Raw genomic sequence first — 70,304 nt, 5'->3', positions numbered from 1 at the left:
ACAATGATCTCTACACCAGAACTCACTGATCTCTACACCAGAACACCCTGTTCTCTACACAAAGAACACAGAAAACACTGATCTCTACACCAGAACACCCTGTTCTCTACACAAAGAACACAGAATACACTGATCTCTACACCAGAACATACTGATCGCTGTTATACCACAAATGAACAGAAATACATTTGGGTCGTCGCGGTGTGCTGAACACACACCCCCACACAGGCACACATGCACGCATGCACGTACACACACAGCTGCACAAACACAGTTGATCTGGCCCACAGCCAAATGGACCTGGACCACGCACACACACCCAGCCCTCACAGGGCCTCTGTGTGTCCCTTATCAGTGTCTTCTTGTACCTACAAACACCTCCAGGCCAGAACAACATGAGCACCCATCACAAGGGGGCAGAGAGAGGAGGCGCACTGGACAGGTGGAGAAATGAGCTGCAAAAAAAACGACAACGCAATACAAAATAAGAAACCGTGCTTTGAATTCCTATGCACAGTTTCATTCAGCTGGTCTTGGGATGCTTGGTGGTTGCGCTGGTATTGATCGTGTGATCTGATTTTTCTAAGTCTCACCTGGAGGCTGTGGCTAAAAGCATCTGCTAAAAAAACAAACAAAGTGAATGTGTGTGTACTCGGAAGTCTGGCGCTAGGAGGACCGATGTCTGCACACCTGGGCGCCTTCCCCGCGCGGCCACAGCGGCCGGTGTGACTGTGGTCCCAGGGTCTGTCCGTGACTCTGGTCTCTCGGAGACAGCCTCTCATACGGTCCAAGGGGAGTCGCACGGTGACGTACGCTGATGAATGGAAGAGGCTGAGACCAGACTGACGCTGTCTCCCATGCTCTCTTTCCAATTACCGGCTCCCCCTCTCTCCCATCCCCTTATTCTCTATCTGCTCCCCTCCCTCTCACTTGTCCTCTCTCCCCCCCTCTATCTTTCTCCCTCTCCCCGCTCTCTCTCCCCCCCCCTCTCAATATTCCTCTCTTTCTCTCTCATCCCCGCTCTCTTTCTCCAGCCCCCCCCCCCCCCCCCCCCCCCCCTCCCCCCCCCAAGCCTCCAGGGTATCTCTGTCAATCAAGCTGTGACATGAGTGAGGGAAACTGCTGCATGAAACAATTGATATTCAGGAAAAGTCTCAATTTTAGTTCATTTGGGAAAAAGAAAGGTCCTAAAGAGGTTGGAAGTACGGGGGGAGGGAGGGGGGGAGTTGTTCAGCGTGCACACACACACACACACAGCACGCACACACAAACGCACACACACGCACACGCACACACACAAAAAAACACACGCAGCGCGCACACTTCACTTAACACTCGCGTACACGCCGAGAACCGACGATGAAAAAAAGCCTATTTGATGGATCGCATCTTTATTAGTCTATTGTTCATTCATTCATTCACTTATCCTCGCACACCTGCAAGGTAAAGGGTAAACCGCGGTAGTGTAAGCTTAGTTTACGAGTCAACATACCGTATTAACGGTGAACTACACCAAATAAAAACGTTTGAATTTAGTGTAGGGCTGAATAACTTTGGCACATACGAAACTCACCAAAGTTTGCTGATACTGGAGCGTCCGGTTTACGGCCTTGTCCTTAGTCATAGCCGCAGTGTCCCCGTCAATAATGCCGGTGAATGTATTCGCAATGCGAGTTACTATTTTTTCACATCATGCCGTCTGACGCCGATGGTAAACATGCTGACAATGCATGCATGCGCCGGTGGTCTGTCCCCCCGTGTAGCCCCCTGCTGCGATGCAGCGCTGCGATGCTACATCCAGATGAGTGGAGGATGTGTGGATGTTGCACTGCCTTAGAGAACCGTGCTTGTGCGGGTGTTTTTTTTTTGGCGTGCACAATACGCTGCCTCCCTCCCCCACACACACACTCACTCCGCTCTCTGCCGAGTTCACTTTGAGATGTTTTGATTCATGAATTATTTATTTCAAAAAATCAATGACTGCTAAGTTTAAAAAAATAAGAGATAGACAAAAAAAAGATTCCTTTTCCTTTGGATATTTTTTTCGCTCGTGCTTGTTAACCTGCAGTCTTGCAGCAGTAAGGCTCTGTGTGTGTCCGTGTTTGTGTGTGTGTGTGTGTGTGTGTGTGTGTGTGTGCGTGTGTGTGTGTGTGTGTGTGTGTGTGTGTGTGTGTGTGTGTGTGTGTGTGTTTGTGCGTGCAGCGCGGTGTGTTTGACCGGCTCACTTCAGGAATAGTAGTGCGGGGTGGTGCAGTGGAGCTGCAGAGCAGGTACGTTATTTCCCCAGAGAGGGAATCGGACGGCGCGCAGTGAACCACAAGAACGCGCGAAACCAACGACAGATCCTGCGCCCACGTGGTCCTCGAGCCAGCCCACTGGCTAGCATGTGGCGGCAGCAGCAGGGCTAACCGCGCTGTCCCGCTGTGCGCGTGCACAGCGCCACCTGTATTATTGGTGTGGTGGCCTTTCGAAGAAGCTTTCCCGCTATACTTGGCCGTGACGTGAGTCACCCATGAGTAATCTAGTTCTAGTGTGTCAACACTAGTGACGTAGGTGCTGACTATTGTCCTCTTCCGTTTGCTGTCTCTTTTTCGTCGGTCAGGCAATTATCTTGGAGTTGAAAATGAATGCTATGGAAATGAAGGACTATTTTTACTCGTGGAGGTAGAGGTCGTGATTAGCCAAATGATGGAGCTTTGTCTCTGGGTAAGAAACCCAGATGTGAATCTCTATGTTTCACTGATTGCTTCTGCAGAGTACAAGTGTCCATTTATCTCAGTGTAGTTAATTCATATAGTTTGTCAACGTGTCACAAGTTGTAGCATATTCAGGATTTATGACATGATGTCCTTCACTTTAGCATATGCAGGCAGGCTTGAGCAAGGCCCTTGGCGATGGCTATTCTGATCGTCTCAAGAACATGGTATTGAAAGAGCACTAACCATTCCCCTACCCTCTTAAAAAAATACAATGTTAAATCACCCAGTTTCCTAAATAGGCCTGCAAAGTGCAGGATATCCACATATATCTTCACCACTTGTACTCATTCCCTTTTGCGCCCGGTTTATTTCAAATAAGGCGATTTCTATTTTCCAAACCTCTCCGTGCCTCGAGACATGCTCAAACCCAATGACGCCCGCGACGCGCAGGCTGAAGCTAGCCAGCACAAGGGCTAATAAATTCAGCAGTAATGGCATCAGTTCAAACAACTTAACTGGCCCTGGTATTGCCTGCAGGCGATTGGATATTGGTAGCTCTGCTCTTCCACAGGTTGAAATACTCCATCACCCTGGGGAGGGTTGATGGGGGGGGGGGGGGGGGGGGGCGGGGCTGCAGTGCCTGTGATTGGCTGACACAAATAAAATAGGCTGAAAAATATATATAAAAAAATAGTGTGTCAGACTGCCGACCAAATGGATGATGGTTGTTGGCAAGGCAACCAAAGGTTCAAAGAGCCATCCCACTAGCCCACTGGAACGTTGTAGGCTTCCACGGTGTGTCCTTTAGAGGGTTTGACGCATCAACGCAGAGCTATCCATGCCTTGTTCTCTAGTCCCCCATCCTAAGTATCACCCCGGATCTGCTGTTCCTCTGAGGCTCATCCAATCACTGGATCACTAGGGGGCCGCTGAGTGAATCTCAGGCCTAGAACAGGGACGTTTTATGGGTCTATTATGGACCCCCCTGTGGCAGGAGAAATGGGTGCTCTGCAGCCCTGAGTGTTCACACCTCCTCAGCGGTCTGACAGTACATCCACAGCTGGATCTCTCTCTCGCTCTTTCTCTCTCTTTCTCTCTCTCTCTCTCTCTCTCTCTCTCTCTCTCTCTCTCTCTACCTCTCTCTACGTCTCTCTCGCTCTCTCTCTCTCTCTCTCTCTCTCTCTCTCTCTGTGTGTGTGTGTGCGTGTGTGTGTGTTTGTGTGTGTGTTACAAATAAACAACAAAAGCCATAGCTTGTTGCTATGGGTTTAAAGTTATAGCAGCAGACAATAATTGTCAGGTTTATCACCAGGAACATGCTGTATCCTTTTTGACTTTCAAGAAGGTCATTTAGCCTTTTGTGTGTGGGCTGTGACACACAGAGGAGTTAATAGTATTTATTTAACTAAGACGAAGGTAGAGTTAAAATAATAGAGACCATGCGAGGACCTCGAGTCGTTAACGTCCTGATGCGCAGTCGATCTGAACGGGGGGTCGAAACCACCTGTATGTCTCCCCTTTATGTCTGCTCTCCTAAGTTTCCTCACTGTAAACATTGGAGCCGCCGGCGATCACGTGCTTTGCTTTACGCCAACAATCATCCCCAGACCATAAGATGATTTTCTTCTTTAATTAGCAATCAGGACTATATTAAAACCCATGAGACCTTTAACCGGCCGTTTGCCCTTGGGCACGACAAGCGTAAAGTTCAAGCCCAGGATCAGACGTGCATGCAACTAAATCTGACATGATGATGACAGCCATGCCGGCACACTCACGATGGTCCCTCGGGCCGTCACCTCTCCTCCTCTCCTCCTCGAGGCTCGGATCCCACACCGTCAGCTACGTCCTTCCATCGCGCCTCAACGGGTCTAGAAACAAGAGGATGCACGGCGACAGGTTGCCAACCGAAAAAAGCTTCCCTGCAGACAGCGAGCGAGTGAGTGAGTGATCCGACAGATGTGACTATAGACTCCTATCCAGATACAGATTGCGATGAGGTTCACTTCACTTCAACCCGGAGGGATCCTTCACCGTTCAACACCGGCCTGTTGCTGCCGCCAAAGTTAAACGCACAGAGCGAGTCGCGGCGAATACGATCAGCTGGGACCGACGCGTTGAGGAAGAACAAGAAGAAGAAGCAGACGAAGCGTCACCAACTCTAGAATAGAACGAGGCTGGACGCTCGATCAGTCACACACACTGTGTTTCGCGGTGCAGGAAACAAGCGACGGGAAGCCCCAGCGAGCAGGTGTCGTGTCAGTGATGCAATGCGGGTATATACTGCCAGCCGTGGAGCCGCCGATGCCTCCTCGCAGGCAGAGTGGGGAGTATGGAGAGGCGCCCGCGTGTCATTATGTGGAGCCCGCGTGGCGCATTCGTCTTAATTACCGCTTGTCTGCAGATCTATTCCGATTCACGGAGGGGGTGCAAATCAAACTCAATCCCGTCGATCACTCCCAACCGCTCATGACGCGAGGAGGGAGCACACATTGGTGGGATACATTGGCCGGAGATAGCGCGTATCAATCAATCTGACCTTGCTGCGTGTGTGTCATGTGTGCGTGTGTACGTGTGTGTGTGTGTGTGTGTGTGTGTGTGTCGCATCAGCCGGTGGAGGCGATGGGGGTTTGTGAAATATGAATTGACGGTGCATGCAGGGGCACGTTTTATTTTTATTGCCTGAGGCTGCTGACGTCTAATATGTTCACCTATAGCGCCCCCCCCCCCCCCCAACACACACACACACACACACACACACACACACACACACACACACACGCACATACACACAAACACACACACACACACTCTCCTCTGGTCGGTAACATCTGAGTGTCCCTGCCTCTCCCAGCTGCGTCCGGCAGCAGGGATGGATGGTATCCGGGGTGGAAGGCGCGCGTCCTTTGGAGAGAGATGGATGAGACTGTAGTGAAAAGGCACAGCATGAATCAACTGTTCGTAGAGCCTGTGTGCAAAGTCACGTTCAATGTTTACTCGAAGAAAACGGACCATTGTTAATATTATTAAACCGTTTAGAAACACCATGGGGGTAGTTCAGAAAAGTATGGATATTGCCGACAACGTTTCTTATTTTTTCCATAAAAATAATAGAATAATAATTTTCTAATAGACAATTGTCTAGACCTCATATATTTAAATCAATGGGCTACCATGTTGCTTTGAAGATACAGCTGTGTAACTATGGAATGTAACACTAATAAATGATTAACTGATGGCCCAAGCAGTGGCACTCCATAACCCTTCCAACGTCAATAAAAGGACGCCTTTAGTGTGTGTGTGTGTGTGTGTGTGTGTATGTGTGTGTGTGTGTGTGTGTGTGTGTGTGTGTGTGTGTGCGTGTGTGTGTGTGTGTGTGTGTGTGTGCGTGCGTGTGTGTGTATGTGTGTGTATGTGTGTGCGTGTGAGTGTGTGTTAAGCAGGCCTCACTTGCACAAGTGGAAAGTTTGAGCGTATCTCACCTCTAGATAACACCCGCCCTTCCCATTTCCCAGCGAGAGGTCCTGGGAGCAGTGAGGGGGCCGGAGCCCACTGCCCACAGCTCACACCGGGGACATTCAAACCACACTGGATCTATTTCAACGAACGTGTGCTCCGAGCGGCCTAGCTGGGGGTGTATGACTTCCAAAGCACCGACGACGGACGGGTTCGCTTGTTGCAACATTGATCAATAAGTGACGGATTATTCCTTCTAGCCACGCTTCGACGGAGTTGTATACTGCGCTATATGCTTGAGTGTGTGGCTGGGCATCGTGTAACGACGCACGGGTCTCCAGGGCTGCCCCTGCTCTGCGCGGTGGTGGTGTGTGTGATGTGGCATGCAGAGGCCAGGCCGCTAGACTTTGTGTGCGACCGAGGCTCACGGAGGAGAGCTGTGAACTCCGTGGCACAGATGCAGACTGATCTGGTAAGAAGTGAAGAGAGTGAACTTTCTACTTTCTAGGATACCCTGTCGGTTCTGTTCTACTGTCTCTCCAATGGCCTTGTAATGGACAGACTGCCTGCCTGTATCTGCCTTGTCTGCTTGTGTTGGTGGCTGTTCAAAGCTTTCCATGCTCTCTCTCTCTCTCTCTCTCTCTCTCTCTCTCTCTCTCTCTCTCTCTCTCTCTCTCTCTCTCTCTCTCTCTCTCTCTCTCTCTCTCTCCAGAGTGCCTGTGGTGGTGGCGGTGGAGTGACTCTATCTACCGAGGTTCGGCTGCCCTGTATTAAAGTTCACAAAGCCTCGTGGGAAAGCAAATCAGTACGTTAGCATACGTCTGAAGTGTATGTGTATGCGTGTGAGTGTGTGTGTGTTTGTGTGTGTGTGTGTGTGTGTGTGTTTGTGTGTGTGCTTCAGTGTATGTGTGTGCGTTGTTCATATGTGAGTGTGTGACCGTGTGGGCCTTTATGTGCTAATGTGTGTTTGTATGTGTGTGTATGCTTCATCATGTACTGCATGTACGTTCACATGTGTTTGCATGCATGTGTGTGGCTGCATATGCCTATAAGTGCTAATGTGTGTGCTAACGTGAGTGTCTGTGTGTGTGTGTGTGTGTGTGTGTGTGTGTGTGTGTGTGTGTGTGTGTGTGTGTGTGTGTGACCTCAGCACCAGGAGAAGAGAGGAGACATAATTGCATCGTTAGGGCTCCTCGGTGAAGACGTGCGTGCTGCCATAGCCCTGACTCCGCCAGGCTGTGTCTCCGCTCTGCTCCAAAGCCTGGACCACAGCCGCACCAACTATCAGCACATACTCGCACACCTGGAGCTCAGTGTAAGGACCCCTGTGTGACGGCGCACAAGGATGAATGAATTAACATGGTGCATGTGTGCATTTTTTCCACTGACGCAGTCTGTTCCACCTCTTCCTTTACCCAAAGCGCAAGCTAATGCAGACACACACACAGACACATAAAAAAAAAAACGTGAATGAGTCATAAGCTTTTCCACTGCGCCCATATCACGGTTTATTTCGGAGCCCTCTTCAAAACCAAAATGTACACACAAACACACACGTACACACACGCACGGACACACTCGCGTACACACACACACAGACACACACACACACACACACACACACATAGGCATACATTCACACATATGTACAAGCACATTCACTATCTCTCTCTCTCTCTCTTTCTCTTTCACCCCCTCATAGACACACAAACATGCCCACGCAACAAGCACACACACACACACACACACACACACACAAGACAAAATAACAAATATCTGTCCTGCCAAACCCCCTCCCACCTGACTCTCATTGGGTGACGTGAGAGTCAAACCAACCCCCCCCCCCCCCCCCCCCCCCCCCAACCAGCTTCCCATTGAGCGGGAGTAGCCTGGCTTCCCATAAACCCACCAGCCGCTGTTTGCTTTATGTCCGCTGGGTGTGAAGGTGACTTGAGGCCTTCCTTCCTCAGTAGAGCATGTGAGATAGGGGGGCCATGAGCTGATGAGATCATCCCTTAACCCCCCCCAGCACCATCTTCATAAATTCAAAGCTTAATTTCTGCATCGATAATACATAGCACGTCGCTGTAGTTACTATGACAACTCACGGTGCTTTACAATTAAAGCCTCTCTCGTTAACTATTCCTCTCTCACACACACACACACACACACACACACACACACACACACACACACACACACTCTCTCTCTCTCTCTCTCTCCCACTGTCTCTCTCACATAGACACACACATACACACATACACACTCTGTCTCTTTCTCTCTCTCTCCCTCTCTCTCTCTCTCTCTCTCTCACACACACACAAACATACACATTCACACACTCACTTTATCTCTTATTCTCACTAACACACTCATTGTTATATATTGTGTTAAACATTAGCTATGGAAAACACAACGATACAACCAGCACCAGATCCAGAGCGATTGCAATGTAATCGTTTCTTTTTTATTAATATTTTTTATTTGCAATGCACTTCTTTTTAATTTCGCCTCTCCTTGTTGTGTTTTATATCTCCACCAACAGGGGGCAGTGGAGAGCCCGCTAACCTCCTCCTGTGTTCCTCAAAGCAGCCCGAGTCTGAGCGCAGTGCTGTGGGCGTACGGCCGCCTGATCACCGGCAAACTGGAGTGGCTGGTGGTGACTCTGGAGGACAGGTGCACCCCTTCGGTATGAAAGAAGACCACCTTGGAAGTGTGAATTATACGAACCAATTAGCATAATGAACAACGTTTTCATACATAGGCTACTGCTAGAAGTGCACAGTATACACAGACTGCGTGCAATCTTAAAGCACATAAAAGCTATTCTGAAGGGCAGATTTGGGCATCTTTGTCAAACGTCGTGGTATGTATCTCCCCCCTGCTAGAGAGTATAGCAAACTGCAGCTTCCCTCGTGTCAAGGGGTCACATCAGTTGGTTGTTGTCGACCTAAGTATTTCCATTTTGAAAGGAAATATGTCCCAGTTGTAGGCCTCTTTATCAGACACTTTAATCCATACACTGTATGGAAGGGTTACATAGGGTTAGACACATGCTTAAATCCCCAATAACAGTATTAGCCATGACTAGATTAGACCTAAGACCGTATTGATTGTGAGAACTCCCATTAAGCCACCCTGTCCCCTTAAAAAGCAAGGTTTGGGGCGTTTATTCATTTTGCACTATTTTTTGTATCTGTTTACATTTCTATATAATATTACTCGCCCGAATGGTTGTTAAACAAGGGCATTCTTGTTTGCTGTGTGAGGTATCATTTATATATTATTTTATATTATTATATGTTATTTACTTATATAACGCTTTGCTTGTGACTAAAGGCAACCAAATCCTTCTAACTTTTTGTATTAAGGTCCCTTCTGGAAATTATAATAAACATGTCAAAGACTTTCAATAACAATGAACTATATTTCTCATCTTTTGTCGGACACCTAAATCGTCTATTTATTTGGCATAACCACAATTACATTGCAATTGTATTATATCCAATTTCGCCCGATTGACTACATTATTCATTTTTGCTTGTCTGTAGAAACAGGAATCAAACACACAGTTCCGTCATAGTTTTTCCAAAAGGTTGTACTTCTTAATAAAGCCTATAGAGGGTGACATAGGCTAAATTACTTGGTACCAATTGAATAAAACCCTTAGTTGTTAATTGATGGAACAACAGTAGGACTACATACAGGATATAAATACATATACATTCTCTAAGCTCCATGGTTAGCTGTACAAGCCGTAGCAACCAAGTTGACACCTGGGACCTTAATCCTTACCTCCATTTACAAGAAACCTTCACAAGCCTTTTCATTAAGGATACTGTATTACAAGGCTTTCTGAAATAAATAGAGAAAATAACAGAAAACTGTGGTCTAAATAAACGAATGTATGATTGATGGATCATTTTTCTACATTTTAGATAGATAATGATCAGTTCAGGAGCTCATAACTTCAACCAGAAGATGTGGTCAAGAGATAACGTCACCGCAGAGAAGAAACGCAATATGCGACCTGCGTCAGACTGCTTTAACTCATGGCGATGAATATTGGAGTGATATCGCAGCCACCTCGACGTCACTGGCGACCACCGTTCTGTGAGTTGCGTTGGTCACAGGGACTTCAAAAAGGGATCCCACGCACTGATCTGTCTGAACAAGACCAGGAATAGAAACGAGGAACAGTTGCCTCAGCTCTAAGATAAGATACAGGATTTCACCCCCCTTCTGTAAAGTCAATAATGATCCCTCCTAAAGCTGCCAACACATAGATGGAGGGTCTGAATCACTTCCGATCCACACTACAGTGACGACCACTGATAGAGCCATGAGAAGGAGCCCTGTATGTAATAAAGCCAGGTGATTGAAACATGCAGAGCTATGTGATCGAGCCATGCAATAGAGCCCGGCAACGTTTCCATCATCTGTGTTTTTAGTAGGCAAAAAAAGTTAAATGTTATGACTTACGCTCAACATTATTTATTGGTGTGCAATTAATTAAGCGGCTATTTCCCCTGGTCTATTTTAGTTGATGAAGAAATGTCTAGTAACTCCTATCATTTCTAAATGCAGTGAAAGATAATTGGAATCACAAAAATCAGCACATTCATCTGTTTGTTCTGAGGGGCGGCTGCTAGGAAACTGGATGAAATGGAAATTGCAACCTGGCAGTAAAATTACATCCCATAATTGAATGCACTCCACTGTCCTCGTTTCCTGTCTGTGACAGTGTGTTAACCTACACTGTTTTATCAGCTGCCACTGAGGAGCAGGTAAACGGACATTGTCCAAAATCATACAACTGTGGAAAATGTCAATGCCCTAAAACTAGGCCACTATGAATCATTTCTGTCCTTCCCCGTAACCCAGTTTGTAAGTAGGCTGAAATTATATAACCAAGCAAAGTGCAGCCTTTCCGTGATTTCCCCCCTGCTGGGTACACACTACAGGAGAGATAGCCCTATTGTGCTCCATTTACCCCCTTCCAGTTCTGGTCAGCAAAGCCAAGATTTGATGGTTCTATTGGGGGTGGTTTTGCCAGGTGATCCTGTATTTTGGTGTATGTTAAGAATGTTTTGGAAAGATCGGGCCCTCACCGATGCGAAATCGCAAAAAAATAATTATATATATATATATATTCATTATTTACGATCGTGAAATGTTCAATATAAACAATCTATTTATTTATGACTCGATATCCTGTAGTGTTTGGGAACCGCAAAGACAACCGAGAACGCATTGATTGTCACATGGGAACGAGGATGGCCATTTGTAATCGTAATTAATACCAACAATTCATAATAATACTAAGAATAATAGAAGACATTATGGAAAAAACAAAAGCGGGTTGGCCTACGAAATTGACTTTAAAATCTCCAGATAAAACTATTACAAACGCTAGCATAGCTAGTTCCTCCTGATCATTGTCCGCTGTGTTTGTTAACACTAAAGTCTCAATGTTGATCGCGAGATATTGGCGAAATTTTCAGTCATGAAAATCGGGACTGGTTTTCTGTGAAATGGAATCAGTTAGTGTGTGTGCTGTGCTGTTTTGGCAAAATTGTTTACTTCAGCACACAAAACCAACATGTATCTTAACTATCGTTAGGTATATGGTCTCCCACGTTTTCTAAATTTGAAAAATCATCTAGATGTACCCAGCATAAACAACAGAATACGTAGTTTTTCAATGACTCGAAAGAACCTATTTGACCGTTCGCTGGTCCAACGCCCCCTATAGACCGGCCAATGAAACAGCAAAACGTCTAGTATGCTGGCTGTCTGCCAAAATGAAGATGGATGAAATTTGTTTCTCATTTGTTTTCTCTGGGAAATTTTTAATATTTTAAGATAGTTTCAACATTCAAATGCGCTTTCTTATCATTTCTAGTGATTAATGTGAATTTTATTTTCGTAAAATACAATCCATGAATGCATTTGAGGTTTAGTTTGTTAGTTAATCGGCAACGTTTCTCTGGTTGCCACGGTGATTCAGATGATATGGATGCTGGTATCCCTGAAACTGCGCAGCTTGCATGTTGTTTGACTGTAGTGTGTGTAGTAAACTGAGCTGTGGTATAAAGTCACTTTATACAACAGATGTAACATACTAACAAACATTTAACACTTTATTAAAGTTTTATTTTATGTAACTGACTATATTCTTGATGAAATTAATAATTGGCTTGAGTTTTCCCACAAGGTCGATCGACAAAAAGGGGAGACACTTTCAAAAAGGGCAAGCCTATTTATCAGGGGTTTATTATTCTTCCATTAGTTATGGGGTTCCGCACCTCAATAAGATGTGAAAATTGCAGTACAATGATCCAGACCTGCACATTCGAAACACATGAAAACATAACGTTTCACTTTAAATGTGGCTCAATGCATTTAAAAACAACGTGACAACGTGGGTGTATGCCGTGTTCAGGCATGTGTAGCTACAGCATAACGCCCATTACATTGCACACATGCTTGGCATGGGACAAACCTTCCCTTTCACCTTGCTTCATCACATTGGCATAGGTGCTCTTCCATCTGCTCACCCACAGCTACTGGAAAAATGTGGGTTTATCTGGAAGTCAGCCTACCACACCTTCCAGACCCGACCCTCGCCCATCTGTGGTTTCACACCATAGGGAATTATTTTAAAAGCCATTATCTCACCTCATCTCATCTTCAAACCGCTTATCGAGGGTTATCGGGGGCAGCACCTCCAGCAGGCAGTCTTATACTTACAAATACAAAATAATAGTAATTATTACTTTTATCATTAATTGCCATTTGCCACAAGGGGTAACAAATACAATACTTGCTTTGCACACACACACACACACACACACACACACACACACACACACACACACACACACACACACACACACACACACACTCACCACACGCACACACGTGCGCCCACAGTCTCACAATTTCCCACAGACCCGTACAATCTACACAGACACAGACACAAACACACAATCATTGTGTTTTTTTGTATGTTGTGTTGTTGTATGTTAAAGCAAAACAGTCCAACTCATAATAATGGTAGTGAAAGTGTAAAATAATGGAACGATTACACTGTTTTATCCTTGAAGACTGCGGCAGATTAGTTAGGTGTGTCACAGGTGTTTGTGTGAACGGATACACACACACTTGTGTAACCGTTTAGGTAACACTCGTCGTATTCGGGCTGAGAACCAACAACCACCAACCACCAGCATCGCTGCATACACTTCCAGCTGCCTTGTACCGATTGTCTCCAGACTCATGCACGCCGTCGCCGTCTGGAGCTGTTGTTTATTCCACGTGTAGTGGATGACATCCTTACATAAATAAAGTGACAGCTCTCTGAACCATTCCCCGCTCTGAATGGCTTACGTAACACCAATGAATGTCAGCTTAAGGCGGGGCTAAGGGAGGAGATATAACTGAGGTCATTGTCAGGGCTTTAATTCAGAAACTAGGGAGAACGAAGGGTTTTCAAACCCGTAACGCAGTACCGCCAACCAAAGCACTTGGTTACCATTAAACTGCCACGAAGACTCTGAAGACTCGAAAGAAACACATTTTCATTAACTTTCAAAAACCCACTGGGGATTTTCTTTTTGACGGGTGAGTGAAACGTCTTCTTTTAGTTAGATTTTATTGTGTGATGCGTCAATCTGATGAGTTATTTCATTGCTGTATTAATGCATACATTTTTAAAACAACGACTTAAGAATGTACTTTAATGATGTTGATGAATCTTGATGAATGATGAATGTCCTTGCATGCTGTTGTACGCAGTATGCGCTTCTTTACGTGAACTGTGTCAGTGTGCGGGTCAGACGCGGTCAGTGGAGTAGACAGTAGTGGCGCGTCCGACCCCCGTGCTGCTGCAGTAGGTCCATGCTCGATAAACACCGCTTCATATGATCCATCCAGTTCCATTGTTATTAGCCTATAGTTGTGTTATTATGAATTATTATCCAATAAGGACGTTTTTTAAATTAGGCTGCTGCTGAAATACCTACTTTGGGGTCACGCAAGGTCGATTGGAGCCCTTTAACATCTGTTTTTATTTGATAATATAATATATTGGTTTTATTGCATACACAATACATAACGAAGGCTGCGAACCTGCATTCCCTTATAAATGGATGGGGGCTTTACCGTTGTCATTAACTCACAACTTCCCACCTGTAGTCCTGCTCTTGTACTTGGTAAAGGTCTCTGGCGTGACCTCTTCTTTAGCTCCAATATGAAGGTGAAGGATGCAGATTCATCTTCATGGAAGCACATTAGAGATGACATTGAATAGGACATTACAGGCTTCACTGCAAACGGCTTTATCCTTAATCAGAGTAGGTGATTTGAAAAAAACGAAAGAAGTATGCAGATATTTTATGCAGGGCTCTATAATGTCTGTTTGATTTGCCTGTGTGCTTGCGTTCCTCAACACGTTGAATAATACAGTGGGGCCTGGGGACTCGCGTATAGTGCCTGGAGGTAGCACATGCTTGCTATTGCGTACTGCATACTGTTACGCCTGACAGCCCACATGGCGGTGTGTGAATGTGATGCAGGTCTACAGGGAGAGCAGGTTGCCTCCTGCTTGCTGTTTTCAACAAACACCGTCGGGAGGTCCAGGGAGCAGTTAGGAGTGTTGTTCGGAAAAGCACTCTTTTCTTTTTTTTGTGTTTCTGGGATTTAGCATGTCCTCCTCACGTAGTCTTACAGACTTCACTCGGCGGCCCTGTGAAGTCCTTGAAGTCCTGAAGAGAATTGTCAGGGAAAGTTTTGTTTAGGTCAGCATGGAGTCTTGCCATGTTGTATCCAGGGAGAGGACATGAATGATGTGCCTGGCTGGGATCACGTAGCGCTTTCTGAGAGCTGGGAATTAATGTGGGATTTTCTATTAGGATCAAATTGGTGTTGAACTTGAGCTACAACAACCCAAAACCATCAGACCATTTTTTCTGATTCCATTCTCTCATCAGTGACAGATGATGCAACCAACCCCAAGATGTCAGTGGTTACGTAAATTGAGCCGGTTGCACAAGACTGTAAGGCAATGCTACGAGGGGATGCTGGGTTAGAGAACACTAGCACCTGCATGTTTATGTAAGGTGGTCTGTGGTGGCACAGTAGAAGATGTAACAGCTGAGCTGGGGAAGTGCGTATGGAGGGGAGGAAGGGGGTTGGGTCAATTGGATGCCATGACGATGATGCAACCTTTTCCTTCTAAAGCAGAGCCTCTATGTACGTAACTGAAGCTGGGAGACACTGTCAATGCATTGTGTTTACATTGTGACAGCCCTGCCTTGATGTCTTGGGCCATATAAAAAATAAATAAAAGTGAACATGTTTGATTGGCCATGTTGTGTTCACAGGAGCAGGAATAAAGGACCAGCCTAGTTACATATAATGCAATATCCCCTCTATAACCCATAGGCATTGCATTATATAACAAATATATAATCATTACATTGTATATACAATATATAATCATTTCATTATATATACAATATATAATCATTGCATTATAAGTACAATATAGAATCCTAACATAACATAGATAATACACAATCATTCAATATATATATAAAATATATAAAATCCATATATTATCATTACATGAAGATAAACATAATAAATAATCATTACAATAAAATATATAATCAATATGTAATCATTACAGTAAAATATATATAATCAATATCATTATTTTCAATATTCAATATTAAATATGCCATCAATATCAGTGGCATTTCATACAGTTGCACTTGAAATGCCATTGGAGTGTAGCTTACTCTGGTAATATGACATATATCCAAATGAAAAGGGTATTGGTGCGGGACATATAGTAGGAGGAATGTTATGAGGCCCTTGATCTGATTGATTTGACGTGACACTAGCCAGCTTTCGCTGGCACTGGAGCGAAACATAATATAAGTGGTTCAAATGCCTGCCAGCACAGACTTGCCTCATCACTTTTACTCATTGAACAAATGTCTTTGTTGTGAGCGAATACACATTTGAAACGGGGACAATACTAATGGTGGTGTCAAATCGAAATGCATTGTTTTCCAAGCATGTGTTTTATTTGAAACATTCCCAAGCAGCATCCTTCCATCTAATATTCCACTCCTTACAACCATCCAAAGGGTGGACATGTCTGACATGGCTCTGTGTACCGTCCTCCTCAACAGATCGTCCACCTCAGCCACCCCTTCCTTCTGGCAAACACCTGAAAATGGGGTAACTGTGTTTCAGCTCCCCCAACACCAGCACACTCCGACCCAAACAGCCTCCACCTGCACCGCCCTCCCAGGCTCATGTCTCAGGACTCTGACCCCAAGCTGTACCGCTTCCCCGGTCTGGAGGACCAGGACGGGGCCCATGGATGCAGAAGGGCCTCCCTGTGTGGCCCCACACCCCGGGGGGCCACCAGGCGCGGCTCCATGGCCCAGCTCCACCGCATGGGGAGCTACGGCCAGGGGGGCCCCGACCTGGGCCTGGCCTCCGAGGGCAGCGACAGCAGCGGGTCCCTGCAGGGCCCCCAGGCCCCCTCCCCGCGGGGACACCGCTCCCGCCAGCTGCCCGAGGAAGACGTGGAGATGAAGAGCAGCGGGTCGAGTGGGAGCGGGACCGAGTCCCATGGAAACGAGAGCCATGGCGACCAGAGCCACGGCAACGGGTCAGTAGGCAGCTCCAACGGCAACAGCAAGGACTCGGCTCTGTTGACGTCCTCCGGGAGCAACGGGAGGTCAGTGGCCGCTGTGGGAGGGGTGTAGCCTGCTCACACTACAACAATGATCTGTTCCGTTGGTTATTAGATGGTTATTGTAAGAATCCAGCATGGGCTGAGCTTAAGTTTTTCTATTTTTCTATCAAAATGTATATTGAGCCATTGATCCATGTAGATATTTATCAATCAATTAAGTTTCACCCCGTAAAGTTTTTTCAAATAAGGGGGCTTTGATTAAGTTGAAAAGTAGTGTTTAACATTGTGTTGACCCTAACCAGGGGTTCATAGACGCAAGTGGCTCATACTCTTTGTTACATTTGAGAAGCCTGCTGTTATGTAAACTCAGATAATCTCACAATAAGATTATAATTCATAAAAAAAAAAAGATTTGACATCTACATTCAGCTCTTATCCTGCTCTTATCTGTGCTGTTCATATAGGAGTCTAGGAGTCTATATCTGGATCTGAGAGTGTACCATGAAATCAGTGTGAAGTTTTACTCAGGCCAGTCAGATCAGACAACTAGACGAGAGGAAGCAACAGCAAACAAAGGGCTGATTCCTGCTCTGAGAATCCGAAGGCGTGCTGATGTCTGACCGGCAGGGATGCATTTGGCAGGCTTGTACAGCAGAAGGGACGTGTTTCACACTCTCTTCCTCCTCCGTTCCGGTTCCTATGACGACACAGTGTTGCGGCCTCCTCCGTGTGGCAGACTCGTCATTCCGCCTCCCCCCCACTTCGCCCCCCCCCCCCCCCAGATTCAGAAGTAGTTCCAAACTGCTATATATGGCCCTTGGCCACATTGTTTGAAGATAATTAGCTAATTATTCGTATAGTGCGGTTTCATGAATGGCAAATCGAAACCATTGACTGAAATAGTGTCAGAAAGAGTAAATGATCAACGGCTTTGTTTTCTTTCATCTAATTCTCCATACGCCTACTAAATATATGAGAAAATGAGAAAATCGGTACAATTCTTTGAACATTCACCCTGAAGAACATTTCTCAATTCGCCTCTCTTTTGAATGAGTATAGAGTATATGACAGAGTATGTAGCATAGGCTGCCATTTATAGCAGTTTTGGCAGTTGGCACCCTAGATTCCCTGCACCACTGACTGTGACGTCAAGTGCACCTCATGGAAGCTCTCTCTCTGTATCTCTCTGTCTCTCTCCGTCTCTCTCTCTCTCTCTCTCTCTCTCTCTCTCTCTCTCTCTCTCTCTCTCTCTATTATATTTTAATTGGATTATTTTAATTCATTCATCCATGATGTTGAATCAAGAGCATGTGTGAATCTCCTGTGTATCCTCTCTTTGCCTTTCCTTCTCTTTTTCTCTCTGTTTTTAATGAGCTATTTATTGTGAGATGAGAGAAGAGATGAGTGGGCTGTATGGCTGAAAACAACCAGTAGTACTCAGTCCTGCTTCCTTCTACAGAGCCCACTCACTAAACGTGGCTGACACAAAATATATTTTTAGCATGGACTGATGGCAGGGAGTGATTGGTTGTTTCTAGTATGTGTCACTCTGGTTCAGTTTCTACTTCAGTCGATGCTCGGTCATTTATTTTTGTCTGTTATGTGACAAAGGATTATCCCCATCGTCAGTTGGATGTGGTAAATGCATTGACTGCCATTAAATCAAGGTGTTTGACTTGAGGTTCTCCTGACCAATGAGAAGACTCTAAATCCGACTCTTTCTTCCTGATGTATCCCCCCTCAGTTGCTTTCTTATATCAATAATCACCTATTTAGTACGATTTTGTTTGGGGTTATAATGTAGCTCTGAGGATCAATATTTTCATTTACTAACAGTAATCCTCTCTCCTCCTCTCCCAGTTCTAACTCCCACAGCCCGTCCACTCCCAGCAGCTCCAACGCCTTCAGCCTGCTCAGCTCTGAGCAGGACAACCCCTCCACCAGTGGCTGCAGGTCAGCACACACACACACACACACACACACACACACACACACACACACACACACACACACACACACACACACACACACACACACACACACACACACACACACACACACACACACACAAATACATATACACATACACATACACATACATACACAGCGGCACCACAACCACCGACACCATAAGGCCTGCACTGGATATATAGGTAGAGCACGATACATGCACTGGTTCCGTTGTGTTGTTGTTATTAACATAATTTATTATGTTAAATTATTCTGCTGTTATGGTAATAGCATTAAAGATACGTTTTTGTTCAATGTTATCTACCAGAAACTGACATGCTTTTTGTTTTCGTGTGTGCACGTATGTGTGTTCGTGCTTGCGTGTGTGTATGTTTGTGTGTGTGTGTGTGTGTGTGTGTGTGTGTGTGTGTGTGTGTGTGTGTGATGTGTTCACCACCACAGCAGTGAGGAGTCTGCCAAGGCCAAGACCCAGAAGGAGCTGCTGAAGACGCTGAAGGAGCTGAAGCTCCTGCTGCCCGCGGAGAAGAGGAACAAGGGCAGCGCCTCGTCCACCCTCAACACCCTCAAGTACGCCCTCCGCTGCGTCAAGCAGGTGGAAGGTGAGCCCTCTCTCCGATGGCGTCCGTCTGTCTGAATGGGGCTTCAAACCCTCTGCACTGTACGAAGAGACAAAAGGTCAGCAGAATAACGTCATGGCGGATGACGTACTGAGCGTGTCGTGTTCTCTCTCTGGTCCGCAGCCAACGAGGAGTACTACCAGCTGCTGAGGACCAACGACAGCCAGCCCTCGGGCGTGGACGTGTCCTCCTACACCACAGAGGAGATCGACAGCATCACATCTGAGTACACCCTCAAGAACAACGTGAGTCTGGGCTTCACAATGTTGCCTGCCATTCACCCATTCATGCAAACATTCACACACCGGCACACATAACAGCCTTCAGCTTCCACCGTTATCGGCAACTTCTTAAAGACACACACGATATAGACGAGTGCCTTGCATTTTGTGTGGTTGTCAACTCTCTTTATTTCATTGCATCCCCCCCCCCCCACCGCTGTGCCCAACAGGACATCTTTGCAGCGGCGGTGTCTCTGATCACGGGCCGCATAGTCTACATCTCGGACCAGGCTGCCTCCATCCTCAACTGCAAGCGGGAGGTGTTCCAGAACGCCAAGTTTGTGGAGTTCCTGTCGCCGCAGGACGTCAGCGTGTTCTACAGCTTCACCACACCCTACCGCCTGCCCTCCTGGAGCATGTGCACCGGAGCAGGTAGACACACGCACACACATACGTGCACGCACACGTGCACACATACGCACACACGTGCACATAATCGCTCACACACACGTTCACATATACACATACAAACAAACGCCCTCATGCATACGCAATCACACACACGCACACACGTACACATACACAAACAAAACACGCGCTCGCACACTTACACATACATACACACACGCGCGCACACAAATACTCATACATATACACATACCCATAAGACACACCACCAAACATCAACAGATTAGTTTTCATAGTCTTTATAATGTATATATAACATATATAAAACACCAATTCGTTTTGATATTTCTAAAACGGTATCCATTGCATTCGCAAAATAATGAATCACCTGGATCCTGGTGCTAAGAGAAAGAAGGAGCAATAAAATCAATGTTCTATGGAAACAAAATAATAGAGTCCAGCTTGCCAGCAACCACAATGCTTAGACCTGTTGTCCAAACATTGTGGTTGCTGGCAAGCTGTGCCTCTCTTGTGTTGCTCTTATCAAGGTCGACTCGCAGACGTCTCATCTATATTTAAACATGGATAGGATATGCTGGGGTCAGCCCCACTGAGGCCAAACACACACCTGGTGTGATTTCCCATGTCAGCTCTTCACCCTGTTTCACTGAATTGTTTTCATGAGCAGCGCCTTGCCTTTGGATGATTTGTTTGTGTTTTGATCCGTGAAAAACGCGTCAGTGGCTGATGAGGTGGTGGTGAGGTCAGGTGTCCATGTTGTTGTTGCTCATGTGAATTAAACCATGGCTCTCTGCCCTTTCAGAGTCCTCGCCTCCGGACTGCATGCAGGAGAAGTCCTTCTTCTGCCGTATCAGGTGGGTGGCCACCTGCTTCCTGGCTCTATTGCTTCATTATTTATGAATGTCTTCCTCTGGGTGGACTGAATCAGAACCCATCCCTCTCATACACACACACGCACCCACGCGCACACACACAAACACAAACAGGCACACTCATCCACATAGACACCTAAACACTTGCATGCATGGACTCATTTATTCAAATGCAGTGGCTCTACAGTGGCCCCTAGTTGAACACACTGCTTTCCTTGTGTCCGTTTGCATCATAACCTGTTGGTACACAACCACCGGCTTCTCACTGAAGCCGTGTTGTACCGGGGAGTGACCTCCGTACGTGTGCCCCCTCTCTCCGTAGCGGTGGTAAGGAGCGTGCGGGGGACCTCCAGTATCTGCCCTTCCGCATGACGCCCTACCTGATGAAGGTCCAGGACAGCGGGCACCCGGAGGACCACCTCTGCTGCCTCCTGCTGGCCGAGCGCGTCCACTCCGGCTACGACGGTATGCCCCCCCCCCACGCTGCCCCTAACCAATGACATTTACATTTACATTCAGGGCATTTAGCAGATGCTTTTATCCAAAGCTACTTACACAAAGTACATTTGTCAGAAGAAGTTGAAACAATGTATCACTGTCGGAACAGTTAAGACATTGCCAGGGTAACCCATTCCGAGTGTACAACAAAGATTGCTAGGATAAGATGCTACACGTTGCTAAGTACTATTTTCAAAGTGCCAGGATGTACAACATACAAGAAGTGAATACTTCAAATAATCGTACATACATACGTACATGCGTTCAATGACTGGTCCTAATTATTGCCTCACAGCCTGCTTGTGTGTGTGTCTCCGTCCTGGTCCTACAGGGCCTGCTCTAAAAGGAGGACAATAGTTTGTCTCCAACAGTGAGGCCTAGTTCTGTTGCAGATAAGGGCGTCAACGAATAACAAAGGCCACTGCGTTGTGTTTCTCTGCAGCTCCCAGAATCCCCACAGACAAGCGCGTGTTCACCACCACACACACTCCGACCTGCGTGTTCCAGGACGTGGACGAGAGGTCAGTTGTCCTCCGCAAACCGTTCATTTATTTATTGTATTGGTTCAAAGTGGAAAAGAAGCGCATGATGAGCGCACCCTGCCCTGGTGGGCAGTAAGCAGCCTGAATGTGTGCTGACGCGTGAACGTCTGCACGTCTGTGTTTCCAGGGCGGTGCCTCTGCTGGGGTACCTCCCCCAGGACCTCATCGGCACCGCAGTCCTGCTGCACCTCCACCCCAACGACCGGCAGGTCATGCTGGGCGTCCACAGGAAAAGTGAGCCTGCGTCCTACATGTGTGTCTATGGATGAGGTTTCAGGTCTGAGCAGGGAAAGGTGTTTATTCCCCTGCAGTTTACTGAAGTCTGGTCCTCTCTCTCTCCCTCTCTCTCTCTCTCTCTCTCTCTCTCCCTCTCTCTGTCTCTCTCTCTCTCTCTCTCTCTCTCTCTCTCTCTCTCTCTCTCTCTCTCTCTCTCTCTCTCTCTCTCTCTCTCGTAGTCCTGCAGTTCGGGGGCCAGCCCTTTGACCACTCTTCCATCCGGTTCTGCGCCCGTAACGGGGAGTACATCATCCTGGACACCAGCTGGTCCAGCTTCGTCAACCCCTGGAGCCGCAAAGTGTCCTTTGTCATCGGGAGGCACAAGGTCCGCATGTGAGTGGACAACAAAGTCGTTTTGGAATGACCCCATGGACACGAGATTAACCCGCCCCCCTAGGGTCTTCACTCTCCCCCCCTTAAGTGTTTCCCTGGCTTGGTTTAAAGTGTTGTTAAATTGCACTCTTTTTTTTGCAACCTTCAGTATTAATCTAATGAATCCATACACCTTCTGTTATGTATATATGTGTCAATGTGTGTGTCTGTGTGCATTCTCAGTGGCCCTGTCAATGAAGATGTCTTCGTGGCTCCAGCCCCCAAGCCTGGAGAGACCAAGACAATAGACCCGGACGTCCCGGAGATCACAGAGCAGATCCATCGGCTCCTCTTGCAGGTGGGAGACAAACCAGACGCTCTGGCAGAAAATAGAAACATTAGGTTTTGTTAGGGATGTTAATTATTCCCCTTTTTCTTTGTACGTCTGCGGCCCAGCCGGTTCACAACACTGGCACTACGGGCTACAGTAGCGGGACCAGCAACGACCTCCACATCAGCATGTCCTCCCCAGGAGAGAGCGTGGCCCACAAGGTCCACTCCGAGGCAGAGGGGGAGAGCAGCAAGACCAAACCGGTGAGTTGGCCACGGTCTCTGCAGCCTGGGGGTTGGAATTGACCTCCCGTCCTAACTGCACTGGTCCTTAACATCACACACACACTGTCGTCGGTTGACTCTGACAATACGCCAACCGGGCATTGCCTCTCCACAGCGTACCTTCCAGGAGATCTGCAAGGGGATTCACCGCCGGAAGAGCCAGGAGCAGCAGCTCTGCCTGGCTACCTCCACCAAGCCAGACGCCAAGAGACCCACCACCACCACCACCACCACCACAGGCAACAGCAGTAAGTCCACCCTAAACCCTGAGAGACACACATAGAGATTGATACTGCATCTGTGCACCGGCTCTCTTGTCTTTGGATTTACCCTGTGTTGGTGTAATTCACTGTGTTTTTGTGAGTTTGGATGTTTTTGTGTCTGAAGGTGTGTTGCCAATCGATGTGTGCACATGTTTGTGTGTGCATGTTTGTGTATGTGTGTGTGTATGTGGGCATGCATAATTGTCTGTGTGTCTGTGTGCAGATCTCTGTGTTTGGGTTCACACTGTATTGGTATACATCCATGAGCTATTCCTGAGCCCCTCTCTCTCTCTCTCTCTCTCTCTCCAGTAGAAGGGCTCCAGAAGACTGTGGCTGTGGTGCATGTGAAGGACTCCACGGCCCCCCTCAGTTGGAGGAATGCGGGGGCCGTCACGGAGAGGAACAGGGCCTCCATCCAGGAGGAGCTGGCTATCAACGACCCGACGGTGTACTCCTACCAGCAGATCAACTGTCTGGACAGTGTCATCAGGTACACATGCGTGGAGGTTTCTTGCTGAGGCATTCACTTTGGATGCCTAGGCTCGGACCGGTTGAAATCACGTTGGGACAATAACGTTGTCTACTTGGCTGGTCCCTGAGGCGATAGTTTGTATTTCAATTTTCAGCCACCTAGTGGTTCAGATCGTCCCAGGCCTGCATGCCTAAACCTGTTCTGACGACTCAAAGCAAAGCGATGCTCGTAAAATAACGACAACAAGGCAACATTTTCGACCAGTCTGTGGTTACTTCTTTAAGACCCGCTTTATGGTGCCAGTACCGGTGTCTGTTACCAGTGGCCATGCAGAGCTGGCGCTCAATGTGTTGTGGTGTTTCAGGTACTTGGACAGCTGCACCAGCCCCATCACCATGAAGAGGAAGTGTGAGTCCAACTCCCTCACCCTGTCCTCCAACTCAGAGGAGGACGACCGGCAGAAGGACCACGTCCCCTCCCGGGCGCCTGGAGGTATGTTCTTCTCCTCTGTACATGTGCTACCAGTCAGGAGTCGCCAGCAGCCCTCGGGCTCTCCGTCTCTTGTTGTTCTTTTGCCATCTGACTCTGCAAAAAGTCAATGCCTCTGGTTGTCTGTTCTCTTTGCCAGAACCGGCCGTGTTAAAGGATCAGCCTGTTCATCGTCCCTTGGGCGATGCAGACAAAAACCCCAGTGAACCGGCCCCAACCGTAGTGGGCGCCTCCCTCCCTTTACCTGTGCCTGATAAACCCGAGAGTGTGGTGTCCCTAACCAGCCAGTGTAGCTACAGTAGCACCATTGTACATGTAGGGGACAAGAAGCCCCAGCCAGAGTCGGGTAAGCACACATAAAACGGGATCCTTTACCCTCCTGTGTGTGTGTGTGTCTGTGTCTGTCCGTGTGTGCATGTGTTTTATTATGCTTTACTATGTTTTTGTGTTCATGCACTGCTGCTAGTGTGGTACTTGTGTGTCTGTCTTTTGTGCGCTTGTGGGTTTTCTGTTGAAGGTTTCCGTTGTAGGTTTGTTGCATGCGAAAACGGTGGTAGGAGTTTGTTTTACTTAATGCCGCGTAGAGTGATAAATCAATCAGGTGCAAATGACCCTGAAAGATAGGGAGGGCCACATGAAGAGGAGCTGTTCCTCTGTCCGCTACAGAGAAATCCTCCGACGAATAATGCTTCATTTTATTAAACATCCCCCACACTCACACTCTTTCTTTGACACAGACACGAAGCAGCGCGGAAACTTGCTATTCGTGTAAGACAAGGCACGCGCTATAAGCTCATTAAATCAGCTGGATGTGTCTGTCTAAAGCTGTTGCTGTGGATGTTTCCTGGGCCTTGGAGTTAGGAGGTGGTTGACAGGCCCAGGAACGATGCAATGTTGTTCCCTCCTCTGTAGTGCCGGAGGCCGCTGCCATCTTGATTTTCGTTTACAGTGTTCAGCATTCTGAACACCCTGGCTTGGAAAAGAGGGTTCACTCCTCCTGATTCCCAATTCTAGGTCCACCAGTATCATCATTCTTCCAAGGGCAGCACCAGCTTCATAACCATAACCATTATCATAATCACAGGGAATGTTTAGGTCTAGGCTGTAGGCAAATGCTTAATCTTGGTTACGACACGCATCATATCCAAGCTGTTGGTCGGCCTACGTTAAAAGTGTTCCCAGTTGAGCTTGCTGTTACATCAGCTTTTGTGCTTTTATGTCTCGTCTCATGACTCCATGTGCAATAATGTCAATGTCAGTCGTTACTATAAATACGAATTAACTTTGCTTTCGTGTGATGCATTATCAAGATTGTTAAGTATAGCTCCCCCTGGTGTCCCTGCAGAGATCATAGAGGAGATGACGGACGGGCCCCAGACCCCGGGGCCTCACACCAGCGCCGTGGGCCCTCCTCACCAGGAGAGGGAGTCTTCCTACAAGAAGCTGGGGCTGACCAAGCAGGTGCTGGCAGCCCACACGCAGAAGGAGGAGCAGGCCTTCCTCTCCCGCATCCGCGAGCTCCGGGGGGTCACCTCTTTCAAGGCCGACTGCTCGCACTACCTGGAGCGCCAGCGGGGGCATGTCGTCAGTGATGGTACTGAGACGCACACACACACACACACAGACACACACGCACACACACACACACGCACGCACGCACGCACGCACGCACGCACGCACGCACGCACGCACGCACGCACGCACGCACGCACGCACGCACGCACGCACGCACGCACACACACACACACACACACACACACACACACACACACACACACACACACACACACACACACACACACACACACACGCACACACACACACACAGACATGCATTCACACATGTGACATACACGCACATGCACACACAGACACATACTCCCATACAAACACACGAGCACGCAGAGACACACGCAGGCATATCAGTGTTTCCCCCAGCACTGTATGGTTAAGGCGGCCATCTTAACAACAATAGGGCCCCGCCTTGACTACCACTTTATAAAAAATATATATATTATTACAAAAAAACAAAAATATATACAGTATATATTTTCTTGTTGTTTTAATAAATATTTTTTAAATAATTGTGCATTAACAAAGTATAAGGGAGAGAAAACATACTTCCATCAGGTATAAAAAATAAAGTTAAATAATGCATCAGTAATACTGTTCACAACAATGGTCGTGCCATGGAAACGGCCCCCCCCTGCATATACACACATGTGCACTCACGCAAATATCATATTACATTCAACTACAAGACGGTGCCCAACCCCTGAATAGTGTATCTGACCCCCCTGTGCCCCCTGTGTCTCCCCCCGCCGCCCTCAGCTGTGCCCGCCGGCGGGGCCTACCAGCAGCCCGGGGCCGAGCCAGGGGCCCGCCGCAGCAAGAAGACCAAGTCCAAGCGCGTGAAGCAGAGCGCGTGGTCGGACAGCACCGTGTCCCCTCGCCGGCGGCAGCCTCCACGCACCCCACTGCTGCTCCCCCAGGGCCTGAACCAGACCTCCTGGTCGGCTTCCGAGACCTCCTTCTCCACGGCGTACCCGGCCGTGATGCCCGGCTACCCCGTGCAGGTCGGCCCCGGTATGGCCGCCGGAGTGGCCCCCTCGCTGGCGGGCTACACCCGGGCCCCGTCCTACGCGCCCGCCCTCCGCCCCGCCCCGTACGAGGACCCCGTGGTGGCGCCCGTCCTGGCGCTCATCCTCCCCAACTACCTCTTCCCTCAGGTGGGCGCGGCGGCCCCGCCCCCTCAGCAGCAGACCTTCTACCAGGTGGACCCCGCCGTCTACCCCCCTCCCCGCCAGCCCTCCTTCCACCCCGGGGCCTTCCGGGAGCCGTGCCCCTACGGCGGGCCGCCCCCCTACGCAGTGCAGCCTCCGCTCCTCCCCCCGGGTCACCCCTTCGCCTCGCGCGCTCCGGTGTACCAGCCCACCGCGTTCCCCTTCCCCCCGCCCGCCGTGCCGGACGCCTCCCGGGGCTCCCCCACGCCGAGGTCCCCCGTCGGGGGCCAGGAGCCGCCCAACTCGCCGCCGCCGCTGATCCAGTCCAGCTGCAGCTCCCCGCTGCAGCTCAACCTGCTGCAGCTGGAGGAGTGGCACCGCCCGCTGGAGTGGCAGGACGGTGCAGCGCTGCCCCCCTGTGGACTGGGGGGCAGCGGCAGCGAGCGGGAGAAAGGAAGGGGGGCAGAGAGGAAGGAGGAGCTTCAGCAGGTAAAGCAGGCCTCTTCTAAACGACTGTGCTGCACCGGTTTTTTGCACAATGTCGAAAGCTATTTTTAGAATAGCCGAGCAGAGCGATTTTAGGAGGTGAGGGCTGAGTTCTGTTCATGGCTAGAAGGGAACCTGAGAACAGGGTGATTCACTTTCCTTCAGTAACAGCTGTCCAGCTATTTTGAATCTCCGGTAGATAGAGAGAGAGTAAGAAAAGAGTCTCTCTCTCTTCAATCGCTCTCCTTTCTTTTCCTCTTTTCTGTTGGTTTGTTTTGGTTGTATGTATCAGTGGTTCCAGTGTCCATGGCACCACCAGAAAGGCCTTTAGGGTCACAACATGATCATTCGGGAAATGAACAAATATTTCCCAATATCTCATAGTCAGACAACAAATGTATAAATACATGGAAAGATTGGTTTACTAAAGAATAATAATTATTTGATGTCAGAGTTCATCGTGCTTAAAGTCAAGTGACGTGTTAAGGCTTGCTGCGCTACTTCGTCACCTTCCAACACTGTCCGCTCTTCCCTTCACGTTGGTCCCAAGGCAAGTTCCCCTGGCGACGGTAACAACAGCGACGCCACCTCCTCGTCCAGCGACATGATGGACATCTTCCTCCATGAGGACTCCTGCTCGGGCACCGGCTCGGCCACCTCGGGGTCCATGGGCTCCGGCTCCAACGGCTGTGACACGTCCAACAGCGGAACGTCTAAGAGCAGGACCTCCATGAGCAGGACGTCGCGGAGCCAGACGTCAGCCAGCGGGACCTCCGTCAGCGCCATAGGTAGAGTAACATGGGCTCTACATGGCCGTGTTGTAAAGTGTTGCAGGGAAGGATGCGTGGTGCGTTGGGATCGTTTTAACTATGACATGCGGTATATCGTTTTATATACTGTAACTCTTTCTATAAGGCATCTGCGTGATGATATTTATTTATTGGACCGCCATCTTTTTACGTTTTGTGGATCGTTTTCATGGTCACTTTTCTTTCCTTTGGGTGTGGATAGGGTTTTTACTGTACTTTTATGTTGTAAGATCCATCATTCATTCATGCCGTTATGACATTGAATACTTTTTTATAATATATCATCATATTTATTTATGAGTCGGGGATAGGATGCGTCAAATGCATCTTGAATCAGGATTTGATTCTCAATGAAATTCAAACGCTTTATTTAAAAAAACAGCATTCTAACCTTTGGAAGGGAGATGCATCCATCTGCATCTTGTGTGTATATACATAAATATATAAATGTCTTTAACTATTACTGATTATGTTTTCTGTTGTGGTCCTGCAGGGAGCAACGACAGCAGCCAATACTTTGGCAGCGTGGACTCGTCTCAGACCAGCCAGAAAGCCAATGGCCAATCAAATGATGGCGAGACCAGGGCCATGGAGGTGGTACAGAGTGAGCACTTCAACAAGTACGTACCTCACAGAGTCTTTACACACAGTGATATAATTCTAAACCTCGTGTGTCTGCTGCCCTCATCGTCGCTGGGTAGAGAGAGAAGGGAATACCAGTATTTATTTAATCCATGCTAGATAAAAAGACGTTAGATTAAATGCCCATTAAAACTGTTATACGTGTCGAGTGGAGTAGTGAAAGCAATTGTTGGTGTGCTGTAGTTTGTATGAGTCCCCCTTGTGTAATCCAAAGCACCAGCCCTGCAGTGACTTGGTTTAACCACTGGATGGTGCTCCTGGATATCACGTCCCAAAGTCAATCACAAAAGCGCAGCACAGAGCCTGAAAGGGGCCGTAAAGAAACATGAACAAGACCACACAAACAGCATTCTAAACGAGAGTTTGTTACGTGCTGTGTCTCCAGCGATGTGCAGCGTGTGCTGAGGCAGGACCGGGACAAGCTCCGCCAGCTGCAGAAGAGCCAGCCCCACTTCAGTGAGGAGCAGCGGAGAGAGCTGATGGAGGTCCATCCCTGGTTGAGGAGGGGCTGTCTTCCCAAGGCCATAGACATCAAGGTAGACCTCTCTTCTCTGCCTGTCACTCTCTCTCTCATTACTTTCTCTCTTGCTCTCTCTTTTTTCGTACCCTCTCCCCCTTACTCTTTCTCCCTTCTATCACTCTTCTTTCTTTTCTTTTCCTCTATTCTGTCGATTATTTTTTGGTTGAATGTATCAGCGGTTCCCAACTTCTGGCTCGGGGAGGGGACCTGCCCTTGCACCACCTTATACGCTTTTAAGCCCACAAGACGATGATTCGGGAAATTAACAAATATTAGCCAATGTTCGATATGGCGACAACAAATGGATAAATACATGGAAAGTTATTGGTTTATGAAAGATTATGAAACATTTGATGTCAGAGTGCATTGTGCTTTACCTGCACTCATGCGGGCTGTGGGGTGTCAATCCCAGTGGTACGTTTCATCGGTTGTTAAACACACACAGTAAGCGTGTGGCTACATGTGCTCATGTGCTGATGGCGTCGCTTCTCTCCCCCCCAGCTGTGCTCCTGCTGTAAGGACCCAGAGGAGGTCTCTACCCCCGCAGGACAGCCGTGCTCCGACGGCATCAACACCCAGACCGAGATAAGGGACCTCAGCTGCGCGAGGAAGCCCAGCGAGGGGCCCCAGTGCTCCACGGGCCCTTCCTGCTCCCGCCTCTCACCCGGCCCCGGGGCTCCTCCCACTGACAGCTAGCCCCTCCCCACAGCACATGAGACTCCGCCTTTGGCTTTTGCCTTTTTTTAACCAAACTGCATTCCGATAACCCCGTTCTGATTCTGAAGTTTGAAGGCTTACACAACAGCACATTGCATTCTCAGACCAGGAAGTGCTTTAGAAGAGATGTTTTTATATTTTCTTGACCATGGCCTGTCACTGTTACGTTGGTTATATTTGAGCATGTACACACTTCATTTATTTTACATCTCTTTTTATATGTTTTTATACAGAAACGACTTTCTGCCTCAAAAGCAGATTTATATCTGCCAACAGATAGCACAAGAGGGACCAGTGTATGATATGATATTTTTATAGTATGTTAAATAAAAGAGGAAAGAGCTGTATGCCTCAGCAATGCTGCTGGCCTTCACATTGGACTACATACTAAAGAGTATTTAGTCCAGAGTGGGAATGGCTTCGGATGAGATGCATACAAAATGCCTTCATAGAAAACTGCTTGATTAAAAAAATAATAAATAATGGAATGCAGCAGCCATTATAAGCTAAGTGGTTTCCTTTGAGGCCCAACCGTTGCAGCTGAAGCTCATTTTACCCTCCATGTCAAGTGTGTGGCCACTTTTGAAATGGAACTTTTAGGGTTATTGCATGGCGTAAAGCAATTTAAACCAGTTATCAAAGGTCTTTTTTTCTGGGCATTGGCGTCTGTGAATCTTTGCACTGCTCATTAGCCTGCACACATGAGACACAATATGCTCCTATATTGCAAATTGTTCTGGTTTCTCTTATCTTTTTTTATATTTAATAAATTGCTGTTGTTGGAGAGGCACTTTATATATCTGTCTGTTTTTGTCATTTTTTTTCTACTGCAAAGAGCTAGGCCTCAAAAGATTTATCAGTATGGCTGACTTATGGAGAGCTCTCATTAGTTCTCATTAAAAATGTATCAGGAAACTCTTTACATGGGCTACAAATCGACTTGATCATCCATTTACTTTCTCTCTTCTAAAGACCCATTAGGCCTATAATTTGGCAGTTGACAGTACTCCCACTGTTTAACTGCGAAGTGGTTTGAAAGGGGATGTTAGTCCAATGCACTCCAACCGTCCCAATATTATAAGGGGATAATTCTTTCCGAGCCATGAGCATTTAATGGGTGTTAACGACTTTAACGCTGCTGCCAAACACATAATGCCCCTGCCTGGTCGCCTATTTCATCAACAAACGGTACTAATAGTTAAATTAATGATTCCAAGTAAGTAATAATACAATCTCATGATTTATTCTCCGATACGAACCCCCAGACAGGTTATTTCTAAAATATGTTGGCTAGTCCTTAGATCTCCTATAGAGCCCAGCAGTCTGCAGACAGTGGAGCAGCGTGTCTGGGCCCTGGACTAGCCCACGTCTGGCCTGATCAAAGAGGCCACGGTCACTATCCTGTTGACACCTCGGCTTCTTGAAGGCGAGGTGTGAAATGTTCAGATCGCACCCCCAACGGGGACCATTCACACCTTTGGGGGTGGGGGGTAGCAGGGTTCCCCCCACAAGTCCGGTCCCTCTGCTTGACATGAAATCATAAATTGACCACTATTTCCTGGATGGATGATCTTGAGTTTAGTTTCTACATCCGCAGTATTATTATACGACTGCAGGTCTCTGCCTGGTGAAACTTGAAACGCGTTAATGCCAACGTAAGGTTCAATAGCAATGATGGGTTCTTCGGGACAGGGTATCTTGGTGTATGTATAAACACTGGTGGGGCGGGCTGGGTGCTGGACATCTGAGAGCCTACCTGGCGAGGCAGGACACGGAGAGCGACTGCAGCTCTTGCTGTGCCTTCGTTGAGGAAGTCTGAGAACCGTGCCAGTGAATACGCTGGTCTCAAATTGCACAAAATGCATGCTGTTCACCAAGATTCATCACTGAATATTATATATATTTAATCTAATCAGGCGATTATAAGAATGTAAAGTGCATTTGCTGAGCCGTTATCAAACCAAAGCTATTCTGTGTTACAGAACACTCTTGCGGTGTTTGAATAAGTTAACACGAAGCCTAAAAGCAAGGCAACAGCATTGAAACATCTTACTTACTTTCGTAAGATGTAATTCAGCATTTAGCTTGCAAAGTGCTGAAGGGTGATTAAATATAGGCCTGTAGGTTAATATTTTAGGGGCTAGGTTACTCTGCTGGTGGAAAGAATGCTTGAGACGGTGAGGAAGATCGGCTGTTAAAAAAAAATCAAAACCAATTCATAAATAATAGTAAGATACACAAGGCTGGGAACAAATCGTGAATAAGAGAAAGAGATAGAAACACATGAATTTAAAAGGATTTTGTATTTATTCAAAGACAGACATCACTAAGACAACATGGGTAACTCAGCTAATTGGACCAACAGTAATTTCACGTATTCATATGAAATTCAATTCTATGGGAGGAAAGTAATTCACACATAACTAATCCTGCTTCTCTGGTGGGACAAGCAAGGTCGCCATGCTATAAACACAACATGTAAATATGTACATTTCCCCCTTTCAAAAGGCCCGGCCAACAACTATCTTCACCGATGAAAAATAAACAGGTCAGCATTGACCAAATCAACCACTTTAAATAGCCTAGTTAAAACATTTAAATACGTTTACAAATTAAATTCAAAATTACAGTTTCTTTTTTTTTCTTTTAAATCACACAAAGAGCTTATCAGATGGCACTCAGAAACATGTCAAAGTCATCCTAGCTGTCTTCATCCTAGTCGGCCGCGAAAGTTACAAATCACCACATCTAATTAAAACGTCCAGGATGGGAGCCCTGATCTACCAAGGTCTCCACATAGATTTTGGATACGATAAATATTGCAGACAGGACACATCCTGGATTTCCCCTTCGTGTATAGATAAGTTGCTTTGCTCGGAGTCCGTCTCCTCTAGATCCGAGCAGAGGTCGTCGGTAGAGGAGGATGGGGCCAGTGACAGGGCGGGGGAGGCCGGGCTGCAGGGACTGGACCGGCCGCTCTCGGACCAAGTGCTGCCGCTACTGTTGCTGCTGTTGTTGCGGTGAGGGGGGCAGTCGGAGAATATGTCGGACATCATCACTTGAAGTCGATCCTCGTCGTTCAACGGCATGCTCTCCAGGAGATGGTTGAGTAATTCCGCGGCGATCGCGGGGTCGATGCCCGGACAGTTGGACACGAAGCTGTGCACTTCGTGCATGCACTGGATGTAGCCCGCAGCGAACCTCTCTCGCGCCTCTCGGTTCACCACGTCCAGTTCTGAGGAGGATTGGAGAGAGACTTGAAGTTATTTCAACCCCCCCAAAACGCACAGGGACGGTTGTGACATTATGATAGCAGTATAATAACATTGAAACACGAGTCGTACCCTGGGCTTGGCTCTGCAGAATATTCTCCACCCGTCTCACTGTCAGCTCCAACACCTCGGCGTTCTCCATCTTCGACTGCAACTGGGATGAATGAATGAATAAAAAACAAAACAAGGGAAATAATTAAAACCGATGAGGTTATAGTTACAACCCAACGTGTTGACTCCACGTTCATTCGTTTTGATAGTAAAATAAAGGTCTATAACTATTTTGCCGGTTCTTACATCCGAGTCTGCCAGCGCTCTGAGTTCCTGCAAACTTTCATTGATGCGGGCCCTCCTCTGCCTCTCCACCAGAGGCTTCCGGATCTGGAACACAGGAAAAGTCAGCACACAATCATAACGTTGTAGCCCTGGTAAAAAGTTATGTGCAGTGCTACCATTGAATACACGCACAGGCACAGACCCACACACACCGCGACATACCTTCCGGTCCACTTTGAACTCTTTGGGCTTCTCGTCGCTCTCCGCTCCGTGTGCGTGTTGGAGAAAGGGGGCCATGTTGTCGCGAACACCCCGGCAAGGAACAACCACTGAACGGATCGTAAGGACACACAACCGTTAAAGTGTGTCAGTGGGGGCAGAGCAGATGGCCGGGGGTCCCAGCTGCCAGAGAAAAACGGTTTGCAGAGGAGGGAGGGTGGGTGGATGGGGGGGGGGGCGGGGGGGCGGCTGCTCGCCTTATCGCTCAGCTGAGAGCCGGGGTCGACAACACGCAGGCTAGCTGGTAGCCTATATATATGTATGGCCCCTGATTTACATATGAATGGAGGAGCAAGGCTTCAGGGGAAGAGCGATGGCGCGGACTGGCCACAGCGCTTCCAGCCAATCACAGGTTGATACTTTTGTCTCGAGTGGAGCGCTGCTCCTAGGTTTGAAATGCAGAGAAGAGAGCTGAACGTTTATCAGGACGTGTAAAGAGAAAGCTTTGCATATTTTATGTGTGTCTGCTACCCCCACAAGAGAGTATTTTAACAGATAAAGGGGAATATTTAAGGGAGGGGGGGGGGGGGGGGGGGGTACTTTATTTCATTTATTATACACCAGTTTGTGAACTGTTTCAAACAAACCATAATCTCAAATGTGTCTACATTTGAGGACGACTGGACATTCATCAGATGAATTAGTAAGGCCATTCAATTGCAGTTCTCACGTTGCATCATTAGTCACTTTCCTGTAAGGCCTGTTTGGAAAGCAATCAGCCTTTAACAATTAGGCGATTGTACTTGGGTTCACATGGCTGGCGGTTTGCACATATCCTTGAGCAAATAGGATTTACCGTCTCTACAGTGGTTATAATGATTCATATTGTGAGTCGGCCCCATTACATAAACGAGTGAAGGGAACCCGGTCTTCCTCCTCGTTATTCTAGTAGTATTCTGAGTATTTGTCTTATAGCCCAACGCCTCCACCACATCTTTATAGTAGGCTAGATTTCTGGAGGCTCAAAAAGGTCTATTATTTCGAATCATTATAACATTTCCGGATGATGGAAGTGTTAAGGAGCGAGGCACACACATTAGGTTTCTTGCTTTAAAAAAAGGCACGGAACGCACTACCATATCTGGAGATAACCTTCAAAATAAGAGACGTGATCAGCATCCATATCGATAATGCTCGTTTTTATACAGCAAGGATGACACTTTAAACGAATAGTATAAGTTAAATGACTCAATGAACTAAACGATGATAACATAGTTAGAAAAAATTACATATAATTTACATTTTAATAGAAAGTAATCTGGACGCGGGCTTTTATTTTGACAGGTGGATTCTCCAAGGAGCCCACACGCAGCTTGTTCGTCAGAGCGGACGCGCTGCTGAGGTCACACGGCGAGCGTAACAGCGGCGGGGGCGAGATAGTGACACTGGTATATATTCATCCCGCCTGGGCCGATACGATCCACTGTACCAAACCCAGACACAATTAAACAGATATCATGGTGAAGATCACGTTCCAAGCTGTGTCCGCACAGAAGCCAGAGAAGGAAAGCGATGAAGACAAGATACAGATTCCTCGGGCTCATGTGAGTTGACTAAATCTTCGTTGTTTTTATTTGTTTAAGATGTATTTTTTTTGTAAATAAATATCCTATTTAATTGGGGGGAAATACATTTGTTGAGTTCAGTCTAGTGCATTAATTGATTAATTATAGGTCTAACGTTAGGCTACTGCATGAGCGATTGGTTAAATGCAAAAGCAGCATCCTGCAGATATTTACACAAAAAACCTTTTTCCTAAATCACCTTGGATTGATTTAACCTTTATTGTTTTGAATGTCAGTATTCATTAGGCTTCAGGCATTTTAAATGTAGCTGTAAGACATTTGGTAAAAGACTATAATTCTCAAGAAATTCTACACTGATAACCTTGCAGAGATATCATTACAAACTTGACAGCCGACACCGCCTGGGGTTGTTGTCATTACATCACCGTGTTTGGGTTTGCAGGGAACACTGCAGATGGGACGAACGCAACGTCTTTGTCTGCTGTGGGTCAAAAATACCGTTTAAACTTTAATATTCGAGATGACGAATGCGGACACATATAAAAATGTGTCTCCGTTGTTATTTTGGTAGGCCTATTCATTATTTTATCGTTATAGGCTAATCAGGTGTTATAAAATTCCCGCTGGTGAATCCGATTGCAGGAATTGTCCAATATTATGAAGCTTAAAGCCACCGACAAGGCTAAGATTGTGCTGTAGTATATTTAAATCAATGTGTCCTGCTAATACTTTACGTATGGTCTATGGAGGTGTGTTCCTAATTGGATTGCGGGTTAATTAAAGACATGCAATGGGATGTGTGCAATTTTCATCTCACTAAGTCCACACTGTTCCTGTCAAAAACACCGCCACACACACACACACACACACACAGACACACACACACACACACACACACACACAGTCGTCAAGCGCACACCCACACAATAGATTTCAAGTGACGTATCCATCCATATGATTGGCAGGTGGTGGGCTAGGCGTCAGACACTGCTGTGTGTGTGTGTGTGTGTGTGTGTGTGTGAAGGTGTATTAATATACCCTCCCACGTGGCGGTGGTTCTCCTGTCGTACGCAATCGCTCCCCCCCCCCCCAGGCGCCGAAAGCATCGACAGATATGGAATGAGGAAGTAGGCGTCCCAGAATAGCTCGGCTGCCAGACAGACGCTCCAGCCTCTTCGTCATCTTAGTCCCTTTTGTCGATTGCTTCAGAAGTTTTGAATAAAGCCGACGCTCAAACCACACGAATAAATCTGCGCAGGTTCAATCACGTTCCTCTCCCTTCCACTTTCGGTCCCGTTGTGGAGAAACGCCGCCCACCTTCTGATGACAGGCTGCTTGACGTTGTGAAATGGAGTGGTGGTGTGTCTAAATATCTGTCGTACCTCTTGTCCGGTCCGCAGGAGGAACTGGTCCTCGCTCTCGGAGGGAAACCCAAGAGGTCCTACCTCAACGGGCTGTGCTGCCTCACCTTCGGCCTGGTGCTCTTCATGGCCGGCCTGGTGATGGCCTCCGTCTACGCCTACCGCTACTACTACGTGACGCAGGTGAGCGCGCACCCCCCCCCCCCCCCTCTGAAACTACAAGAAATGAATGATGAACGATGAATGAATCGCCGGCAGCAGCAAAACAAAGAATCAATCAATAGAAAGCGAAAGGAGGTCAGTGTCAGGAAGTGGGAGAGGGAGACGATGGCTCACGGTGGTTCTCCTGGCTGTGCCCTCTCAGCAGATGCCCGAGGACAGCCTGTTCCACTGCCGGGTGGTGTATGAGGACGCCGTGTTCTCCCCCATGAGGGGCCGCCAGGAGCTGGAGGAGAACCTGGGCATCTACCTGGACGACAACTACGAGCAGATCAGCGTGCCTAGCCCCCGCTTCGGAGGCAGTGACCCCGCCGACATCATCCACGACTTCCACCGGGTAAGGTCATAGACAGAACGGACGGAAGGACGGATAGATGGATAGACGGATAGATGGATAGATGGATAGATGGACAGAAGGACAGAGGGACAGACAGCTGGATAGATAGATGCATGGATAGATAGATAGATGATATATAAATATAGAGACGGACAGACAGCTGGATAGATAGACATACAGACATCTATCTATCCATCCATCGATAAATTGATGGATTGATAGATAGATAGAGATAGAGCGCTAGATAGAGAGAAAGAGATATACGTGGATAGATAGAAAGCAAGAGCGATGGAGGCTTTCTTCATCCCACTGAGAATAAAGGCGCGACAGCAGCTTGAATAAAAAAGTGTTAGAAAAGAATATTAATACAGCAAGTGACATCAGACTAAAACAACCAGTGGGACGAGGTATCAGAACAAGGTAGAACAGCAGCAGCGCTCGGTTTCAAGACTCATGCGCGCGTGTGTGTGTGTGTTTCTCCTCAGGGCCTGACGGCTTACCACGACCTCGCCCTGGACAAGTGTTACATCATCGAGCTCAACACCACCCTTGTCATGCCCCCTCGTAGCCTCTGGGAGCTGCTCGTCAACGTCAAGGTGAGGCCGGCCCACAGTGAGAGAGAGGGGAGGGGAGGGGGGCAGGAGAGAGGGAGAGAGTCAAGGGTAGGATGAGAGAGGGAGAGGGAGAGAAAGAAAGGGGGAGAGAATGTACTCCCTGCTAGAATACCTCGGGGGGAAACCTCCAGGTCCTGTTTAGTAGAGCACCTTTGCCCGCGAGTCCAGTTAGTCACCCTGGGACGTGTGTGTGTGTGTGTGTGTGTGTGTGTGTGCAGAGAGGGACGTACCTCCCCCAGACCTACATCATCCAGGAGGAGATGGTGGTGGCGGGCCGCGTGAGGAACATGAGGCAGCTGGGGCCCTTCATCCACCGGCTCTGCTACGGCAAAGAGACCTACCGCCTGAGACGCCGCAGCCAGCACAAACGTGAGTCAAACACACACACACGCACACAGGAAACCAGACACACATGAACACACAATGCCCTTATCTTATTTCTCCGCTTGCCGATATTTGGCTCGTCACTAATCTCTCTGCGTGAGGTGGTGTCCCCTCGTTAAAATGCGGTGCTAAAGGCCCCCGCATCACGCTCTCCCCCCCCCCCCCACTGCTTACATTAGTCAGTCTCTCAACATCGAGTCAGACCCTGCGTGACATCCCCCCCCCAGTTAGACGCTGTGTCATGTGATACGTGCTAGATCGCCGGGATCGTTCTGGGGGTGCCAACTTATTAGTTGAGAATCCCAGGAAGTCCGTGGGTTTGGGGGGGCATCTGCTCTGTGTGTGTGTGTGTTGGGGAGGGAGGGAGGGAGGGAGGGAGGGAGGGAGGGAGGGAGGGGAGGAGGTATGACAGCGTGCGAATAAATTAAACAACCACCACCAATGAATAGGGGCTTCCTGCCTCGTGTGTGAAATGTGTGTGCGGTTGACACGTGAGCCGCCCACAGAGTAGAATCCTCTTCTAGCAGCCTTGTGATGTGTGTGTGTGTGTGTGTGTGTGTGTGTGTGTGTGTGTGTGTGTGTGTGTGTGTGTGTGTGTGTGTGTGTGTGTGTGTGTGTGTGTGTGTGTGTGTGTGTGTGTGTGTGTGTGGGCGCAAGCTGGGAGCTTCTTGCTCTGTGACACCATGATTCACTCAACACACGCAACGCTGGTCCACACAGCTTAGAGGAGGTGGTGTTGCGTAGTAGCAAGGATCTGGCAGGCTCCTTGAGTTGTGTGACGAACAAAACCAACTTCCTTGGCGGTGCATATATGGGCGTATCGCTGTAATCGTCGATAAGAGGAGGGAACGTGATAACCTACTGCGATATCATAACTAACATGGGTTATGTGTATCTGTCACATGTCACACACGTTTATCAACTGTTATGTATGTCATTGATTATAGTGAATGATGTATTGTTTCTTTTTTAACAACAGGCATTGACCGGCGCGAGACTAAGCGATGCCACAGCATCCGTCACTTTGAGAACACGTTCGTGGTGGAGACGGTCATCTGTGACCGCTTTTAAACAGGGGGCCATCATGGAGTCCTCGACTGTCCAACTCTCAAGCCAATTGTTAAACCTTACCTCTTGAATTGTTTTGGCTTTCACTGCACTTTAAGGGCAACAATTTTTCCAACAGTCACAGGGTTATTACTTGTGTTTTTCTATTCTTATGATTTTTTTTCTATTTTCCGTTTCTGAAGTTGGATTTTTAATGCTCTCTCGTTGTTTGTGTTGGATGTTCATGTCTCTGAGCGTGAATCCATCTGTATCTTTGAATCGTGTTAATGTATTGGGATATATCTGTAGCCTGGTCGGTCGTTCACAATGTTGTTCGTCTCCTGTTGGTGAAGTTCATTCTTTTATTTGACTAGTTATTGACTTGATTTGATTCAGAATTATTAACTAATGTTGTGAGCTCAGAGTTTGCTGCTTTGCACTGTGCACTCACATGTACAAACTGTATCGTTGAACAAAATAGCAAAGCATACCTCATGTCGTTGAAATGTAGTTCTCGTCCAAATGTATGTACATTTAATTGTTCCTAAGCAATATCTACTGTAAATGGAATTTCTCCCGGTTTTCATATCGTTAAAAGCATCGATTTTTTCAGAAATCGGTTTGTTTCGTTGTGTGATCCTTTCATTACCGGCCATTTATGTTCCTTTGGTATCTTCCACTTTCGTACTCGAGATATCTCATGGCTTTAGACTGTATCTAGAAGCAGTGCTTTTATTTGACAGGGCAAAGTACCAAAGTATGCAGGCAACGATGCTGTGGAAAAGACTGAGACAAGAATGCTCTGTAGCTTAGAATGCTAGGTCGGAACAAAGGGTTTTTAGCTTCCCTTCATGTCTCGCTTCTCCTGCTCGTAACTCAAGTTAGTTCCTATAGCTGTGTCCAGTTTCTCCATCTTTAACTTGATCCATTTGTCCCACCTTTGAGAAGGTTTATTTATACTGTAATATATGAGACCAGTCGTTGATCTCTGGGGAAGAAGACCTGTGTGCTCAGTTTATTACCACAGCACACTTTCTTTGCCCTGCTGTATATCTACTTGTAATATCTCTCACCTTAAGAATAAATGATCTAACATAACCATCTTGTGTCTGTCATTTGATATATAAGTGCTTATTATCACCTCTCCTTCATAGACACATCAGATTGGATGTTTAACTGAAAGTATTCAACCGTTATGAATAGTTGTGCAGTAATCAAATGTGATGCTTAACTGAAGCGTTAAACGTATGACCAGTTCAAGTTGGGTTAAATCTGACCACGGGGTGGCACTGTTATACCAGAGAAATAAAGACTCATTCGCAAAATGTTTTCGTTCGGTACGTTTAATACACGCATTATATATCCGATATATTAATTTGCAGAAATACATGTCGATTTTTTGTGACATTTGCACGAGTTAGAAGCTTCCCTATAGTAACGTAATGCTGACAAAAGTATTTGCCTTTACAATTTGTCATAAACTTAGACCTTAGTCATATTGCACAATGGTCTTGGTCCTCCATTCAAAATCATAAGACTGTGTACATATTTTATGTATTAAATCAAATGTTAATATAAATTTAGCACATTGTGCACAGAAAGCATAAAAACAATCCTCAGGATCACTGCTCCCCTCCATGATTAAATATAAAAATAAATATATATTTTTATCTAATCTATCAAACCGTCATTTAAAGTAGTCCACTTGGAGTTTATTCAAGGACAACCAAGCAGGATATCGGCCCATAATTAAACAAACAAATAATTCCAAGACATGTAAACACATTTTTCTTTCTTAAACCATACAAATAGGCCTATATATGTTTTAATGTAATGTTGTAGAACATTATAATATCTCGAAACTAGGTCTTCCTAATTTCAACATTAGTATTAGTAGTCTGATTATTGCACACACACCTACCATCCACTTTCAGGTCTCTTCCTCTGATCGATCGACCCTGTCCAATCTCCTCAACGACAAGAGAAGCTTTACGGAAGACTGTCGACGGAAATTCATGATACTCCTCACTTCTTTTGCAGCAAAGTAGTAGCAGAGAGCATCCAGACAGCAGGTGATGTTTGCCAAACACATGGCCACCTGAAGGAACAGACTGACCATAGTCTTGGTCCAGCAGTCCTGGATCACACCTTGATGCACCTGAAACAGCGAGTCCTGTTATCTTCAAGTGTGATGACCGTATAAACTGTCTGACCCTAACCCTTAGCCTAAAACCAAACCCTAAAATGTAACTTTAAACCCGAAAACAAACCCTGAACCATGTAACCCTAACCCCAGGAAGATACCCTACTCAAGCGGATTTGTAGCAGCGAAGAACAGCCACATCCTAGATGTATTTGGTTGCTTTCTATATGATATAATAGTCACCTCTTCCCCCCTGCCCCTACCAATCCTCTCTAGGCCCAATGTTTCTTCCAAAGCTATGCTTAAATTCAGTCGGTCTGACAGGATTATCTTCAGAAATGGATCATTGGATGTTTGGGTGTTTTATTTCCAGACCACATTGCGAAACGTGATGTGAGTGATGTGAGCGATGAGAGTGATGTGACTGATGTTTGTGTTGTGATTGATGTTAGTGATTGTAAGAGATATGAATGATACGAGCGAGGTGGGTGATGCGCCCCTCACCAGGAACTGCAGCAATATGGCCAGGTGGCTGGGGGTGAAGGGGGCCAGGAAGGCCCACATGCTGCTGTAGATGACCCGAATGGAGAGCCGTTTCTTGGCACTCAGCTCGTCAGACTGCTGCCTCAGCTCGTCGGACAGCTCTCTCAGCTTGTTGTTCAGGCTCCACGCGGACCGCAGGGAGCAGCAGACGATCACCAGTGCCGGGAGGACGTAGCCGAACACCTCCAGGCACATGATGACAGCGGGGCGCCACACCTTCGGCGAGAAACCGTGGAAGCAGTGGAAGTCTTCGTGGCTGTGATCGCGGAAGCCGTAGACCAGGGAAATGGGGGCCAGCACGGCCACCCAGACCGCCACACAGGCGAAGACTGCGTAGCGTCTGGACCTGTCACTTACCACGGGCGAGGTAGGCTTCCTGAATTTGAAAAGGTGGCAGATGCCCAGCCAGCGGTCCACGGCGATGCAGGCGATGGTGTAGACGCTGCCGTACATCCCAATGAAATAAAGGCTCTCCAGGAAGGAGCAGAGGTCCCTGCTCTGAGCGGTCCACCTGTGGTTGGTGGCGTGTATCTTGAAGGGCAACGGGACGAGCAGAATCAGGTCCATGAGGACCAGGTTGGTGAAGTAGATGGTGGACACCCTCCACTCGATTTTGAAGCAAAACACGAACATGGCCCACCCGTTGACCGCCAACCCGCAGAGGAAGATGGGGACGTAGAACACTAACTCCAGGGTTTTCATCAGGTGGTCCACCTGTTCGAAGGAACAGTTGGATGTTGCCATTGTGCTGTTCAACACAAAACACAAAACGGATATGAGTTGATTCGATCGGCAGAGGCATGATTTCATCTACTTCCCTTCATGGTAACCCCCACACACACACACAGTTGCGCACACACACATCTTTAGTGTACCCATCCTTAAGTAGTTTCTCTTTCGTTTCACCTTCACCCAGAAACACTCTGATAGGGTACATTTGCAGTGATTCTTTTATTTGTGAGGGATGGAATGATGTTATGGTCACTCACAACTATAGAAAAACGTCTTCATTTATTGGTATTGGGTCCATTTGGCTGTCACACCATGTGAGTCATCTCACCTCATGCAGGCAACCCGTGAGCCTCAGACTTTGTTTGGTCTGGGTGTTAAATCCTCTCTTCTGTTTCTTTGCCACAACTTCCCGAGCATGGCAGGCATGGCGGGCTGACACGCACTGCCCCATTATGCTTTCATCTAGCACCTGCCTGCTCTGTGAAGAGGGTTTTGTAAACATTTTTTTTTATTTTACTTCATTGAGAGTCCTGAGATAGACATTGATATATTATGTTTGGTGTCATTTACAACATTATTGGTGAACCAGTAATGTTATTTAGTTGAATCTGCATATTTTAATAATGGACTCACAGTCACATGTCGTATCGTTGGAGGTTAGCTCAAAACAATATGCAAAGGCTTTGTACTAAAAGTTCCTTCTTTTGACCAGATGACGCAGCACAGCCTTAATCTGTGCCAGATCTGCACTCAAATAATCACGCAATCAGAGGGTTTCTTAGTTGCTGTTGGCTATATCCCAGATGGCCTCAAAGCACTTGGTCAGTTGAATGAGGCCAGTGCCTCCATGGAAAACAAAATCCTCATCATCTCTAATTGTGGTAAGTGCTACACAATCTTGCCTGTGCTCGGAGCTGCCTGCACATCAAGAACATTACCCCACACAACCTGGCAAAATATGACAACATTTAATTCACTTATATACATGATAGACATTTGTGTGAATAGATCTCGAAACTCTGGCATACAAACAAGCATGAAAATAGTTTGGGAATGATTTATTGGGATATTCCACATGGATGTCAAACAATTTAAGCAACAGTGTTATTTCTATGGGTGATAGTGTTGTTCAGGGCCAATGAGGAACGTAGCACTATTAAAAACAGAGTAGACGGGAAGAAAATAAATAATAAAAGGTGCAGACTTATATTATTCTACCTTTCCTACCATCCCCTTTTTACATCCCATGAATAAAGAAGAGTCGTTTGTCTTATTGCGTTGAGGTTGGAGAATTGACTCCGGCTAAGTAAGAAGCAGAAACAGACTAAGAACATGGTTGATATGTCTCCACTAGACCAACAAAGTCCCACACATTCTACGGTGCAGCTAACTGAAACAAGCTCACAAAAACACGACACACTGCGCTATGAGATTAAATGTACAGCTTCTACACACATTAAAAAAATGTAAACAAAGCTAAATGCACTTTTAAGAGACGTCGCGTCAACAACAAACAACAAAGCTCAGCCAAAAGAGACAGAGAAGCAATAACATGTCGAATTACACTGGAAGATCCCGCCAGCATTTCATATGGTATCAGCATACAATCCTCCACTGATATGCCTTTATTAATACCTATTCAATGTACCATTTACATTTGACTGCCTACACACTATTCTCCCATTTGGTATATTTTTTTGGACACTTAACATTATACCTTAAATAGTTCCATTAAAAGTGGACAGAATTGTTATGGAGTGTGAAAGAAAAAAGTAGTTGATATTTTAAATCTTACTTGTTCATGGTAAAGGTGCCGGCCACTATTTAGTATTTTACATCCAGAGTGAGGCAAAACAAACTTTCAGGTGAGAGAGTGAAGACCGAGAGAGAGAGAGAGAGAGAGAAAGACAGACAGAGAGAGACAGAGAGAGAGAATCACAGACACGCACAACCAACACAGACACACAGACAGAGAGAGAGAGAGGAAGTTGTCAAAAGAAGAAGCTAAGAGAATGTGACGGAGTCACAGCTGTACATTGGACAAACACAAACGCATTGATGCGCTGAAACCCACTGCCACAACCAAGTTCACAGGCATGCATGCACGCACGCACACGCACACACACACAAACACACACACACACACACACACACACTATGATGCAGTGAACTTTCGGAGGGTGATGACAATGAGTGCGAGGAGGACCGAAGCTCCGAGGAAGACAGCGATCACGATGGCTGTGATGGCCCCTAGCCCGAGGACCCCTGCAGAGACACACACACAAAAGAAAGAACACACACACATACACACAAACACACAGGAATGAAACGTGAGAGATACATATACTGCAGCAAAACTTCTGCAGAACACATTGCTAATGCATTCATAGATTAACCAGATCATTTATCTTTCATACAGCAACAGAGTCATGTTTTCTGATCAAGTAATAAAAAGCGTGATGCGTCCGTTGGAAACTAAAAACAACAATCGATGAACCTCGTTCATCATTGCTGGTGTCCACTCGCTGCTTCACCTTCCACCTGATCCACGGCCTGGGAGTGGGTGGAGTCCTCGGGGTCGTAGGTGAAGCAGCAGTCCGTCACTCCCTGGATGGGTTCCTTCGTGGTGACGTCAAAGGGCACGTCCCCCGACATGGTGTCCTGGTTCTCCCCCTGCAGGGTGGGCAGCGTGTCTCCGATCGTCTCTGCAGGGGGGGGGGGGGGGGGGGGGGGGGGTGCTCCAAATTCAGGATATACTTCTTTAAGTCACCTTAGCCTATCAGGCGAGAGAATATGTCTTTTTTGAGACGGCACAGCTAGAGGAAAACCAAACCACATGCCTTAACTGAACACGTGGTGAAAGGTTGAGGGCGATTATTAATTTTTTTGAGATCTTTGGCCATATATATATAAACCCACATATACATACACACACACACACACACACACACACACACACACACACACACACACACACCGAACACACACACACATCCAGGGCCTAGTCATCCATGTTAGACAGCCCCTCTCTGTCTGGCTGGCGTATCGGCCGAGGACGGTGTATAAGGACGTCTTTGTGGACAGATGGACATTCTGTCCTCAGATGATGTGGTCAAGGTCCTCCCAGGGCCCCGCTCTGCTCTCGGTTCTCTGATCGGGTTTGACTAGATGGAGGAATTACTATATTTATCGTCGTTATTATTAAGGCATATTGGGTTCAGAGGTCACAACTCTTAAATGGCAAAAGTAGAATTTCTCTCTTCTCAGCAATGAACACTATTCCTATATTATCTCTATAAAGGGGTCTTTAAAAATCCAATAAGCCTACCTGTGGAAAAACCTGCCTTTGGATAAGTGTATAAATAATATTCAGCCTGGATAAATATTGAAGTACTGCACAAGTTTAGTAAGGTACAAAACAAGACTAAGGCATGTTTTGACTGCGTTAATAGACAGCTGCATTGGAAAGTCAGCAGCGAGCACACATCTTGTGTGACTACAAGAGAGCACACAAAATTTAAAAGGTCACAAAGAAGGTTGAGGTGGTGAGCACGCGTGTAAGTTACATAAAAAATAGGACCACAGGAGTACGGTCGAAAGCGTGAGCTGCAGTTGTTGCACAGTGCTTGTGCTACCCATGCCTGCTGGAAGCAGAGCTGTTACACACCTCAGCATGACATCAATATAAGGGTTTCGGTAACCCTACATCCTTTCAATTGTTTTAAAAAAAACATTTCCTTTCTGAAGAACTTCGAACGTCAATGGACATTTTTTTTGTAAGCATGAAAAATGCAAAGGAAAAAAGTGACAACCATCTTCTTTGGGAAAAAAAGTAAATCAACAAACTATTAACTCACACATATACACAGACAGACACAAGCCCAGCCATTCACACACACACTGATTCACTCAATGGGGCTCGACCAATCCCATACCAACATACCTTACAAACATATTTACCCCGACTAATTCATACCCCGCCCCCGCATATTTACTCACATTGAACTCCATCACCCTCGTTCTATTTCTCTTCTCTTGAAATCCCTTTTTTAAATAGTGCTAGTGAACTAATAATCATACAAACCCTTGTGTAGCGCAAACATCAAAGAGATGCACAAAAAACACTTTTGTTTTTGCATCCAAGACATCTTATCGTGGCCTTCATAAAGTGACATTGTTCTAATTTCAGAACGGGTTTCATTAGTTTAAATTCCCCTTCAAACCACTTCTTAAGCTGATATAAACTGCATGAAGCTGATCCTAGAGATTATCCAAAGCTCTGACATGTTGTTGCCCAACCAGTGTGACTGCCTTGTTGTATTTATTCATTATACTTAATTGTGTAGCATCTGCAGTAGCTAGCCATCACTGCTGTATACGGGGAATTGGTTAGCCTAGCGGTTGTTAGCACTTGGACTTGGTTCTGTGAACTTATTTACTGTACCGACAGCGATATATTGTTTGACTTCTCATGACAAATGTACTTTTTTGTCATGAGAAGTCCCAAGTATAAATGTAAATGTTGTTGTTTCAATACAGGACAACTGCAAATTTATTCTCCTTTAAACCATTTTTTTGGGGTGGGTTTAGTGGAATATGCTGATATTTGTTGTGCAGCTGTGTTGATCCTGCGCTGGGGTTTGCTGAAGGTGAGCCCTGCTCCCTGGGCCCCTGGCCAGAAGGGCCATCAATGAGGCCTTCAGCACCGGGCACAAAAGGCGGCCTTATGTGCGTCAGCAGAGAGAGGACGTCAACACTGCTGCGACGATCAACAACTGGCCGAGCTCGAAGCAGGCCCCGGGTGGAGGTAGTGGACATCCACCGACCTTAGTTGATTCAATAGCTTTTAGTTTAAAAGCAAGGCTTCAACTACTGGCTGGGCTCGAAGCAGGCTCCGAGTGTAAATAGTGGATGCCAACCAAACTTAGTTAAATAGTTTGTAGCTTAAAGTTGAGGCTTATCTCTCAACCTTGTGTCAGTGGCACCTTTCCAAAGATATTTAGTTTTAGAAGGGGACTGAATATTAAAACCTTTTTCTTTCCGGGCCTTGGATGTTTCGGAGAGGAAGTGTGACTGATGTCGCCTCTTACATTTTCGCCAGTAGGCTCACGGCACTTCGGTCACATCATCAGAAATAACGCGGGTATGTCAGAACCTCTTCCGGTATTGTTGTTGAGACGTGTGAAGAGACCCGACAGAAAGCCCAGATTTGGGTCTTGTTTTGAGCTGGAGCTCTCCTTACCGTTGAGGATTTCACATGGGCTCGAGATGGGAACAAGCATGTTAACAGGTGTGTGTGAACACCCCACCCCACCCAGAAGACGGCTGGCCTCTGTGGTGTCCTTGCATAACCCACCTAGATTTGGAGAATGCACTGGTTCTCCTTTTGCCTCTCGGACCTTAACCAATCACAATCTTTAAGAGAGTGGTTTTCAGTCTTTCAAGTTCACCTCTTTGAAGAGACCGCTCTCTTCAAAGTTGATGTCATCCCCTGTGACTCGGCCAAACATTAACGTTTCTATTTGAAGGAACGGCCCATGTTTCTGAACATTGCTTTTTTGTGACCTTTATGCATCAATAGTTTATTGAATAACTCCAATATGTGGCCAACTGTAACATTGGATAGGCATTTGGTCGTGTCTTTCTCAGGCATTCACAGATCGTTTTTGTTTTCACCAAGGGGGTGGAGGGTAACGTGGGTGAACTATTCTCCACATTTTGACTAAAACACATTTAGTGTGATATTATGTGGGGAATGCTCATTCAACCACTGTGTGTACATGCCCAACCACATTGTCATTTAATGTCTGTGTAAGCGTTTCACATTCTTCCTCTTAAATGAACGTTGCTAACCAGCAGCAGTATACATTAGAGTCTCTCCCAGTTTCAGCATAGCACCTCAGTGCAAGAGACCCGGCAGGACATTTGGGCTGAGAGTCTGTTGTGCTCCAACAATAGCTCAGTGTCCAAGGGTCAAGGTGACATCTCGACGCTACTTGCTTCATTGTGGTCCCACTTCTTCTATCTTAATACTGCGGCTCCCTCACCTTACCACCCTCTACCCAGCCCCGCCACTAGGCTGACCTCTTTGCACCTAGGATGACCTTTGAGCATGGGAGATGGTGCAGAAGACCCAAGTGGTTCCACACCTTTGAACAATCCACAGTCTTGGTCTTCGTACAAAATAAAAAAAACATTGTACAAAGTACTCTCTGCTCCCAGAGTATTTTGGAGTAAAACTACTATAGGAAGAGATAGTAGAAACACAGGGAAGATCTATTATTGGAGGAGATTCTGTTCTGCTTACTCTGCAGACGGAAGGCTAGTGTAGCTTATCTTCAGCAGGGCCTGGAGAACACCAAAAAACGGAAATGGCCCCTTTCAGTGGCAAGAAGGAAACTGGCAACAAATTTTGTTTAACTCATTGAGCTTACATTTTTTTACTGCATCCGACTGTCTATTTAGGCATTTATTTGTAACTTTTTTACGAACGACCAAAAATCGTATTTGTCGTGTGGGTGAAAAGGGCAAGAAGATTCCACTTTCAATTAAAAAGTGAAGAGAGACAGTTACAGGTAGAAGTCATTGTAAAGATGCATCCGTTCACCCATCAGACCCAACACAACGAAGTTACTATATTAAATTCTATCAAATAACGAACAAGCCGAAGGAGCAACCCGTGTAGTTGGTTCGCACTTGGGTAAACACAAGTCTGCAGACGAGCCCGGAACATTATGAAAGCAGTGGGGTTGACTTGTGTGTCAAAGAGCAGCTTTCATCCTCAGCTACTGGCTGCAACGTCTGTATCATTTAGATCAGCAGAGGACTGCTTCGAGGCCCGCATGTGGGTGAGCAGGAAACGACACATAGGCACGCCACAGATGGCGTGAAGACAAATTATTCACTTCGTGATGTTAAGTGTCTATCAGGTTTATGAAATAATATATTAATATATACATATATTACAGTATGAAGAGCGATTAGTCTTGAAATGTCTGACTTATTTTCCCTTGGGGAGTACAACTGACTGAATCTGCCTTTCGAGCAAATGTCTTAGTCGAAGCCTGTACCCCATCATTCCCCGAGATCTTTAAGGATTTCACGATACATCAAACCAAACACAGTGGTAGCCTTCTTTCGTACCTTGGTGGAGGGGAGAATCTCCCTCCACAACCCAAGGTCTCTGAAATGCATCCCCCACTCCCCCAGTATGTCGACCAGCACAACTCAGTACAAACCAGGGCGCCAGTAAGGCGATCGAGGGGGGGGGCTTACCTGCACGTGTGGCCGCCACCGAGAGGCCGAGAAGCACCAGGAGGAATCTGCAGAGGCCGCTGCTGTGAGCCATGGTGCCTGGAAGAGGAGAGCGCTAAGTGGGACAGAAAAGGTCTCGGTAACTCCTGGAGCTTCAAACGGGGGGTCTGGCAGACGGGGGAAGAGAGAGCAGTATGGAGGAGAGAGAGGGAGGCGGGAGGAAGGCCTGGGAGAGGTGTGGAGTGTCTGGACACTGAGGACTTTGTGAGCTCATCTCAGAGGGCGGGCCCCGCTCCACACCCGCTCAGACCACAGGTTGAGGTGGAGGATCTTGGAGCCCTGGTTTCCAACGGGCCGTGACTGAATCACTGTCCTTCACAGGACTGCAGCTGAACCCTCTTTCTCCATTGTTCTAGCGCTCATTTGTTGACTCCTAGTTTAGTTTTGTTCATCTGAATAATTGTTTCCTTGTCTGACTTATGCAAAGTTCAAATTAATTATTTTATAATAAAACGAGATACTTGCAATTCTGTAGGTATAAGCGGTAATGTTATTTTTCGATAGTTCAATGTATTGTCAAACAGCAAAATTACCATTAGTTATTTGATTACAGATTCAGCACTAGTCAGTAGGATTGTTTAACCTATTATGAAAGGGCAATAATCAAATTCATACTTCTGCACACTGAGAATGGGGAGAAGTTTTCAACTTCCATTGCAAATCTAATACAACCATTTGCAATTGAACTGCGAGCGACTCAGCGTCCTACACAATGAAGTTAACAAGTCCAGTACAGTAATTAAGAGACCACATTTGTTTGCTTGTCTGTTTACTAGGCTACAATAATTTAGGTTTAGCCCATTGCCAATCTTCCTGAAAACAGAAAATAAATATCGAATGATAATCCCAGCATTGCATAGAAAACCAGAGTTGAATCCCAGCCTTCCCCCCCCATCCCCAAACACGTTAGACAAGAGGGGAGTGGACAGCCCGCATTAAGAGTCTGTTTATTTCATACCGTAATAAAAAAAAATGACTCCCGCGCTCCATCCTTTCGATATATTATAATACAGATGCAGAATTGAAAGTTTATCATTTTAAACAGCCTAGTAATATACAAGAAATAGATAACTACTTGGAAACTTTCAAAGCATGTCCTTAAAACAGGACATGCCGCGGGGCCCCGCCCCTCCGGTCCTGTACTGAGGCGCCCGGCGCAGGGGGGCGGGGCTTCAGCTGTAGGGAACGAGGGAGGGGGTGGATGGGGGAGGGGGGGTTTCAATAAATAAACAAAACAAAAATGAATGGATAGAATGGGTTTAAGCACACCAATCGACCCCTCCCCCTCTCCACGGGGCGACGCTTTATCCACACGTCCGCAGTAGGGAACAAAATCTCAACAAAGACAAACAGACTCGGGGGGGGGGGGGGAGAAGAGGGAATGGGTTGGGCGCCGTGCAACGAAGAATCAGGTTAGGGGCGGGGCTAGGCAGGTGAGGGGGGGAGGGGGGCATCAACAGCAGACGAGAGAAATCCCAACTCCCTCGTTCTTCGGAGTTCCTTTGTGGAGTCTTGTTAGCGTGGATCTTCTAGTTTGAATCTTGGGTCCTTTAGGGCACTTCCTGTCCTTCAGGTCACTTCCTGGGACCCCCCGTCGGAGAACGCTGGTTTGGGAAACGCGCGGGGGGAGAAGAGGGGGCAGAAAATGGTTGGAGTACTTTGTGGGGGGGGAGGGGTTGTAAAACGGTTTGCTGCTCAAAACACAAACAGTCCGGGGGGTCGGTTGGCAGCAGGACGTTACTCGTCCACAGTCTCAATCTCGCCCATGTTCAGTCTCTCTGACGCAGCGTTCACGGAGAAACCTGAGGCGGGGACACAAGAAGACCAGGATGGTGAAGGTTATGCTTCTCAGTTAGACTGGGTAGCCCTGCCCATTCTACCGGCGATTTTAGTTTGCCCTGCACAAGGGTCTGGAGAAGAGCAACATTTCTTTCTGCTTCCGATACGTTTTGGCGGGAGCCAATCACCAAGCTGGCTTTTCCCCTTTGCGCGCTATTGGCTGATTTAACACAATGACAGGGAAGTGACGACAAGCAGCCAATCGCGTACAGAGTCAGTTGAACTAGGCCCGTTGATCACGCCTCTTGTGCTGAAGAAAGTGACAGCAGCTACCCCAGACCAAACTCAATCGTAGATTGAGTTTGGTCTGGCTAGCTGCAATAGCCAGACTACTTCTCAGTGCTACCACTTTGGGCACCACAGATTGTGTTTATAGCCATATCTCCTGTTGTCTTCATTCTTACTTTAAAAACATACCCTTTAATTTACACATTGACATTTCATCCATTATAATCTCCTTCTACCGTGACAAAACTCAGTTCAAAATGGATAAAACTGATTTATCTCTATTTAGTCTAGATATTCTCGATTTAGAAGATAAAGGATGTGGAAACAAGTGTCAAAGCCACCGGGACAGGATGCACAATAAATCACATCTAGACACTTGTCAAGAAACAAATCCTCAGCGGAAGGATGTGTGGTTAAGACGTAAGACACTGGTCTTCAACCCTAATGATACAAGCGGGTTTCAAGTCCAAAAACCAAGGCAAGGTTCTGATTCTTAACCTGATTGGCATGGTGGTGACTTGGTCACCATGTCTCAAGAACCCCTTCCCGGAGACGATGGAGAACATGACTGTTGTCTACCTGAAACCACTTTCGGAAATAACCCCTACGCGTAAACAGGCACGACACCTGTGCAATTAATCAATTCTTTGCAATTTGTGTATGTTTTTAAGGGGAATTGGCTAAGTTCTCGGTTACAAAGTATTTATTTTGGAGAGAACTTCTGAATAAATAAATCATGTTTTCAAACTCAATTTTCTTTTTGGAATAATCATGATTATGATTTTTTCCCCATAATCGAGCAACCCTGGCTGTGAGTGCTTGCGTCCCATCGTGTGAAGGAGTATCTGAATCCTTTTAAAATCAGGATACTTCTGTTGTGTAACCTGCGCCATACAAATATTATCTCAAATCAATCTCAAAGCATTGGTTCTCACTTTGCAGTGCTATACTGTGATTCGATTTTAAGATTTGTGGAGCACTGTACTCCTTCGCGTTGGTCAGGGCCAACACATCCAGGCCCCTCAGCGGGTTAGCGGCCCCAGCCCAGGTGTACGCTACGGGGGCCCCGAGGCCCGGTGGGGGGCGGTCTGCGGGGGCTCACCTAGGAGGCTGGGGTCGGCACGGACCATCTTCTGCTTTTTCTTCTTCTTCCCTGAGGTGACGGTCTCGAAGCGCGGCTGGTGGGCACTGGTGTGGTTGGACTGGTATGGCGAGGAGGAGTCTGTCCCGCCCCACAGAGACTCCACCTGCTGGGGTGCCAGAGCCAGGGTGAGGGGACGGACACATGCATACTGGTGTCCTGACTTAGCCTGGCGGTGGGATGTCGAGCAATGTATGTCAGAGCGGCAAAGTAAGACAAATAAATTGTTGACGATTAAAAGAAGAACGACAACATTCCTTCGTGGATTAGTCCCCTCGAAGAAAAAAAGAAATATTATAATCGAATTACAAATTACAATAAACATGTTTAATCCACGTATTAGAACAGAAAGGTTACATTCTTCGTTCCTAGTCATTTTGCCTCATTGACGCTGAGACATCTGTATTGACTTCCAATGCGTCGCACCCACATCATAAACACAACTAACCTACCCTGGCAACGTTGGGAAGTAAGAAAAGAAAAGAAAAAACAAATATGCATATCAATCAAATAATGGTCACCTTCTTCTGCGACTCCTTGGCCTCGCGGGCCTGCTGCTGCTGCTGCTTGAGGCCCTGCTGCTGGTTCTGCGCCGCCTGCTTCTGCTGGTTCCGGGCCGGCTGCTGCTGCTGCTGCTGCTGCTGCTGCTGCTGCTGCTGCTGCGCTTGGTTGCTGTTCTGTTTGGCCCGGCGCTCCAGGAACTGCTTGGCAAACTCCTTGGCCTCGAGGGTGTCGCCCAGGTAGGCCCGCACGTAGTCGTGCACCTCGTACGTGGAGTCCACCTCCTTCAAGAAGGACGCGAACGTGGGGACTGGTGGAGGGAGAGGAGGGGAAAGGTTGGCTGGGGTGTTTCGGGAAAAAGCTGGGGTAACACTGCGAACAAGGTTCCTCTTACACTCTAACTTAGCCCTGCACTCTCACTTTTCTACTAAAGCCATTAGGAGAAAATATTTGAACTAGAATGTTTCTCAAGAATAAAAAAAAAAAAAGGGACATTTTTTATATTTTTGAAGTTTTGTTCTGATCCAACACTTGCAAATATCAGACCTTAAAATGAGACAGCTACCACTGTAGCTCCAACTTAAGCCACTAGAGGCTGCCGCTGGGAGAACACACAAACGGCAAATTTAACAGTAGAGGCAATTCTGCACGAAACTCTCAAAACACAACCGCCATTTTGAAGTTCTTTCGCCGAGCAGCGCTGTATCCCCACACGTTTCGAAAACATCAACGCTCTCAAGTGAAACAAAAACAGCTCCCACCAAAAGACCCCCCCCCCTGCGCTCACCGTCGAGGTTGTTGGCCGTGTTGAGCGTGTGCAGACTCTGCTCGCACCACTGCGTGAAGCCGTCCTGCTGGCTCTTGTTGACCGTCTGGAACAGCTTCAGGAGCTTCTCCTCCTCCTCCGCCGCCTTCTTGTTGGCCCGGCTGCTGCTCACTGAGTTGCTGTGTGGGGAGACAGACGGAGAAGACAGACACGCGGGACGAGAGCCTTTAGTGAAAGAACCTTTTCATGTGGTGGTTTAAGTTCGGAAGCGGTTCATTCAAAGAAGGGAAGTGAGAAACGTCTAACTGAATGAAGATGACGGTGGAGAGAACGGAGCAGCGAAAATATGGCTATGGCTCGTGATTATGGTTCCCTTTTCGTTTTCTCAATTACTTCCTGATGTGATGGGGACGGACACACACACACACACACACACACACACACACACACACACACGCTAGCCGCGGTACCTGAGGTTGGCGTTGCCCTTGTTGTTCTTGGGAGTGTTGCCCTTCTTGGTTTGCTGCTGGCTCTGGGGGGGCGGCTGCTGGCTCTGGGGGGGCGGCAGCTGCGGCGGGGGAGGCTGTGGAAGCTGGGGGCCGTGCTGGACCTCCTTCACCGCCTCGTCCCAGAAGCCCATGTTGGCGTTCTGGGCGTCGCCCCAGATGCTGCTGGGGTCAGAGCCCCAGTTGGCCCCGGAGCCCGGGCTGACGGCGGCCCACACGGAGGAGCTCAGCGAGGGCTGTGAGGAGAGGGAACACCCAGCGGTCAGCTCAACCCGAGGGACGTGTTTCAAACGAAAACATGCCCACAGAACGCATCCTTCCACTTACACAAAATGTTACCGAAAGCATTGAGTTACGTTCTATTTCATCAGAAACAAAACTATTGGGAACAGATGATCTGACACAGCGCATTAAAAACGGCGGCACTTTATCCATTAGGGCTTTCAGCGTTACACAAACAAATCCCAATGGACTCCGAGGGAGGGAGCGGCTCCACTGGGACAAAGCCGGGCTAGGAGCAGCGAGCGGGGGGATAGAAGGGAGACAGCGGGGTGGAGGCGCACGTACAGCTCTGTTCTGGGCCCGGCTGGGCTGCGTGATGGTGGGGTGAGACTGCGGCTGGTGGTCCTTGCGCTGCTTCATCTGCTGCGCCTCCTCCCGCTGGATCTCCAGCAGGGACTTGGTGCCGGTGGGCGGCTTGGACACGCTGCCCCAGCTGGAGGCCTTCGCCTGGGGCTGCTGCGCCTGCTGCAGGGCCTGCTGCTGCTGGAGCTTCTGGAGCTCCTGCTGCTGGCGCCGCTGCTGAAGGGGAGGAGGGAGAGGCAAGGGATCAGGTTCTGATTGGAGGGGTCAGGGGCTGCTTCTGCAGGTCGCTTCAGGGGAAAACTCAATGGATGCGATTCGATGGAAGGATGGAAGGATCCGAAAAAAACTGGCTAGCTAACAGTTTGTTGACCCCGGACTTGAGGGGGCTGCGGTGGAGGCTGATCATATTATCAGTAGATCACATTGTTTTTAAGCTTTGTCAGAAAGTAACCTCGACTAGGCTTAAATGAGTAATAAACTGTTTAGAGAGTAGGTGAACGATACAGCTGAGAGAAAGTCCATTCGGAGCTCCCTACACTTAAATGTGCACCATCATCTCGCGGGGGTGTTCTTTCGTGTCGGGCAACGCATCGTACTCCGGGCGAATCCACCGTGTCATGCCTGATAGTACTGTGATTCAGCGGCACCAATTAGGTTACCGCCAAACGACGAGGAGTGAGGCGGCGTTACTCATAACCATCTCCCGGCGAGATGGAGAAACAATGGTTGTTTGGATGGTGACTGGTACCAACCTCCTCCCTGGACAGCTTCTCACGCTCCTCCTCCAGCTTCTGGATCTCGGAGAGCGACTGGGCGCTCTGGCTCTGGCTGACGGCTGTGCTGGCGGTGGACTGCTGACCCCACTTTGAGGAGGAGGGAAGCTGGGGAAGGGATGCAGCACAGTGTGAGTGGGTTAGGTGCAAGCAGCACACAGCGTTTCTCTCACACTCCATACTCTTTATCAAGGCAGATGGAGCTCGGGGGAACCTCTTCCGAGACACGTCATCTTTCTTAAACTTCATTCGACAAAGTTACACATTTACACTGAGGGCATTTAGCAGACGCTTTTCATCCAAAGTTAAAATAAGTACATTTGACAAAAGAAAGAGCAACAACCATATATTGCTCTCGGTACAGTAAGGATGTGCAGAGAACCAAGTGCCAAGCACTGACAATTGTTAGGTTAACCCCTTTTACAACAAAGATAGCCAGGATAAGATGCTACACAATACCGAACACTATCCATTAAGTGCAAGGACGTACAACATACAATAAGTGTGCACGTCAAGTGCGTACATCGACACCTAATATGGGCAGGCGTTTTCAGCTACACTTGAAGGTGGGAGGGTCCACAAGACAAGCCCAGAGGAGTGGAGCGGGGGTGGGGGGGGGGCGCACCTTCATATGAGCCAGCTGCTGCTGCTGCTGCTGCTGCTGCAGCCGCCGCAGCGCCTCCTGCTGCTGCTGCCGCTGCCTCAGCAGCTCCTGCTGCCTGACCGCCTCCTGCTGCTTCAGCGCCTCCTGCTGCTTCAGCGCCTCCTGCTGCTTCAGCGCCTCCTGCTGCCGCTGCGCCTCCTGCTGCCGCTGCGCCTCCTGCTCCCTTTTCTTCAGCTCCTCCTGCTGCTGCTGCTGCTGCTGCTGCAGCCGCACCAGGCCGGCCGCCGCCGCCTCCTCCTCTTCGGCGCGCTTCTCCTCCTCGTGCCGGAGCAGGGCCTCCAGCTCCTCGCGTTTCCGCTTCTCCTCCTCCTGGTCAGGTGGAGACGATTTAAAAGGCATCACTTTTTGGCGGACAGCCGCTTGCGATGATTCAAAAACTATCATTAAGAAGGTGATTGGGGATGGGGGTCATGATCAGGCCCAGAACCTAGTGGTCGGGAGGCCAAGACCCCAGGTGCCAAGCTATTCGGACCCCCTACGTCAGGTCAGGGGTCCTCAACCTTTCCAACCTTCGCTAAAGCCACGACCAGGACACCGTTATCAGACAGTATCCCAATAACAAGCAGCCAGTTGTGTTGAAGCCGCTGAACACAGATGCCACAACCAGATAGTCCAACAACACGACTGTGATGTGCTGTGTAAACATCAAGCAGATGTTTACACAGCACATCAGGTGCGCGTTTGCAATACGCATATCTTATATAAAATGTATTTTCTTACAGTTGTCGCTTCTAAATCTCTATGGCCCGGTACTGGTCGGCGACCCCGGTGAGACACCACTGGTGCCGAAGGACCGAAGCCCGGGCAGAGCTCTCCGGCGCTCACCTGTTTGCGGAGGAGCTCGTCCCGCTGCTTCCGCTCCTCGTCCTCCCGTCGCCGCTCCTCCCCCCTGCGCAGCGCCTCCTCCTGGGCCTGCCGCTCCTCCTCCTCCTGTCTGTGCTGGGCCTCCTCCCGCTGCCTCCGTAGCACCTCCTCCTGGAGGACCACACACTGTGCTGGTTAGCTCTCGGCTCTGCATTCCGTTAAAGACGCCTTCATCCGAGGCCCGTCAGGCAGCGGTGAGGGTTAGGGGCCTCGCTCAGGGACACCTCACCACGCGCTCTCGGAGGGGCCCGGGATTCGAACTATCAACCTCCCGGTTACTAACGAAAGCCGCTCTACCTCCTGAGGTAGAGCCAACCCGACCCCGGCTCGGTCGCGGTTAGCGCTGCGCCAGGAAGCGTCAGTCTAGCCCCGCCGCGCTACAGGGGGAGGAAGCGGGGCCCGGCCTCACCTGTTTGTGTCGAACCCGCTCCTCTTCCTCAAGACGGTTGCGCTCCGCTTGCTGGCGGGCCCTCATGGCCTCCTCTACCCGCTTCCTGTCCTCCTCCTCCCGTTTGGCCCTGTGCTCTGCCTCGCGCCTCTCCAGCTCCGACTGACCGGGCAGAAGAAGACGGGGGTCGGTACGTCTTTATAGCTATGGCTAACCATTAGGATAGAGTCATGCACGTTAATGGCAACCATAATCACAACACAGCGTTTTTTGTGACGACAAGGTGTTGGATTTGAATGAAATAACCTTGTATTAACAAAAGATTAAAAAAAAAAAAAAAAAGACTTCTAGGGAAGAGCCAATGAGGAACACGGGAACACACACAAAGCACTAACCTTGGCAGCCTTGGCCTTCTCTATCTGCTGCATCTGTTCGATGGTGGGAGCCTGTGCCATGGAGTCGATTGGTAAGTCCCATACACTGCTGCCGTCCCACGCTGCAGGGGCAACACGGAGGGTTTGATACATCAGATGGTCACCGCATCCGCTAACACTTCAACCCTGTGCCTACGACTGAGCGAGAGCGAATACGATCTCACACAGTCCCCTCACGTTTCCCAGGCCCCAGAGATTGCTCGAGGTGACTCACAGCTCGGTACGTTCTGTTGGAGGTTGGGTGTGCACGAGGCCTGAGACGAGGGGTTCTGCATCTCCCAAACGGACCCCGGTAACGTTTCCGGTACCGACACCGGTATCGACATAGACCGGGTGACAGGAGGTAGGAGGCTTTCAGACGCTCTATGCAAAAAAACAACAATAAAGCCAAATCAGTAACCGACAGCTACAACAACAAAAAACACATGCAAGCATTGCCAGCAAGTAAAAGACTGCAACACACGCCGTTACATGTGTGTCCTTGTGTATACAGTGCAGTTTATCCCACCTTAACTTGAGGGCCTGGTATTGCTGTAGCAGGACGTTGATCTGCTGCTGCTGTTGCTGCTGCTGCTGAATAGGGGCGGAGCTGAGGGCTGCAGCCTTCTGCTGGGCAAGAGCCTGGGCATACTGCTTCCTGGATGGGCACAGCAACAGGGGACTGTCAAGGAACACCACGTTTAAAGCCCAACGACTGTCAGCGGAATAGGGGGTTCCCTTGACAAGGAAAGGGATCACGGTGGACCCAGGCCATGAAGGGATGACGACTTTCACTGCGTCTACTTTGCAAAGATTCGGCTGGCACATTACCAAGAGCGAAGCCAAATCAATTGTGTTCTAAACTGTCAAATGGGAATATTGTCGAGCTATGCCAAATGATAGGCAACGCTTAACCGCCATGAATATTACAGTTGTAATTTACAGGTAGTGTGATGATTAGGCATAATGATTCAGCGGTTGAATAGGTACCTGATGAGGTACTGATACTGTAGCTGTTGCAGCTGATAGAGGTTCAGCGCTGTGAGCTCCTGGTGTCTCTTTAGCCTCTCCTGGTCCCCGTCTGCCTGCTTCGCAAAAGCACAAACAACACCGAGTTAACAAGCTGTACAAAAGTTCACTGGTGATGGATTTACCGTGGTCAAGAGATGCCGACTGCTGATATTTTTACTTTGTGCAGTCCAGACAAAAAAAGCTTACACCACCTATATACCTTTAAAACGTCCTTTTAGATTGACCTAAACATTTCCCTAAACAGTTGAAACGGCTAATCCCTCGACAGAAATCAACTCAAATCCCTAGTCCGAACCACAGAGAAATAGTTCCAACAGCTCCGGAACATCCAAAGTGTAACCTATGTGTAATTTACCCGGCGCTTTACGCCCACTAGTGGCCATTGCTAGTACTGCAGCAAAGCTGGCTAACGTATCCGCACACAAAAAAGGTAAAGATTGGCTCATTATGAGACAAGCAGATGATGGACGAGCGACGGCACGGCGCGGCAGGGCCAGTCACCTGTAGAGGCGGTGGAGCCGCGCCCGAGGCGAAGGGCACCCGGCCCCACATCTTCATGATCTCCCCCAGGGGCTGGAAGACGTCGTCGCACCCCCTCTTCACCAGCAGGCTCATGGTGAAGTAGCCCGCCTGGAACCACTCTGTCATCTCGTGGTTACTGAACGGACCTGGGGGAGACCGATGGACGGAGGGCAGGGGGGGGGAGAGAGAGAGGAACGGGGTTACACATACGGATCGAATGCGGTGCACTGCGTTAGAAATACAAATTATCCATGGCTGATGTTGCATGGCACAAAAAAGAAGAAGGTAAAGGCGTACTATTCCTTTATTGAGCCTGAACTGTTTTGATCTCGGATCCAGCTGTCTTACGGTTATAGTCAAACTTTTTACATAGTGCTGATTTGAAACCTTTCCAGACACTTTTCTAAGGTGTTCTCCAGACAGGCTGTTTTAGCTTTAGTTTACAAGCGGATGTCAAGTTTGTGTTCAACGTTAGACGATTACGGGCCTACAGGTCGCAGCCTTGAGCAACATGATTGATTGAAACAGACATGAAACAAAATAAAGTGACAGGTCCCGTCCACCCAGATTTGACCTCCGTTTCCGAAACTGGTCCAACAAACCAATCAACAAACCATGTAATCTCTGGTCATCATGGGATTACGGTGCCTTGGCACTAAAATGTTTTATTCCCATTATTAGCTCCCTGACCCCGGGCCTTCGTGGTCTCTTACCTTGCATCTCCCCCTGGGGGTCCTTGTAGAACCATTTGAGGGCGGCCTCGTGAGTGAGGGGGAAGCCGGGGTGCTTGGCCTTCTCCTTAGCCGCCAGCCTCTCCTCATCCACACCTCCTTCCTGTAGATAGGCCACCATTTTTTCAGCTTCCTGGATGATGACAAATTGTTATCAGGTCATTAAAACACTCAACTTCTGCATCGCACAATGTGTGGTAGAAAGAACGCACGTCAGACGATTTGATTTGAATAGAATGGCTGTTCATGGCTAAAAGGTTTCTGGAAGTTATATTGTGGCTGTGTGGCAGCTTTCTCCTTGGAAATACGACCCAGCGGAGCTCCAGTGAAGACCCATGATTTAGTAGCCTACTTTAATGATCATGAAACTAAAGCGGTGGTTTGTACATTGGGCAAAGTTCAGATGAAATCAGAGCACGCCGTTATAGCTTGCTAGCGCTGTTCAAGAGCATGCAAGAGCATAAAAAGGTTGTTTGTACATTGGGCAGAGTTTCACTGAAATCAGAGCACGCTGTTATAGCTTGATAGCGCTGTTCAAGAGCATGCAAAGAAAAAACACTGTTCTGGATGACCAATCGCCAGAACAGGACAAAAAAGGAAGATACGTTGATCTTCCTTCAGACAAAGTGTTAAAAAAACACTTGATACCTTTTTGAGGCCGAGCTGCATGCATACCCAGTTCCTGTTGTTCTATGCCACCGTCTTTAATTGATCTGTTAATGGTTTCTTTATTGATCTATATACTTTCATATTCACAACATTACAGAGTCTATAATAGATATTTATTCAGAGCAGCTATTGTTCAGCTATTGTAACTGAAGAAAGTGAGCATCTTATGAGAAAAAAAAAAATCTTGTTCTTAATTTAGTATATATTCTTCTAAAAGAACCGATAAGAGTACCATTAAACTACTGGATCGATAACCAGTAACGATAAGTAGCATCGTTAAAATCCTAACGATGCCCATCCATACTGCAATCACAGATTGCCAGCCAGCTCACCTGCTCGAAGTGCTTGAGTCCCTCGTCTTCGTCGACGTCGTGAGGCACGATGATGGGCCGGCCGATGGCCGCCATCATGCTGGCAAAGGGCAGGGGATTGGCCATTGCCATGGGAACCTCCATGGGCTTGGGGTGCCTCCGCTGGACAGAGGGCGAGGGGATGGAGACGTCCGCTACAAAGCACAGGTCGGGGTAACGGTTATTTATTTGGTAGGGAAATGGGACACGACCAAGACAAAAGACTAAAGTCACACAGCGGAGGTGAAGGGAACCCGAACCCACCTGCGAGGGTGGTGGCGATGTGGGACATGGGTCGGGGGTCCAGCATGCTGTTGGACAGGGGGACATGCAGGGGGGCTTTGCTGGGCTCCTGTCGCGGGCCCGGAGGAGATCGCCTCTCGCCAACCCGTGCCGCACCTCTCTCCGTCTCCTCGGCCCGGCCCGGCTGGCTGGGGACGGGGGCCTGGCCGGGCCCCTGGGGAGCAGAAACCGGAGGCTCCTCCGCCAGCCTGGCCCGCTCTGAAAGGAAAGCCACAGCCGGGAGAAGAAAAGTTGTGCTTGGTTAGAGGGCAGTTGAGTGGCAGGCAGGGAGGGGGTGGGGTCACACCAAAATGAGAGTTTGAGGAAAGTTACAGAACAATGTGTGAGGAGGCAGAAAATGCCTGTGGGTGTGCATTGCCGAATGGGATTTGAATGCCTCCAGGGAAACAGAATAAGGCTTAAAAACAATTACACCAAAATGACTCCACTACAGAACCAATTTGCCTCTTGATCGTAGAGGTTGACCTGTTGGTAATCATTTCTAAAAACTTAATAACTGGGGGTAGAGACCATGGATCTGACCTTCTTTCCTGTCCGCCTCTCTTTTGGCCCCATTTTGTGTTTCTTTGGTCTCTGGCGGCTGACTGTCCTCTTCCTCAAGACCCTCGTCACACTCCTCCAGGGGCTTGAAGTCCAGCTCCGCTTCCTCCAGGATGGGCTCCTTGGAGGCTTTCTGACAACACAAGCAGACCGGAAGTAAAGCCTCTGAACCAAGAAGGCAAAGACCGAAGTAAAGCCTCTGTGAAACAATGGATACGAATACGATCCAACATTTTTTTTAATACCTAATCTGTTAAAATCAAACGATTTCAAAATTGGTTGGTTACGTGAAGCCTGTGTGAGCATTTTCCCCAAGCGTCAATAACTAAAACAACTAATGATACCAGCTATGAAAGCATGTGGTAACGCTTAGCATGTAACAGGCTCACAGGAGTTAGTTTAAAATGCAGCCAGTGACAGCAAAACTTGAAATCTCTGTTTCATTTACTAATCCCCCTCCCGTCCACTCAGATTTCAAGCAGGCCTGGGTAGGGCCAATGACAACCGTTTATATAATATTGGGCGGGTTAAAGCTGATGACAGAGCAGAGAAGCACCCAATGGGAGAACCGGTTTCGCTTTTACATAAACAACCTCTGCTCTATCCAATAGGGTCCAGAAGCATTTTTGTAAATTTTGTCTGTTCCCGTTGACAACACCCCTCTTTTAAAATGAACAGAGATTCCGGAAAGGGTTTGAAAGTGTTGTTATGTTTGAATACCAAGCAAATGTAGGATCGTCCCAAATATTCAAATATTTAGGTAAAGTCCTTTATATTTACATGTGCTACCGCAGCAAATCAAAAACAGAAGGTGAGGATATCGGGGGATATCGTTTTTTTTAAAATCTTTTAACTGCCAAGTGTTAATCAGTCCAAATGCATATTGACGGTTTCTACTTTAAGGTTAGCCATGTTCCTATCTGATCTTGGCCATGATCTCATCCAGAACATGGCGCCGGTGTCGACTACTCGACACCCTGACGCGTGGGACCGGGTTAGGGTTAGAGTCAAGCGTACCCGAGTCCCCACCTTGAGTGAGAGGAAGGCCCCCGACGAGTCGAAGGTGCCCGTCTCCTCCTCGGCGTCCTCTAGGCACCACTCGGGCAGGCTGTCCCTCTCATCCTCCAGGCTCCCGCTGCCCGACCGCGGCCGGCGGTAGCCGCGCTCGTCTTCCCTGGCGTCGAACGGGAAGCGGCGCCGCTGTTGCTGCGGAGGCGCCTGCTGCTGCTGATCCGGGTGTTCCCGCCACGCGGCCGCCCTGGCGATGTCTGGGGAGGAGGTCATACCAAAGTCACGCGACGGTTCAAACAATGGCTACCTGAAAGGACTTAACAGGAACATAACAAGCTAGTTCTCATGTTTTAAACATGAGCCACTCTAATCCCTCGAACTCCCCTTCAGTTTCTCTTTGCGGTCGCTCCCTCAACATGTGCAACGTTGACAGTAGTGCCAAGATCAGGTTCTCCTAGCAATCAATCATTAAGAACCAACTACCCCGTTGGACAATCCCAAACAATGTTATTTACTGGGATCAATACCATGCCTACTTGTGCTGTAGGGACCATCCTCACCATTCTGATCATCGCGAGAGCACCGCCAGTTCTCACTCTCAGAGCGCGTGAAGTCGTGCTTCCTTGGCAGAACGGGTCCCACCTCCTCGTAGTTTGCACGGACTGCAGGGGACACAGATGAGACGTTAGAACCCGGGCGTGTCATCTCTCTGGCCCTGGTCAACTGTGTAGTCCAACACATGTCAAGCTTGAAAAGGGTTCCAGTTTCTATTTGAACTACCCTCAAGTTCGAGAACTTTCTTACTACAAGGGAAAATGTCTGCAAGGCCACACTTACTATGATTCATTGGAAAATGGGCTGGAGGGGCTTCTGCAAAGTCAACAAGTGAAAAACAAATACTTTCATTGTTATATATCCTGCTAATAAAACATAATAAAAATATGGTGCGACATTAAGAATACTGGTTATTCAAACAAAGTAAAAACCAACCTGGGTCTTTCCTTCCTGGCTTTTCAAACCTTCGGTCTCCCCTAAAATGGAACATAAAAATTGATAAAAAAGGGTTTTAGGATGAGGTGAACTTCATTCATACCAGAGAAAATGACTATCAACGAAAGATAGGATATAAATAAGGGACTACACATATTTCTTATAGCACAAAAGAATTCTCAAGAAAGGTTATGAAGGAACCACTCAGAAATCCAAGACTTGCCTCTCTTCCCAGCTCTGGGAACGGTGCATCTCCCGGGCACCACGGCCGAAGCCTCCCTCCACGTCGTCAAAACTTCTTTGGTAAAAGCCTCCATCGCCCCGACCCCGACCTGACAACCAAGCCCACGTTGAACAACTCACACAAAAACTCAGGGACAGACATGTACAAGATTCAAATCGCATATGGACGTTCACTGTCAAACATTTGTTAATTTATGCTTATAAATTGTGTTGTTCCAACTCGATATCTTCCAATGTCGGGTCAACGGCACACTAACGCATGGTATAATGCGGTTTGTCCATGTAGCACCCCAACATGAGCTCACCTCTACCCCTCGAGGTGCTCCGACCCCTGGGTGCTCCTACTATCGGACCCCCTCCTCTCCCCGTCAGCCGGAGGACAGCCGAACTGTTTACAGACATGGAAAAATTTCTCTGCATAGGAAAAGAGAAAGACGGGCGTGTCAGTAAGTACTTTGGCCACGTCGTTAATATGTGTTTACAATGTGACATTGGGGAACCTCCTGCTTTAGGACTTCGCTAAACAAAAAACATTTTACCTGTTCTTCCTCCGTAAAGGACACGAGGGCCAATGGGGGTAAAGGTTCCTCTTGTAAGATAGGCAAAAGCTCCTTATCATGTAGGTCTATAGGGATCTAGAAGACAAAACAACAACAATGACATCAGTGCACTAAACCATTGGAATGCACACGTTTCTCTAGTTCAACTCCTTTTCCTCACCTCTTTATCCTTTACATAAAGTGCTAACATTTCTTCTCTCCCGTAGCGGTAGTCTGCAAGTTTATACTTTGGCAATGCAGGCGAGAGGGGTGGGGAGGATGCAAGGATATTGCTGTTCCCACCGCCTCCACTGCCACCACCACCTCCGGACAGGGCACGGAGCCTGTGGAGAGGAAGGAGAAGTCATATCCAGAACACAAGCAAGGTAGTAGGGAGGGAAACGCCATGGTGAAGGCCTTCTGTAAGCTGTAAGCCATTTATGAATATGAAAGCGTAAAACATTTGGAGTACCAGTTTTACTTGTTATAGTATTGATCATTTTAGGTTTAGTTTATTATAGCAAAATAAGAAATCCAAACAATAACAAAACATTTATCCAAATCTTGAAATGGTCACTTACCATTCTGGTCCAAAGTTAAGTGTCTGGGTTTCAGCCATTCTTCCCTTACGTTCTAAAAACATGCAAGAAAAAAATATATAGAATCAGTGTTTACATATATACATTAATTCTCACTGCACACGACATTCTAAAACCCCTGTTTACCTAGAGCAGTTTTATAGTTGTAGTGGACTTTCAAAAAACCTAGAGAGAATATCCATACAGAAAACCTATACTTCTTAATTTAATTTCAAATGGTAAGATTGAATGACAAAAAAGGAATGAGATATTTTAGATATGGTTACAGCTAACTCCATAAGATCCCTGCCCTCTTCAATACAAATGCAATCCTCCGATGCTATTTTTGGATGCTTCCTACTCAAAGAGGAGGGTTTGCCGGAGACACCTGTAATTGACTACACGGGTTCCTCCCAGTTTGTACTTCAGAGTACTACGTAAAATAACGAAGCTTTAATATTTGACGACCGAAAGATTCGGATTTGGGTAATTTACTTTAGTGTAGCTCACAAGGTATTATTCCTACTGTCACAACGATGCAAAAGGCAAAGCCGATTGTACAGGCTGTCTACTTGTCACAAACAAAGGGAGACGGAAACATTCCTCGACACTGGTTTTGCGTGAGCGTACGTCCTGACCGTCAAGTCGGAGAGCCACGTGTAGCTCACCAATACACCCCACAGGTCATCCCACTGACTCGGTCTAAAGCACATTCTCTCTCTGAAATCCAAACTTCCACTTTGGTCTCACCAAACAAAACATCCACACCAAACTATTAGATAACTGCATACTTTTGGGTGTCAGGATCAACACTTGACGACTGCGACGTCCACTTTCCTTTACTGTGCCAAATAAGGAAATACTTGCGGCAGCTTTATTTATGTTCTAGAGACAATACGTCGGCCACTAAAGGTCATGACGGAACTTGCTATTCAGAAACACTAAGATAATGTCAGCTTGATGTGGGGCTACGAAGCAGACTTAATTACGACATAAAACGCATGTCATACATTATGCCAAGAATAGCTACCTTAGCGTTAGCCCTTTGGATAACGTTGGTATACTGGAAATATAACGGATGAAAGGCTATCAACAGGACAATATTGGATAACCTGTATACCCTAACGTTACTCCAACGCAGTAATGAATGCACTGATATTTAATATACAGATCAGCATAGCTGGTACTCGCAGTAAACCAGTTACATAGTCTTAGGTAGCATGCAGTAACGTTACAACCATTGAATGTCAACCCACTTGGCATTAGTTCACGACAAAAGGCGATTTATCACCATTAATAGTGGTCGAGCCAAGAGGTTGTGAGGGTATTAAATGAACGGAACGATTTGATTTAAGTTACTTTGCAGCATGCTTGCGATCCAGTGCTCAGTGTGCTAGTCGAGGCAGGCTAGGCTAAAGGTTAGCTCCAATCTAGGAAAAACGAGCAAGAAATGCGACGCTGAGCCCACCTAAACACCGTATGTCATTAAACACACACCGAAGTGTAAAGATTTGGGTGATTATAGCAAATGCTATGCCATGCCGTGATTAAACATGCATATCGCGATGTCATGATGTAATCCTCCACCTCGGCACTTAGTAGTCAACGAGTTACCATAACTTGCTAAAGTGTTAGCCTTCTACATGCGGCCTTCGACCAGCCGAAGTCCGCACCCCTCTTCCTGGCCACCACACCCCGCACGCCGCTCAACGCAACGCGGCCTCGGAGAAACTCGAGGCCGGTGCTTGAAGGCCAGGTTAAGCATAGTGTTATAACAACATTCGTAAACGTCCCGGATTCGTAAAGTAGTGGCTGTGCAGTAATATAGTTTACTTTATTGTACAGATAAACTCCGCACGGGCAACGGATAGTATAATTAACTTCCACTATCTTACCTCTGCTTGTTCTGACAGCACAGGGTTTGTATTCAAGCTGTGTGGCTCTCTCTCGGTTTTCCACAAGATGGCTGAGTCCGGGTCACATGACACATAAAGCCCGTATGCCATGGAAAGATTTGCTGACTGCTACCTTTCTCACGGTGTTGAAAAACTTAATTCAAATTGGTTATTTCACGTTTCAGGTTGATTTTCGTGATCCCATTTTTCCTTGTGGTTTTGCGTGGGTGTATCATTTGTGTTAAAACGTTTTTTGTTTTTTTTGGACTCTTGTGATACACATGCACAGTGTGTCTATGCATTGAGATGTCAAACACATACAATGCAAATATGAAATCCGGACGATTTTTTGTTTTAAAATAATAAGAAAATAAATTCTTGCAATTGTCAGATGCACACATTTGTCCAGGCGACAAGACACCGATGGAAGAGGAAACGTACAAGTTGGCCTGCGGAAAGGCAGCGGGCGGCGGGCAACATCCGCAACCCCCCATGGTGCGCCAAGAAGTCAAGTCAACCCCGATGACTTTTTACTTCTGTGGATGTGACCATGTTTTAGATTAATGAACAAAGAAACTCCAAAACTAGAGGTAGGCTTATATTTTTATTTGGGCAGAACATTTGATGTTTGACTATCCAGTGGCTATCCCTTTTCTATCATTAATGTGAATGAATGAAAAAAAAATCTGCATTCATTATTAATCATATGAATTACTGTTATTCGTTCAAAGGCAAAATAGTTCTGTCAGTTTGCATTAAAAAACGCGAAAATGGTGGGAGGAATTTTGCTACATCAAATGTATGGAATGATGTTAACATAATTTTAAATGTAAATCACCCTGAACGTCCTAGCGTTTATGACAATATATATATATATATATAGAATATTTTTAAGTAAGCAATTTGTACGTGCCTTTTTCGGACGTTGTGCATGGCTCGTTGGTCTAGGGGTATGATTCTCGCTTAGGGTGCGAGAGGTCCCGGGTTCAAATCCCGGACGAGCCCATCTCTTTTTGTGGTCCTTGGTTTATTTTCATTTTTCCTCTCCATCGTGGCAAAAGTACATTTTCCAAAAATAGTTGCCGGGGATGTGTTCTGTGTGTAGACTAGGCTATGGATTACGTGTTTCTAATTGAATGAAGAACTAAAGAGTGGCAATAAGCAATCTGTACGAAAAAAATCATTGTGGTTTTCGGAAAGAAATATCAATTGGGGCCAGTACGGGTATCGGACCCTCGACCTGCCCTACTAGCGCCATGCGGTGTCCAAAGCAATTGATTCATCAAGACAATTCCCTTGCAATTGACAAACCGACCTCGTGGCGCAACGGTAGCGCGTCTGACTCCAGATCAGAAGGTTGCGTGTTCAAATCACGTCGGGGTCAGTGTTTTGTCCAATTTTGTTTGAGATCTGCAGATCCTATGCGTCTTCCAAAAAATGACATTCCATGGTCGAATAACAAGTGAGAAAAATAATTGACAGGTCTTGTAGAGGCAATGTTGAATTCAGAGGGGAGGGCCAGGGCGGTCTCAAGCCATGGGAAGGAGGACTAATATGACATCACTTATTTTTGTTATTAGGAAAGCTTGATTATAAGGTTAGCTATGGTTCGTTTAGGTAGGAGGATAAGCAGGTTAAGGTTGTTTTTTTTGTGGTTAGAGATGGTCAAGTTAAGATATAAGGTAAGAAATTATCAAGTTTAGGTATTGGGTTGAAAATTGTTATTTTAGCTGTTTTAGCAGCAGTGCAGCACAAAGGTGATAGTGTTTTGAAGGGATTTCTTTTATAAAACAAATACTGGTATTTGTTAAGCCCTTTGTAACATATTGTCAAAGAA

At 47.3% G+C, this 70,304-nt stretch overlaps 6 protein-coding genes across 16 annotated transcripts; 2 read left to right on the top strand and 4 right to left on the bottom strand.

The window, feature by feature from the left end:
* Positions 1-16,486: 16,486 nt before the first annotated feature.
* per2 (period circadian clock 2) lies at positions 16,487-30,328 on the top strand (the record flags this gene model as incomplete). The annotated part of the gene is made up of 22 exons (XM_079750725.1): positions 16,487-16,917; positions 18,736-18,828; positions 19,288-19,445; positions 19,587-19,708; positions 19,915-20,116; positions 20,916-20,967; positions 21,308-21,450; positions 21,926-22,004; positions 22,153-22,259; positions 22,481-22,634; positions 22,857-22,971; positions 23,070-23,207; positions 23,344-23,476; positions 23,801-23,981; positions 24,328-24,455; positions 24,592-24,798; positions 25,798-26,046; positions 26,784-27,664; positions 28,212-28,449; positions 28,964-29,090; positions 29,498-29,648; positions 30,134-30,328. 22 exons carry the CDS (start codon positions 16,487-16,489, stop codon positions 30,326-30,328), a joined length of 4,284 nt encoding a protein of 1,427 aa, XP_079606851.1.
* Positions 30,329-33,043: 2,715 nt separating this feature from the next.
* Positions 33,044-34,194, bottom strand: hes6 (hes family bHLH transcription factor 6; the record flags this gene model as incomplete). The annotated part of the gene is made up of 4 exons (XM_079750571.1): positions 33,044-33,584; positions 33,694-33,775; positions 33,919-34,002; positions 34,120-34,194. 4 exons carry the CDS (start codon positions 34,192-34,194, stop codon positions 33,130-33,132), a joined length of 696 nt encoding a protein of 231 aa, XP_079606697.1. The 3' UTR covers positions 33,044-33,129.
* Positions 34,195-35,535: 1,341 nt separating this feature from the next.
* Positions 35,536-40,722, top strand: itm2cb (integral membrane protein 2Cb). 2 transcript variants are annotated; one of them, XM_079750733.1, is made up of 6 exons: positions 35,536-35,720; positions 37,103-37,246; positions 37,431-37,619; positions 38,105-38,215; positions 38,452-38,602; positions 39,597-40,722. In XM_079750733.1, the coding sequence occupies exons 1-6, from the start codon at positions 35,634-35,636 to the stop codon at positions 39,686-39,688; spliced, it is 774 nt and encodes a 257-aa protein (XP_079606859.1). In that variant the 5' UTR covers positions 35,536-35,633; the 3' UTR covers positions 39,689-40,722. The 2 variants fall into 2 exon arrangements, with proteins under 2 accessions (XP_079606859.1, XP_079606858.1); XM_079750732.1 differs by having other exon boundaries at positions 37,428-37,619.
* A 464-nt stretch (positions 40,723-41,186) lies between these two features.
* Positions 41,187-45,209, bottom strand: LOC307085841 (G-protein coupled receptor 55). 3 transcript variants are annotated; one of them, XM_079750728.1, is made up of 3 exons: positions 44,878-45,209; positions 42,312-43,098; positions 41,187-41,822 (listed from the first exon to the last, which is right to left on the bottom strand). In XM_079750728.1, the coding sequence occupies exons 1-3, from the start codon at positions 44,883-44,885 to the stop codon at positions 41,595-41,597; spliced, it is 1,023 nt and encodes a 340-aa protein (XP_079606854.1). In that variant the 5' UTR covers positions 44,886-45,209; the 3' UTR covers positions 41,187-41,594. The 3 variants fall into 3 exon arrangements, with proteins under 3 accessions (XP_079606854.1, XP_079606856.1, XP_079606855.1); XM_079750730.1 differs by having other exon boundaries at positions 42,312-43,064; XM_079750729.1 differs by lacking the exon at positions 44,878-45,209 and adding an exon at positions 43,411-43,452.
* Positions 45,210-45,237: 28 nt separating this feature from the next.
* snorc (secondary ossification center associated regulator of chondrocyte maturation) lies at positions 45,238-50,499 on the bottom strand (the record flags this gene model as incomplete). Its single annotated transcript, XM_079750735.1, has 3 exons — positions 50,358-50,499; positions 45,617-45,787; positions 45,238-45,347 (listed from the first exon to the last, which is right to left on the bottom strand). The coding sequence occupies exons 1-3, from the start codon at positions 50,428-50,430 to the stop codon at positions 45,238-45,240; spliced, it is 354 nt and encodes a 117-aa protein (XP_079606861.1). The 5' UTR covers positions 50,431-50,499.
* Positions 50,500-51,322: 823 nt separating this feature from the next.
* Positions 51,323-68,521, bottom strand: gigyf2 (GRB10 interacting GYF protein 2). Of its 8 annotated transcripts, none has more exons than XM_079750717.1 (29): positions 68,468-68,521; positions 66,576-66,627; positions 66,176-66,338; positions 65,995-66,090; positions 65,761-65,869; positions 65,436-65,544; positions 65,213-65,253; positions 65,060-65,092; positions 64,783-64,884; positions 64,229-64,479; positions 63,194-63,344; positions 62,633-62,869; positions 62,351-62,523; positions 61,332-61,482; positions 60,598-60,764; positions 60,055-60,152; positions 59,594-59,722; positions 59,300-59,448; positions 59,047-59,147; positions 58,673-58,813; positions 58,225-58,389; positions 57,361-57,708; positions 56,715-56,843; positions 55,945-56,178; positions 55,342-55,613; positions 54,893-55,050; positions 54,126-54,415; positions 53,566-53,713; positions 51,323-52,198 (listed from the first exon to the last, which is right to left on the bottom strand). In XM_079750717.1, exons 2-29 carry the CDS (start codon positions 66,611-66,613, stop codon positions 52,134-52,136), a joined length of 4,248 nt encoding a protein of 1,415 aa, XP_079606843.1. In that variant the 5' UTR covers positions 66,614-66,627; positions 68,468-68,521; the 3' UTR covers positions 51,323-52,133. The 8 variants fall into 8 exon arrangements, with proteins under 8 accessions (XP_079606843.1, XP_079606845.1, XP_079606847.1 ...); XM_079750719.1 differs by having other exon boundaries at positions 53,566-53,710; XM_079750721.1 differs by having other exon boundaries at positions 58,225-58,374.
* Positions 68,522-70,304: the final 1,783 nt, after the last annotated feature.

Source organism: Pollachius pollachius (genome assembly GCF_949987615.1).
Source record: "Pollachius pollachius genome assembly, chromosome: 14".
Taxonomy (NCBI): domain Eukaryota; kingdom Metazoa; phylum Chordata; class Actinopteri; order Gadiformes; family Gadidae; genus Pollachius; species Pollachius pollachius.
The sequence above is the reverse complement of the archived record's forward strand: the minus strand, read 5'-3'. Positions and strand labels throughout refer to the sequence as shown.

What these genes read in the sequence shown, in the direction of transcription:
- itm2cb (XM_079750732.1), top strand. Translation starts at nt 35,634, where the DNA reads ATGGTGAAGATCACGTTCCAAGCTGTGTCCGCACAGAAGCCAGAGAAG. An exon ending in TACAGATTCCTCGGGCTCAT is followed by an intron (nt 35,721 to 37,102) that starts GTGAGTTGACTA and finishes TCCGGTCCGCAG; the next exon opens with GAGGAACTGGTCCTCGCTCT. An exon ending in TCATCCACGACTTCCACCGG is followed by an intron (nt 37,620 to 38,104) that starts GTAAGGTCATAG and finishes GTTTCTCCTCAG; the next exon opens with GGCCTGACGGCTTACCACGA.
- LOC307085841 (XM_079750728.1), bottom strand. An exon ending in CCATATTGCTGCAGTTCCTG is followed by an intron (nt 41,823 to 42,311) that starts GTGAGGGGCGCA and finishes TCGCTGTTTCAG; the next exon opens with GTGCATCAAGGTGTGATCCA.
- gigyf2 (XM_079750717.1), bottom strand. Translation starts at nt 66,613, where the DNA reads ATGGCTGAAACCCAGACACTTAACTTTGGACCAGAATG. An exon ending in CACGGCCAACAACCTCGACG is followed by an intron (nt 54,416 to 54,892) that starts GTGAGCGCAGGG and finishes TCCCTCCACCAG; the next exon opens with TCCCCACGTTCGCGTCCTTC. An exon ending in CCAAGGAGTCGCAGAAGAAG is followed by an intron (nt 53,714 to 54,125) that starts GTGACCATTATT and finishes CTGGCACCCCAG; the next exon opens with CAGGTGGAGTCTCTGTGGGG.